Source organism: Mastacembelus armatus, chromosome 4 (assembly GCF_900324485.2).
Source record: "Mastacembelus armatus chromosome 4, fMasArm1.2, whole genome shotgun sequence".
Classification (NCBI taxonomy): Eukaryota; Metazoa; Chordata; class Actinopteri; order Synbranchiformes; family Mastacembelidae; genus Mastacembelus; species Mastacembelus armatus.
The window spans coordinates 38420-103717 of record NC_046636.1 but is presented as its reverse complement, the minus strand read 5'-3'; the positions used below and the strand labels follow the sequence as shown (position 1 = coordinate 103717).

Sequence of the window (65298 nt, the reverse complement as noted above, 5' to 3'; positions counted from 1 at the left end):
CACCAACATGTGCCCACACTGCAGAAATGTCCCCACTATGATGGTTTAATCTTGGACTAGTCCTCACTACACGGGACCTACAGCTCATACACACACCGCTGTAAAATCCGTCAAACATCATGTGGTGTCAGACCACTCCTGTGTCTTTCACCCTTCATATCTACAGGTGGTTTTGTAATAATAAAACATAATAATCATGTTCATTTTACCTGCACATTTCTGTGTAAATATCTAAAAATATACATTAATGAAATTAATATTTTTTCTGCTATAAAACCATGTAAACGTGACATTTCAAAATGTGAAAATGTAAAAATGATAAATGTCATGTATGAATATTTATCAGTTAGTCTTTAGGTTACAGTTTTTATGAGTTCAGTTTGACCTTCAGCATATTACAAAGACAGACTAGCCCTTAATCATGCAGAACAAGTATGGCAGAAAAACTGTCATGTACAACAACAACAATAATAATAATATTGTACAACAATAATGATTTCAAGGATAGAACCAGGTTTTGTTGTGTGTCAGCATGTTTTTTGTTTTGTGTATGAGTGTTTTGGCTTCTGGACGTTTGCAGGGTTTCAGGTGCAGCACCCAGAGTTCGACATTGAAACATTCACATCTTTGTCCTTCCCAGGGTCAGACTGGATGTTGTGGGTCCACAGGTTCATCCATCCCACTCGTGTGAACACAGTAAGTACACAATGGTTTGATTAACGATTGAACTGATAAAATTATCAGCCTCAACACACAAATCGCTGATTATTTATCATGACTCCTCTCTCCACCTGCAGCTGTTGGCATAAATGTCAGAAATCAGGCCATCTTCAGTCTGAGGGCTGCTGGGTAATGAGAAGGAGGAAGGTTCAGCTGGCAGCTGCTGTCATAAAGACTGGAAATAATATCAGGTATGAATAAATCATCCAAACCAAGCAGAGAAGCTGAGCGGCTCAGACACCGTACAGTGTCAAGTCCTACCTGTCTCTGACATCTCAGGCTCAGCTGAACTTTCTGCACTTGCAGCGAAAGTGTTTTCAAACCTGCATAGTCTTGGACCAGTTGGTTAGTTTGGTTGAGTGTGTTTTTGTATGGAGAAAAATACAAATGAAGCATCACTACAAGTCACATGACAACATTCTCTTTGTTTGTTGGTTAAATGAGTCTGAGGCAGGAACAAAAGTGTAAACTCATGAGGGATGACCATGTTCTGTCGTGAATGTTTCTAGAAATCTCCTCTGCGATGTTCATGACTATAAAAATTACCTGGGGAATAATCAAACTAAACTCCATCAGAATACTGAACAGATGTGGAGTAACCTCATGAAAATACAATAAATTGACTTCACAAAGAAACATGCAGCCTGAGCATCAATATGCTGAATTTCAGGCCTAACCTGAATGCAAACAAACCAGAGGCCTAATTAACCCAAACAGGTGGAAAAGCACATTGTGGCGTGATCCCTGGCCTCTGGGAACTGGCCTATGTGCGTGTACTTCTGACCTTTTAAACTTGACACTGAAGTTTCCTGTAAGAACAAACGTGGAAAAGACCCGAACATGTCACCAATGAATGAATTGGCTGATAATTGAGTCTTTAAAGTGAAAGTGAAGTGACTTATATAGCCAAATATGGTGACCCATATTTGGAATTTGTGCTCTGCATTTAACCCATTCCAAAGTGCACACACACACACCATGCAAACACACCCGGAGCAGTGGGCAGCAAATGCTGCGGCACCCGGGGAGCAGTTGGGGGTCCGGTGCTTTGCTCAAGGGTCTCACCTCAGTCAGGGCATTGAGGGTGGACAGGGCACTGGATATTCACTCTGTGCCACCGACAATTCCTGCCGGACCTGAGACTCAAACCTGCAATTTTTAGGTTTCAAGTCCAACTCCCTATACATTAGGCCACAGACTGTGGCGTCTGTGTGAGATAGTGACCTGATCTGTGTCTGTCAGTGAGGGGGGGTCACCTTCACCTTCACTCATTTAACCGTGGGATGATAAATACGAGCAGCGGTTGAGCCTCGGTCTGATGTGACAGATCGTAATAAATCAGTTTTTACAGGAAACCCATCACCCTGCAGCCTTGTGCATGTTGCACCACCATCCGTAAAAATGTTGTCTACACTGTTTAACATCCTCATTTTTACAGAATTTCTCCCCATTTAAATATATATTTTATTTTTTCATGCTTCACATTTCCACCTGTCAGGAGGAGCTCTGTGTGATCTGTGTTTGACTCTGAGGCTGAAAGTCACCAAACAACTTGAGTTCTTTAAATGTCACTGAACTCTTCAAAATTCTGCCCACAGCCTCGACCGCTGGGGCGGGGGCTGACTCAGTGCAGTGCTGCCTGTAGTCAGGTGATGATGAAGCTGATGCTCAGTGACAGAAAGGTCTGGAAAGGGCACAGCGACATGGATGCAATGATTGATCAGTTATCAGTTGATTATTGCCTGGGCAGATTTAACAGTGAGGAAGAACAGAGACCTGGTCGTGGATTAGTTCCCTGACCTTGACCTTCCCTCCAGCTGCGGTGCTGACAAGCAGAACAGGCGTGGTTGATGTAGACATGGTGTAGAAGGTTTTTTTATTCTTTTTTATCATGTGTTAAGGTTTGAATGTTATTTTTTATCTTTGTTACAAGTCAACTTCATGCAAAGGTCAATACTAAACTAAGATAATTTATTTAACCTTACAATAAGACACAGCCAAAAAGACCAGGTGGATGTTGAATAGAAAGAAAAGGAGGTGAAAGAGTGGAGGAGCCCTCACTGTGGCTCTGTGTTGTAAGTAAATTATCTTTTTAATTTTTGCAGTTTTTCAGGGATTTACTCTTTGCCACATGACAAACCTGCTGCTGTGTTTCTATGCTCGTCTTTATGATGCTGTGTTGGAAAGCTTCTGTTTGATTCTGGACGTCCCTGCACCTTTGAGGAATGGGCAACATGTTCTATATACAGTGGGTACGGAAAGTATTCAGACCCCTTTATATTTTTCACTCTTTGTGTCATTGCAGCCATTTGCCAAAATCAAAAAAGTTCATTTTATTTCTCATTAATGTACACTCAGCACCCCATCTTGACAGAAAAAAACAGAAATGTAGAAATTTTTGCAAATTTATTAAAAAAGAAAAACTGAAATATCACATGGTCATAAGTATTCAGACCCTGTGCTCAGTATTGAGTAGAAGCACCCTGTTGAGCTAGTACAGCCATGAGTCTTCTTGGGAATGATGCAACAAGTTTTTCACACCTGGATTTGGGGATCCTCTGCCATTCTTCCTTGCAGATCCTCTCCAGTTCTGTCAGGTTGGATGGTGAACGTTGGTGGACAGCCATTTTCAGGTCTCTCCAGAGATGCTCAATTGGGTTTAGGTCAGGGCTCTGGCTGGACCAGTCAAGAACGGTCACAGAGTTGCTCTGAAGCCACTCCTTTGTTATTTTAGCTGTGTGCTTAGGGTCATTGTCCTGTTGAAAGGTGAACCTTCGGCCCAGTCTGAGGTCCTGAGCACTCTGGAAGAGGTTTTCTACCAGGATATCTCTGTACTTGGCCGCATTCATCTTTCCTTCAATTGCAACCAGTCGGCCCGTCCCTGCAGCTGAAAAACACCCCCACAACATGATGCTCCCACCACCATGTTTCACTGTAGGGATTGTATTGGGCAGGTCATGAGCAGTGGCTGGTTTTCTCCACACATACTGCTTAGAATTAACGCCAAAAAGTTCAATCTTGGTCTCATCAGACCAGAGAATCTTATTTCTCATAGTCTGGGAGTCCTTCATGTGTTTTTTGGCAAATTCTATGAGGGCTTTCACGTGTCTTGTACTGAGGAGAGGCTTCCGTCGGGCCACTCTGCCATAAAGCCCCGACTGGTGGAAGGCTGCAGTGATAGTTGACTTTGTGGAACTTTCTTCCATCTCCCTACAGCATCTCTGGAGCTAAGCCACAGTGATCTTTGGGTTCTTCTTTACCTCTCTCACCAAGGCTCTTCTCCCACGATTGCTCAGTTTAGCTGGACGGCCAGGTCTAGGAAGAGTTCTGGTCGTCCCAAACTTTTTCCATTTGAGGACTATGGAGGCCACTGTGCTCTTAGGAACCTTGAGTGCTGCAGAAATTCTTTTGTAACCTTGGCCAGATCTGTGCCTTGCCACAATTCTGTCTCTGAGCTCCTTGGGCAGTTCTTTTGACCTCATGACTCTCATTTGCTCTGACATGCACTGTGAGCTGTAAGGTCTTATATAGACAGGTGTGTGCCTTTCCTAATCAAGTCCAATCAGTTTAATTAAACACAGCTGGACTCCAATGAAGGAGCAGAACCATCTCAAGGAGGATCAGAAGAAATGGACAGCATGTGAGTTAAATATGAGTGTCACTGCAAAGGGTCTGAATACTTATGACCATGTGATATTTCAGTTTTTCTTTTTTAATAAATTTGCAAAAATTTCTACATTTCTGTTTTTTTCTGTCAAGATGGGGTGCTGAGTGTACATTAATGAGAATAAAATGAACTTTTTTGATTTTGGCAAATGGCTGCAATGACACAAAGAGTGAAAAATATAAAGGGGTCTGAATACTTTCCGTACCCACTGTAAATGCCTTCAGTGTTTGAGTGTTCAGACGTGGTTTCAGGGTTCAGGTTAGAATAAATTTGGGTAATTCCTCCCTTTTCCTTTCATCTCATCACATCACAAAATGTAGAGAGGAATCAAGGTAGCGTGTTTAAAGAGACAAGACATCCCTTCCCGTGATCCATCATCTGAACCGTTCAATCACCGGCTGATTTCTGATAAAGAGGTGTGGGTCCATAACAGACGTCAGGCTGTGGCATGGTGAAGAAGTGGCTAGCGCCGTTTCCTCCCAGAATCAGGTTGTGGGTCTGAACCCAGGTGGACCCGGGGCCTTTCTGTGTGGAGTCTGCATGTTGTCCCTGTGTCTGTGTGGGTTTTCTCCTCCCACAGTCCAAACTCATGCAGGTCAGGATTAGGGTCTGAACCCAGGTGGACCCGGGGCCTTTCTGTGTGGAGTCTGCATGTTGTCCCTGTGTCTGTGTGGGTTTTCTCCTCCCACAGTCCAAACTCATGCAGGTTTGATTAGTTGATGACTCTAAATTGTGAGTGTGTGTCTGTCTCTGTGTGTCAGCCCTGTGCTTGGCTGCTGGTCTGTCCAGGGGGGACCTGCCTCTCTTCCACTCCATGCTGGGATTGGCTCCAGCAGACAGACAGGAACATCCCAGGTGTGTGCAGGTGTTTGTACCTGGACCAGTCTCCTTCTCTGAATGAATGACCAATCAAAAGGCATCAGGTCACCACTCACACCTGAGATTGTGTTTTGGTATTTGTATCTTTGAGAGGACATTGAATGCTAAAGAAGAACTGAGGCAAAATAATATCAATTTTTGATGCGTTCACTTAGTAAACTGCTGGTGGTTTGTGTTTTCAAACTCTACAGATGGATCAGAGACTGTGCTCCACAGGAGGAAGACCACAGACACTGACTGAAAGCTGCTGTCACATGACCTGCAGATGGGAGATATAGGTCTCATGTGCACGGTTAGTCCTGAAATCAGATCATTTATCATTTCAGTATTTTGTTAAAACATAAGCTTTGAGTTATATTGAGTTCAAATAGAAGCGTCCTCAATTGATTCAGACTGAGGAAGGCTCTGGTGCCAGTATGAAGGGCAAAATTATCTTCCTCTGTCCAGTCGTGTTAAACCCAGCAGAGAGATGGGGTTGGCTCCAGCAGATGCCTGTGACCCTAAATAGGAAAAATAATATCCCAGCACTCTTTGGGTGAAAGGCAGGGGTCCACCCTGGACAGGTCCCCAGTCCATCACAGGGCCACATAGAGACAAACAACCTCACACACTCACACTCACTCCTATGGGCAATTTAGAGTCACCAATCAACCTGACATACATGTTTTTGGACTGTGGGAGGAAACCAGAGTACCTGGAGAAAACCCACACAAGCACAGGGAGAACATGCAGACTCCACACAGAAAGGCCCCTGATGGGTTTCAAACCAGGAACCTTCCAGACATCATTTTATCCATCCATCCATCCATCCATTTTCTACCGCTTATCCGGGGCCGGGTCGCGGGGGCAGTAGCCGAATCAGGGATACCCAGACTTCCTTCTCCCTGGACACTTCCTCCAGCTCTTCCGGGGGGACACCGAGGCGTTCCCAGGCCAGCCGGGAGACATAGTCCCTCCAGCGTGTCCTGGGTCTTCCCCGGGGCCTCCTCCCGGTGGGACATGCCCGGAACACCTCCCCAGGAAGGCGCCCAGGAGGCATCCGAAACAGATGCCCGAGCCACCTCAACTGACTCCTCTCGATGTGGAGGAGCAGCGGCTCTACTCCGAGCTCCTCCCGGGTGACCGAGCTCCTCACCCTATCTCTAAGGGAGCGCCCGGCCACCCTGCGGAGGAAGCTCATTTCAGCCGCTTGTATCCGCGATCTCGTTCTTTCGGTCATGACCCAGAGCTCATGACCATAGGTGAGAGTGGGAACGTAGATTGACCGGTAAATCGAGAGCTTCGCCTTCTGGCTCAGCTCCTTCTTCACCACAACGGACCGGTACACCGACCGCATTACTGCTGCCGATGCCCCGATCCGTCTGTCAATCTCACGTTCCGTCCTTCCCTCACTCGTGAACAAGACCCCGAGATACTTAAACTCCTCCACTTGAGGCAGGATCTCTCCCCTGGCCTGGAGATGGCAAACCACCTTTTTCCGGTTGAGTACCATGGCCTCGGACTTGGAGGTGCTGATTCTCATCCCAGCCGCTTCACACTCGGTTGCAAACCGCCCCAGTGAACCCTGGAGATCCTGGCTCGATGGAGCCAACAGGACAACATCATCTGCAAAAAGCAGAGATGAAATCCTGTGGTCCCCGAACTGGACTCCCTCCGGCCCCTGGCTGCGCCTAGAAATTCTGTCCATAAAAGTAATGAACAGAACCGGTGACAAAGGGCAGCCCTGCCGGAGTCCAACGTGCACTGGGAACAGGTCTGACTTACTGCCGGCAATGCGAACCAAGCTCCTGCTCCGTTTGTACAGAGACCGGATAGCCCCCAGCAAAGAGCCCCGGACCCCATACTCCTGGAGCACCTCCCACAGGATGTCACGAGGGACCCGGTCGAATGCCTTCTCCAAGTCCACAAAACACATGTGGACTGGTTGGGCAACCTCCCATGAACCCTCGAGCACCCTCGAGAGTGTGTAGAGCTGGTCCAGTGTTCCACGCCCAGGACGGAAACCGCATTGTTCCTCCTGAATCCGAGGTTCGACCACCGGCCGGATCCTCCTCTCCAGCACCCTGGCATAGACCTTCCCCGGGAGGCTGAGGAGTGTGATCCCTCTGTAGTTGGAACACACCCTCCGGTCCCCCTTCTTAAAAAGAGGAACCACCACCCCGGTCTGCCAGTCCAGGGGTACTGTCCCCGAACGCCACGCGATGTTGCACAGGCGTGTCAATCATCATTTTATTTTTATGATTAATACTGATGTTCTCTCTTGTTCCACTTTTTGTCAGAGGTTTGTTTTACATGTGAAAATTCACTGAATGTGTGTGTTACATAACAGTGGTGCAGCTCTCAGCTGTGACGTTCTCACGATGACGAATCAAAACCTTATGGAGTGAAATTGTGCTGGATTTTCCCCAGAAACCCTCTGCAACACCAACATCATATTCCTACAGTGTTCTCATATTACTCCCTTGTAAGCCCCAGTATTACTATACCTGTAGTATTTCTGTGGGATGAATCATAATTGTACTGCTGCTGCATTCCTGGGATAGTCTTTTAGCCCTATTCCTCTGAGTTAACGTGTACTCTTGGTGCTTGGTGTCCTTCATAAATGACACATAAAACTAATATTTTCATGATCTAATTATGAATTTATCTATAAACCTTTATGTTCAGCATTGTAGTATAGTTCAAGTTCTTTAACAGTCAAATCCAAAGTAAGTTTATTGTTGCTCTGACAGCACAGATTGTTATGTTCTGGTGTTAATTAAAGCCTTCATTACATCATTGACACTAATTAACACAATAATGAAAATGCCCTGCTTTTATTCTGAAGGCCAGAGGAATATTCCAGAATGTATTACAAAATAAAACGTTGATTCACTGAAAATGTTTTTCTACCTCAAGAGGGCAAAAAAACAAATAAACAAATAAGCCATAAAATAAATACACACATTCAATAACTATTCAAAACTACTGAAAATGAATCAGCCTTATGTCCTCCACCTCCTCCTCCTTGTTTCCTCCTCTCCAATGCCCCCTTCCTCCTTTGCACTATAATCCTCCTCCTCCCTTCTACCTCTTCCTTTTCGGATGACACCCCCTCGCCTCCTGTGGACCTCCTCTCCAGATTGACCTTCATCGTCTTTCTCCTTTCCACCTCCTCCTGACTTTAACATTTCCCTCACTGTCATCTACCTTCACCTTTTCTACTTTCTGGCACCTCCTGTTCTCTACCGTTAGCCTGCACGTCCTTACACCTCCCACACTGCTTTTAATATCACGTCTTTCACTTTTTCTCCTTCTCCCCTTCATTAAAACAACCTTCTCCTCCTAATTTTTGTCCTGACACTTTCTTTTATTCTTCTCCTCCACCTCCTTTAACTTCTTCTACCTCCTCCTCTCCTCCACATAGTGCCATGATTTGATTTTGACTGTTTTCCTCTTTAAAATGTTTTTTCCTCTTTCACCTCCTCTTCTGTTAGGATCTCCTCAGCACCTCCTCTTTTCTTGTCGCCACCTACCATCCTGTCTCCTGTGTCCTCCTCCCCCCTCAGTCTGTCCTCAGCAGCAGCAGGAGGAGCCGCAGCAGCGTCTCCTCTCAGCAACAGCAGCAGCAGCAGCAGCAGTATTTCAGTGTTTCGGCGGAACAGCAGGAGTAACCAGAGGAGCGCAGAGCGATGCTGAGAGCGCGGCAGGATGTCTTTCACCTCCTCCTCTTGGTCCTGGAGTATCGGAGCCCTGCTCGTCCTGCAGCTCCTCCTCATACCGCCGTGCCTCCTTCACCCTCAGCCGTGCCACCTCCTGGCGCAGATTGGGCACAAGGTGCGCGTCGGTGCGCTCCTGCCGGCACAGCGGGCAGTTCGCGTTCAAGTCCAGGCGGCGCTGAACCGCGCGGCTACCGCGATGAACCGGGACGAGGACCCGGATCAGGACCCGGACCGGGAGCGCGAAAACTTCCTGCCTTACAACCTAAGCCTGGAGCTGGTGTCCCGGCAGCCGTCCGCCGCGGACCCGGAGTCACTGTTCCGGTCCGTGTGTCAGGGTGTGGTAGTGCAGGGAGTGTCCGCCGTTCTCGCCTTCCCGCAGAGTCGCGACGAGCTGCTACAGGTGGACTTCATGGCCTCGTTCCTGGAGATCCCGTTCCTCAGCGTCGTTGAGCATGGAGAGCCACTCCGCACACAGGTATGAGTGTCAGTTTACCTCTGAAATTACACCTGGACCCGGGGCGCCACATGACCTGGCACAGACATATGGCTCCAGTCCAGCCAGATCTGTCCCGTTCTTGGTCTGCGATCTGTGGAGTTCGATCCGGTTTGACCTTGACCCGTTTGTCTAAAATGGCAGCTGAGCACGTGTAACACCCGAACCTGGTTCAAACAGATGCAGTGCAGGCCCAGTGCTGTGTGCGTTTGTTTTTAGGCTTGAAGTCTGTAAAGTTTGAAGCTGCTTCAGTCTCCCCAGGTTCTGTCTCCTGAGAGGCTTCACTCTGACTCTGCTCTTTGAGCTTCAGTCCAAAGGCTTCTCTGCAAACCAACAGGGAGGCGGAGGAGGTACCGTCAGATTTTCAACTCAACAATCAGGTCACTGTGAGAGGAAAATCTTGTATCTCCTGTTCTGGTGTTTTCCGGCACCTTGTTGAGCTGAGGTTGTTTCATAACGACAGAAACATCAAATTGTTAAATGTTGAGCACTCGATCACCAGCTGAGCTCAAATGTTGTGGTGATGCAGGTTTTTGTGCTGACAACAGTAGCACATGTGATATGTGTATTTTTCAGGTGGTTGGTGGTTCATGGTTGAGCGGCACTTAACGATCAGGTGCTTTTATTTCTTCTTTGTGACAGAGTTCCTGTTGAATCAGGTCAGTCTGAAAATCCAATGAGTTTAGTCACTGAGAGAAAGGCTCTGGAAAAATCTGTGTTTTTTGGTTGGAGTTTTGAATTGAAGCTGTGGGCTGTGGTGTGTCCATCCAAACGTTTGGTTCCTGTTCCATGTTGTGTCTCTACAGACATAACAGCAGTGTAAATATTGTCACAGAAACCATCCTTGTTTTGTAGCCTGTTGTCTGGATTCTTTTGATCAACATTGTGTGTTTCACTTTCACGGTGAGAAACCAATTTCTCTGAGCTGCTGCTTTTCTTATCCCTTGTTTGATTTTCCTCGCACTGAACTCAGATTTCAGTGTCATTTATCAGAAAAGTGAATCAGGTTTGACTGTTGTTGCTGTTGGTGCTTCATGTTACACATCATTTTTAGCACCTTGTTACAGGTGTGTAGTTTAGTTTCTGCTCAGTGGTCACGAGGACACAATCATCCAGCCCAGTGCCAACAGGGCACTCTATTACTGTCTTGTTTTAAAGAATCACTGCTCCTTTCCCTTTTGTCTGTGACAGATTCAACATGCAGAAGTTGATTTTCACATATTTATCTAGATAAAGGAGAGGAGAGAGGACCACTCATACCCCAGTCCTACACCACCCCCTACTCTCCTCCTGCTGTAGTGAATGCAGTAAACAAAACCCCCATTTTCTTTCACTTAGATTCCACAAAAGGGGTTTTCAGAGTAAAAGCCTGACTGTGTATTGATGAGATTATCTCTGCAGGGATTTTCATTTCATGCTGAAAAGAATCCACTTAAAGCTGCATCAGGATTTGGGGGGTTGTCTTGTTTTTTAATCGTGTCCTTCATGGAACAACAGCCCAGAATATTATTTATTTACATTTAATCTCAGATTCAGACAGGTGTTGATTTAAACCGGAAGTGGGACTTGGTTCTGGACCTTGCATGATCTAAGGATTCAAGGTAAAATTAGGTCAGTTTGGTTTCAGTGCACTATGAGAAATCAAGAAATATCTGATACACTCTAGTAAAAAATCAAAGTCTGAAGGATTATGAGGCCAGCTCTTGATAGTATTATCTCAAAATCAAAGGGGACACAAGGACCACAATAAAAACAGGCTCATTGTGAGAGAGAGCTACATGATCGGGTCCACCGGGGTTCAGACCCACAACCTGCAGCGTGACACCACTGCACTACTGAGCCGCCTTACACTAGAGACTGTGGTTACTATTTTGACAACAGAACATTGTTAAAGACAAATAATTTTAGGAACAGCATGAGAATGAGATGAGTTAGACGGGATCTGTGTAGTCTGAATCACGTTCACCTGTTAAATGCAGATCTCAGAAGAAGGTCCCGTTCTCAGGTCAGTGTTTTTTAAGACACTTTAACAGGAATTTGAATAAGGTGAGGATTTAGCCCGATGACCTCAGAGCTTGTAAAATGTGCAATTTGTGTTCAGGTTAAAGTTGCATGATGAGCAGTTGGAGATCAGAGGAGGATTATCTCTCCGTCACATGATGAAGCAGCGGAGTCGCAGGCGATTCTCCGTCTGCTGCCGACAGCAACCCCGGCTGCTGAGCACAAAACAGGCAGGAGGGTGAGGGGAGTGTGTGGCCCAGTTTCAGCTGCAGAAGCTTCAGCCTGCTGCAGATTAAACTCCGGGGAGTGGGAGGTTTAATGTGGAGCTGTGCGCTGATCGGAGAGCAGCAGGTGGAGGCTTACAGGTGGAGCAGTTTCAAACTCTAACATTTATTCATGCTGGGCAGTTGACTGTGGTGGACAGGTTGCGTAAATTGTAGTCATTAATTGTCCCTTTCCTTCCATATTCTACAACAAAGAGCGTTCCCTAGTAAGACTATTCCAAAACCCTATGTTCAACCCTCATTCGATAGTCCTGGCATGTGTTTTTCCTCACACTCGGTGTCCTACATCTCTGAGGAACATTTCTTCCAGTTGCTCCTCAACAACAAGCCTGATAACATGCTGCCTCTTTGGGCAAACAGTGTCCGGCTATCACTCCATTCAGCAGACCCATGGACTTTGAACAATATTCCATCATCTCACTGCAAGAACTGGAGAAGCTAATCTCCGGCGAAAACGCAGGAAACAGATTTTGCGAATAAAATTGGACAATTTAGAGAATTTCTCAAAGAAAATGAGGACACCTCAGAAACGTCTCTGCTGCAACACGAGGAAGGAAACTACAGTCAGTGTTTCCAAATGTTAATATATAGCTCTCTGGATCCTTCTGACTTGGCCTGTAACCAATGCTTGTTAAGACTAAATAGATTGGGGTCCACATATTATTATTAGTATTAGGCGCAAATTGGATTTTACCAATATGTAAAAGCTGAAACAGGCTGAATGAACTGCTCTTTCTGTAGCATTGCTGCTTGTAGGACAGGTTGTCTCAGTGGTTTGGGCTAAATTACTTAAATGTATTTTATGTTTGTTATTACTGTCTCCTGACTGCCTTAATCCACAACTGCACAGAAAGATCAGACTGATGATTGACAACCAGCAAAATACAAAATCTTATTTAAAATAGAGCAACAACTAATCAATATTATTGCAAAAAATTGATTTTTAAAAATCGGTCAGAGTTGGTGTGGATGAAATGTTTTTGTTTTCACATATAAACTGTCTGGCAACGTCAAATGTCTGAAATCATGTTGCTTCATTAGGCTTAATGTGCCACTCACTTTTGATTTAAGTATGAAGTTCTATTAAACAAGTGCCTTTTTTTAATGTGATAAAATTTAAGATTTCATCACACATAAAAATAGTTTGTTTTATTACCGTACATGTGTAGCAAACTCGTTTAATAGTTAAATTATTAAAATAGTTTGTTGCAGCTCTAATTCAAACTGTAAATGTCCAGACCTGACTGACGTCTGCCTGTCGCTGTGATGATATGCTACATTCACACGTCAATCACAGATCAAATTTATTGATCAGAAATGACTCTGCTGTTGGCTTCAGAAGTCTGACCTCTGAAAGATGCTCCAGACATAATCAATTCGTACATGATGTGTAGGAAATTACAGCCTGAATGTTTTTAATCAAGGACGGTAGAAAATCTTACTCACCTTTGGGCAATGATTAAAAAAAACTTCACATTCAATCCTAGTGTAAGTGTGTTGATCCACTTTTGCAGGTAATGACATCCCAGTGACACCCTAATCAATAGTAGTTATTGAAGCCCAGATCAGCAGACATCCCTGATGTTTAATGTGTCTCCGGTGATGTTTCAGACAGTGGTAATTTTGTTTCTCATTATAGTTTTTGAATCAGTGAGACACTGAGCTGCTGTTTTCAGAGTTAAACTCAGCCTGACAGTGAAATACCAGAATCTTTTAATCCCTCTGAAGACGAGCAGCAGCAGATTAGTTTCCCATCATGTCTCACTCATCTCTTTTTGTTTGACCTCAGCAGGTCTGACTGGTTTTATTTGACCTCTGAGGTTTCAGCCCAAACACCTGGCTGAGACATCCAACCTAAAAATACTCAAGCTCAGAGTCCATGAACAACCGCTGATGAGCCTACAGGTGGGGCCAGTGAAAAGCCTGAAATAAATTTTGCTAAATATTTTGTATGACAATATTTATCCCCTAAGACATTTTACCTGGCACATTTTAACTGAGCTGAGTGTGAAACTAAAGCTAATCAGCTGTTGACTCTAAATCTAAGAATCTAAACATGCACAGGAGCTGAGCCGCGAAGCAGCCACAGGGAAATGACATAGATGAGCAGTGATGTGGTCCAGGGATGGTAAATACAGTGTCACCGAGTTAAACCTGTTTATTCTTATACTTAACTTTCTGAGCGTCGTCCCTCAGTCTCTTTCTCACAGTGCATGATCCAACAATGAGGATAATTTTTAAATATTAAAAACTAAAGCAGTAACATCTGAAAGAGCAGTGACTGTAATAAAAGCTTTACCTATGAAGGTCTGGACATTGCTGGTTCTGCTGAATTTTGAGTCCTGGACTCAACCCAATCCTGGACTCTTTTTTTTTTTGTACACTTGACAGTTTTATATAAAGTTTTCTGTTTCTAATTTTTTAGTTTTTTTTTTTTTTTAACAAAACTGCTTCATTTAAATCTCAGTATATACAGTGCATTCTGAAAGTATACAGATCCCCTGAACGTTTTTCAGTTTTGTTATGTTGCAGCCTGATTACAATTGTGTTTTTTTTTTCTCATTAATGACTAAGTGAAAACAGAATTTTAGAAACTAAAAACTGAAATATCAGTTACAAGAAATAGTAACTTGCACTGTTTTCATGTTTTTCTGCATGAATTTGGGCATTAAATATGATCTGATCTTCACCAAAGTCACAAATATCAACAAACAATATTTCTAAGCTGATAAAACACAGTCAGGATATTTCATTTCTTTATTCTACACAGCCATTAAAACGGCAAAGTAATTGCAGCAGTGAGTTAATAAGTGCTTGAACCACATTTGGCAGCAATAACCTCAAGCAGGTGCTTCTTGTAGCTGTGGCTCAGACCTGCACAAGGAATTTTGGACCTTTCTTCCTCACAGAACTGCTCCAGCTGAGCCATTTTTTATGGTGTCCGTGGTAAACGGCTCTCTGAGCTCATTCCACAGCATCTCTGAGTGAACTCCACAAGGTGGATTTTCTGTTTCTGAAGTTGTTCTGTAAGTAGATTGACTTCGATGTTTAGGGTCATTGACCTGCTGCATCATTACATGACCTGCAGGCTTCAGCGAGTGGACAGCCGTCTAAACGATACCTTGAGAAACTCCGCAATGGCAAAGGTCGAGGTCCAGAGGCAGCAAAACAAAGTCATGATCCACCATACTTCCCTGGTTCTCTCTTTGTGCCATTTGCTGTGCATGGTGTCTTGCCATGGACGCCTGTTCACCATCGATATTCACCAGCTCCAGTGAATCCTTCAGATTTTGAGCTGTTATCCTGGGGCTGTTTTCCACCTCACTGAGCATTTTGCATTGTGGCTTTGGCTGCACCCCCTTCTATGGAGAGAAGCCACAGAACCAAACTTTCTCTATTTACAAACAACATGTCTGCCCGTGGGCTGAGAGATTACTCTGTGAGCCTTTCCAGCTACACACAAATCAGCAGCTCTTGATCTCAGCTCTTTGTGAGGCATCACTCACATCAGCTGATGCTGCTTGTGAATATCACACTCTTGAGTGTTTTATAAGTCGAGGTCATTGTACACCACATCTCCATTCTGGTTTCATTGTTCGGACTCTGACGCCTGACTCCAAGTGACCTTTATTGACATCAGAAGCCTTGTGTTGTCATCATTTTTCCCACCATCACTGTGTGTGTTTAATTAGTGTGTTGAATAGAGACATGAGACATCATGACTGTTATGTTTGGAAATATTGTGTTTATTGATATTTGTGACTTTGGTGAAGATCAAATCCCATTTCATGACCAATTTATACAGAAAACCAGGAAATTGCAAACTATTTCTTCATCTCTACAGTTGTATTATTGTGCACAAAAAAAGTGAGAAACATTTTGCTGATCTGCTGCCACTGAATGAGCTGCTAGTTCAAATCTAACACATTTGGTTTCCTGTTGGTGACAAATGACATAAATCATTAGAGGAGACTTTTTCTTTTAAAGAAACTTAGAGGTTATGGGTCTGTTTCTGATGCTTCCTGCAGCATTGCACCCTGGTAATTGTTGTGAATGTTGTAGAGATGCACCGATTGTAATTTTCTTAGCCGATTCCTGCCTGAAATATAATGAAAGCATATACAGAAATATTTTATTCAATGCAAATTTCTGTGAGTGTGTCCGTGGCTGTGACGTCATTGCCTGCACCGCTGACAATAAAAGGATCGTCTTGGAATCGGCAAGACGTGAGACTGACCGGCCAGTCACCGATCCAGACTGGTCACGTGAAAAATCGTCCGATTCCAATCACTGGCCGGTCAATCGGTGCATCTGCAGAATATTGTGGTCAGCGACCTTCGACCTTTTGTCCATTATACCATATGAAGCAGAAATGTGTCCATATGTGACAATGAAGTGTCAGACTGAGTCCAGTATCTCGTTAACCTCCCTGATGGGAGACTTAACAGATAATTAGCTGCAGACGCTTCAGTCTCTGATAAACACATTTCTGATAACATATTAGACCTTTATAAAACACACACTCTCGACCACCACGTAGTGATGATGAGTTCAGGTCCTGTGAGACACACAGTTCAGGTTTTCTACATTGTAATAAATTCAGTTCACGTTCACCAACACTGTTATGCTTCAGTCAGACACGCTCTGAGCCTCCAGCTGCCTCCAGGCTTCAGACATCAGTGAGAAACATTTCCAACAGATTACAGAAAGAAAAAATGGTATATTCAGTAGAAAAGCTAAAGTAGGTTACAGATTAGACGCATTTATTTATTCCTGTAACATATTATCCTGTTACACACCAAATGAATAATAACAAAGTTAACTAAAACTAGTGTTTTCTTATGCTTCAAGGTCACTTTTCTGATTTCTTGAAGGTTTTGTTCTTCCTGCCTGTATTAATCAAACCATTTTATTTCCTCTGGTCCAATTAGACATGTTTGTTTGTACAAGTTTGTGTCTTTTCTCACACTTACATAATCTTGGGCCAAAAGTATAAAACCCTTGTCTACGCTACGTCTTTAGGCCAAAGAAGAAGGGAGCACAGGTATCTGTGTGTCCATCAAAACATTGTAAAGTATTTTATTGAAGCCTCAGATGAATTTTGAATATATTTTTACACAGAATGAGGACTATTTCAGTTACACATGCTCTGAAGATATGTGTTATTGAGCAGAAGGAATGATTACAGCGAGAAAAACCTGCTTTGCTGTTAATATGGACTCCTGTCATCAAACTGCCCTTTAAAAATCAATGATCTGCAGTCACACTGTCACAACAACAGCTGCCTGCAAACACCTGCTCTTTGTTTCTTTATCGTTACATCAGTGCTGCCTTATTGTCCAGCAAAGCACTGAGGAATCGAGTCTCACTTAATGGTGAAAGGAGACTGGTTGTGTTGTGTATTTTCAGTGTGAAGCATTACAGTGACGGTTTCCTCTCGTTGACACTGTTGTTGAGTTTCCAGTGTGTTTCACTGTGATAAATAATCCAGTGTGACTGTGAAACCCTCACAACCATAAACATTTATTTAGTGTTTAGAAAGTCTTTGATCAGAGGAGGATTATCCTGCTGTCAGTCTGACTTCTTTCTTTCAGTTTCTCTCATCCTCTCTGCTGTCTGTCCTGTTTCTCTCTGCACACTAATGCTGTCTGCTGCTGCCGTATGTTGTGTTCTCTAAAGTATTTGTCTTTGTGAGGGACACATGAGGTTAAATAACAGTATTCAACGAGTGTTTTTGCAGACACTTCTGATTCATTATCGGCACTAAGAAATTTGCCGTCCTTTTTGTTCTGGATCAGTATATGAGGAGCTCACTGGAACTTAGAGGTCATGTGCTAGAAAATTCAACATGGGCAGTAAACCTGTTAAAATATGCAAAACACAAAGTCAAGAAAAGATCTTCTCCAGTTTAGCAGCTACTGCACCACAGACGAATGGGGACATGTTACCCTGCAATACATGAAATATGGACATTTGTCCCTAAATGCCAGTTAATGCTGCAACAAAATAAATGTTCTACAAAATGGTTTCGGACAATGTACAAGACAAGACACCCTGAGGTCCTAAACTGCCCCCATGCACAGACTGAACTGACATGTGAAGAACAACAACGTCGTTTGCGCACAGTTTCCTCCAAAGCTGCTGGGTTCCCATATGTTCCTTCCAGTTTGGCTCCATCAGGAGCTTCTCCATAAATGTCCAACCAATGTGAAGTGTCCTGTCTCTCCACTGCCCCCCCCCCCCTCCATGTTGATGTTTCCCACACTGAATGATGACAACAGGCGACATGTGCAGAGGAGGGAGACGTTAAAACGACCACATGGATTCTGATCAGACCGTTCTGACGGAGCTCGCACACTCACACATCGGAGCAGGTTGAGGTGGAGCAGGTTGAGCATGAATCAGAGGGTTGGTGGTTTGATCTTTGGCTTCACTGGTCCATAGATCGAAGTGTCCTTGAGAAAGATGCTGAAACCCAAGTTGCTCCCAGTGGCCGTTCCACTGGTGTATGAATGCGTGAGCGATTGTGTGAGTGGAGGGGTGAATGGGCAAATAGTGTAATAATGCTTTGAGTGCACTTGAGTATAGAAAAGTGCTATAGAAGTATAAGACCACCTGACCCTTAGATCAATAATAATCACCAGATCTGTGGAAGACAGCTGTCAGCTGATCTGGGCCTGGTGCTGATCAGGATCAGATGGTGGACTGTAGGACAGACCTGGTAAACCCAAACATACTCTATAGTTATGGAGAACAGGGAACTTCTGGGTGAGACCACTATCCAAGATGGTTTCAGCTCCCAACCCTGCTCCCTGGGGAGGCTGGGACATGAAGAGTGATTGTGATTATGGTCTTAATTAAATCCTCCAATATAGATAACTGATCAGACAGTTGTCTTGGCAACAACCTGATTTGACAGAGGCCATGCAGTAGGGGGCCTTTCAGGCTTTGATGGTGCAAGAAACCTTAAGGAAATTATGTCAAACTGTCACATGACTCAGGAGGAAGAGGTAGGGCTGGTTTTAGTTGGTGTTGAAAATATTGCCCAAGATTTCTGGGTTAGGTTATCCAAAACCACCTCTTCAGCACAGTACCATGTCAGACTGACTCAGTGTCCTGTAGAAGTCAGGGTCAGTTCCTGATCCACAGGTACAGACAGAGTATCTTGTGGTGACTACTGTGGGAGTACCAGGGACAGAATCTTTCTGGTCCTGTGCAAGCAGACCTGGTGGACTCCACTAGAGTTATCACAGATTCAGTTTATGATTTGTATAGGACCCCACTCAGTAGCAGGCCTTTTTGCTCACACTCCTCTCCTGTTGTCACTGAGTATAATTAACTGTAGCAGTGGATCTTAGTCAGCAGGTTGGCTGGCACGCCTTAAAATGCTTATATAATACAAATTCAGGAAAGATAAGCCTAAAAATGTTGACTAAAGGCTCTATTTGGGTTTATGTTCATTTGCCTTTTTACGAGGAGTTGCACACTAAAGCATAATAACTCGTGGTTTTAATGATCTGTGATCTTTCTGCAGGACAAACTTTACATGTTTCCAGACAGTAAGAACAGAGATGATTATGTTCTTTTGTAAAAACAGAACATGTAGTAAGAATCTATCCCGTCCAGCTGCTTGGCATACCGTATTGAGGATCCAGATGCCTTTTTGGACGAACAGAGGTGCTTTAATTCAATTCAATTCAATTTTATTTGTATAGCGCCAAATCACAATACAAATCATCTCAAGGCACTTTACAAAAACTAAAACTAAAAACCCAACAATTCCCTTATGAGCAAGCACTTGGCGACAGTGGAGAGGAAAAAACTCCCTTTAACGGAAGAAAAAAACCTCCAGCAGAACCGGGCTCAGTTTGGGCGGCCATCTGCCTCGACCGGTTGGGGTGAGTGGATAGAGCAGAGAGAAAAGAACAGCAACAATAAACAACAAATAGACACTGCAAGTTGGTGGGGCCAGTAACTGCACATCAGCGATAAACAGCTCCAGGACCAGGGACACCTGCAGAAGGTACAGAGAGAGAGAGAGAGAGAGAGAGAGGGAGGGAGGGAGGGAGGGAGGGAGGGAGAGAGCACAAACTAGGGGAGAGAGAGAGCACAAGGTTAGTAACATTCAATGGTGGAATATACATGAGGTGGGAGAGAAGAGGGGGGGTTAGGGTAGGGGAGCTCAGTGCACCGATGGTCCTCGGGCAGTCTAGGCCTATAGCAGCATAACTAACTAAGGGATGGTTCAGGGTTGCCTGAAGCCAGCCCTAACTATATGCTTTGTCAAAGAGGAAGGTTTTAAGTCTAGCCTTAAAAGTACAGAGAGTGTCTGCCTCCTGAACCCAGGCTGAGAGCTGGTTCCACAGGAGAGGAGCTTGATAGCTAAAGGCTCTGCCTCCCATTCTGCTTTTGAGAACTCTGGGAACCACAAGTAGGCCTGCACTCTGAGAGCGAAGTGGTCTATTGGGATAATATGGTACTATGAGGTCTTTAAGGTATGAAGGAGCTTGATTATGAAGGGATTTGTATGTGAGAAGAAGGATTTTAAATTCTATTCTATATTTTACAGGGAGCCAATGAAGAGAAGCCAATATAGGAGAAATATGATCTCTCTTGCTAGTTCCTGTCAGGACTCTGGCTGCGGCATTCTGGATTAATTGGAGGCTTTTTATTAAGATATTAGGACATCCAGATAGTAATGAGTTACAGTAATCTAGCCTTGAGGAAACAAATGCATGGACTAGTTTTTCTGCATCATTTTGAGACAGGATGTTCCTAATTTTGGAAATGTTGCGCAGGTGAAAGAATGCAGTTCTAGAAATTTGTTTTATGTGTGAGTTAAAGGACATGTCCTGGTCAAAAATAACTCCAAGGTTTTTTACAGTAGTGCTGGAGGCCAGGGCTATGCCATCTAGAGTAGCTATAATTTTAGAAAAGTTATTTCTGAGATTTTTAGGCCCAAATATAATGACTTCTGTTTTCTCCAAGTTTAAAAGTAAAAAGTTACTGGTCATCCAAGCCTTTATGTCAGTTAGACAGGCTTGAAGTCTGGTTAACTGGTTTGTGTTAACAGGTTTAATAGATAGATATAACTGAGTGTCATCCGCATAGCAGTGGTAATTAATAGAGTGCTTCCTAATGATATATCCTAAAGGAAGCATATACAGGGTGAACAGAATCGGTCCTAGCACAGAACCTTGTGGAACTCCATAACTAACTTTTGTTCGTGTGGAAGGTTCATCATGGACATGAACAAACTGGAATCTGTCCGATAAATAGGATTGGAACCACTTTAACGCTGTTCCTCTGATACCAATCACATGCTCCAGTCTCTGTAATAAGATGTTGTGGTCAATGGTGTCGAATGCTGCACTAAGGTCTAGGAGGACAAGTATCGAAACAAGTCCATTATCTGAGGCTAAGAGAAGATCGTTGGTAACTTTCAACAGTGCTGTTTCTGTACTATGATGTGCTCTAAATCCTGATTGGAAATCTTCAAATAGTTCATTCCTGTGTAAGTGGTCTGATAGCTGCTTAGCAACAGCTTTTTCTAGGATTTTAGAAATAAATGGCAGGTTGGATATTGGTCTATAATTAGCCAAGACTCCTGGATCAAGACTAGGCTTTTTGAATAAAGGTTTGATTACTGCAGTCTTAAAGGCCTGTGGTACGTAGCCTGATACTAGAGATAAATTTACCAAGTCCAATAAAGATGAGTTCATTAATGGCAGGGTGCCTTTAAGCAGTCTAGTCGGGATGGGGTCCAAGAGACACGTTGATGATTTCGATGAAGCAACTACTGCACCACAGAGATGTTGAACCAACTCCTCTTGTTGAATAGATCTTGTTTATTTTAATGATGCCAGCTATGAGACACTTAAGGGGTGGGGGACAGAAGAGATGGGGACAGAGAAAGAGAGTGGATAGAGAGAAAAAGATAACAGCAAACAACAACTGCAGTGATGCATATACAGTACAAACAATATCAATGCTTATACTATCTCAGCAATACAATGTGTAATAACAGAGTTCAGCTATGTGTGTTTCTAAGAACCAACAAAGCTTCAAACACAGAAAAGGACAAAATGAAATTACAAAAAAATCTTTTATTCTTTTATTTAAATCTTTTTTTCATCAGAGTTTCAATGTGCTTGCTGGTTTCAGGCCAACCAGCAGCAGTGGAGCTGCAGGTGGTGTGAACTGGGTGAACAAACTGAATTTATTTTTTAACAGATTTGTCACTGACTCTCTCTCGAAGTTGCCTCTCAACCCTGACTAGGAGTTGAGGATGCCATCATCTATCTGGTCAGTCGTGTCTACACCAGTGAGAACTGTCAAGATCATGTTTTTTTAACTCCTCCAGCACCATCTGACTGGCTCTACCAGGTGAGAAACCAACAGCAGTGCAGGTAGACATCCCCCTTGTGTCCTGGACTGCCTGACTGGCAGACAACATGCACCTGCTGCGCTGTATGTCAGAGTGATCAGCAACACTGGGATCTGCAGGGAACTGTCCTCTCTCCCTTCCATTTCATCATCCACCCCACAGACTTCAGCTGCTGCCTAAATTCCTGCCACCTTCAGAGGTTTTCTGACTGCAGCAGTCAGATGTATCGGTGAGCATGAAGAGAGAACAGGGGGGTGGTGGATGACTTTGTCATGAGGTGGCTTCTCTGACCCCTGTCTCTACCTTGTGGGTCAGTGTGGATGTTGTGGAGGAGTACACATACTTAGGGGTGTACTTGGACATTCAACTGGACCACTGTATTAATGTGGAAACCTTTCACATGAAGGGCAACAACTGACTCTTTCTCCTGAGTTGCCTAAGGTCCGAACCATGCTGAGGATCTTTTATGAGTCTGTGGTAGCCAGTGCCATCTATGGTGTTGTGTGCTGGGGCAACAGACTGTAGGACGCCAACAGACTTAAAATGCTCATCCAGCATCATTTTTACTTTTTTGTTTATTTATATTTCCCCTATGTTCTTTTATTTTATATATGTGGAATGGAGCATGGTACCAAAACAATTTCCGATGAGGGGGTTAATAAAGTATTTGTAGTAGTCTGAATTTCGTTTTATTCCCAGAACGGTGATTTCCACCACCCGCACTGTACACACCTTACCCAGGTCTTAAGAACACGTTTGCAATTTTGCACTTTATAACACTGCTGCATATCTTATTGCCACTACTTGAATGTTTTCATTATATATCTGATGTTTGATTTTTGTCTCTTTTAAGTTTGTTTTTATAACTAACAAAGCATTTTGTCCAGGCTCGTCGCCATCTGCTGGCAATTAAATTCTCTAAGAAAGATAATTTTAACACAGAGGAAGAAAGTTAACGGGGCGAGGAAGACGAGGAGTAAGGCGAGGAGGGAAAATGGAAGCTGAAGGAGGAGGATGATCAGAGGTTTAGCAGAGAACAGAGATTTCATTATCGACCTCCTCAGCTGTTGCTGGACTTTAATAGAAGAAGAAAAGTGTGTATGATTAAAGGCAGAGGACTGGGGGGAGGTTAGGGTCTGATAACACCAACCAATCAGAGAGCAGAACAGAATAATGACCCAATTCTGTGCCTGACAGCCCTGAACTGTCTGTCTTTACCTGTCTCTTTCTTTTAATCACCCCCCTCTGCTGTTTGTTTTGTTGAGTCTCACAGAGACATGTGCATATAAATTTTATACCTGTGCTATCATCAAGCTAACCTGTTTCTCTTAAAGGGCCGATTCACAACTTTCAATGTGTCTCTTGTGTATGAACATGGAAACAGGGTTCTCTTGTTGCTTTTATTTCCATGTTCACTCTGCACATTAAGACATCTATGCATAACATTTCTAATGAAATTAATTAGAGGACAAACTCCACCATCTTCGTTCTGTGTAAATTTAGTCTCAGGTTTCTCCAAAGTGAAGCTTCTACACTCTCAGTACATATAAGATGGAGATTTTTTTTTTTAATGTTTCAGGTGGTTTGGTACAAGAGATTAAAAGGTTTTGTTAATATATGAGCTGTTTGTGTAGAAGAGTCTGTGAGGCTAACGCCTTGAAAACTCAGAATCACTGACCGCAGCTGTTATTTTCACATGGACTGTATTACTTCTACAGTGCAGTCATTTTATTACCCTAGCATAGAACAATCCAGAGAACAGTAAACCATGATGGCAAGGATCACGTTCAGACCAGACAGTGGTAAAGCACATCAATAAAAACAGTTGGGGTTTTTTTTCTAACCAAATTACATTCGTGGAAAATGTGGTTCATTCTACCTTAATTTCCTAGTTCTCTAACAGGTGATATGTAGAGATGCCAGTTTTTTGTTTATTATAGGGTTGTGAGGAGTGCGTTATAGTGTGTTTGAATGCCAGATGTCATGTCGATCAATTTTATTTAAACTTGGTATGATGTGGATGTAAAGAATGGGTATTGCTGCTTAAGACCATTTCTGTGTTTGGTCCTGGAAGTTGTTTTGGTGTCTCTTGGATTCTTTGGTCTGTGAAGCAAAAACTTTTCTTTGGCCACTCACATCTTCATTCAGATCTCACAGAGATAAGCATTAACTGAGCAGCACAAAGAGCAGAGTTCCAGTGGAATGGGTGCCATACTCTTGTAATAATGGTGTTAAATAGTTTTTCAGCTGAAAACTAAAAACTCCCAGGAGAATCTCATTGTGATGATGGCAGGGTAATTCTTGCTTAGTTTTATTTTCAGCTTTAGCTATCCTCATTTATCAAAAATAAGTGGTTCTGCAATTTTGTGCTGTACATTGTCATAGCACTGTGTTTGCACCCCATATTCCTCTAGAAGTTTTTATTTTTAACAGTCCATCATCATAACAAATAAAACAACCTGGTGGTATCTATACTACAGTTTTCTCTGCTTCTGTAGTTTTTAATGTTTCTGGCTCTGAGTGTGATGATGAGTTGTGGTCTTTTCCTGAGAGTTTAACTCTGCAGGATCCTCCCAGCCTACAGATGTTTCTTCTTTGATCTGCGTCCTCCCCATCAAGTGAGGTGATGCTGCAACTGGTATTGCATCTGCCACAGCACCACTGTAATTCCTCCTTCCCCATCAGCTGGTCAGCTCGCAGCACAAGAATACCAATATCTGCTGCATCCTTCACTGAGTTTGGGCAAAGGAAGAAAAAATGTTTAAAAACTGAGTGAATCCACATGAGGATCATCAATAATTCAGAATGGAGGTTAGTTTGACTGCATCAAAGAGAAAACCTCACTCTGCTATTTGTAGTATATTGGTCAGATGTTGAAGGGGTTCAAATTAAAATTTTTTGACTCCTCAGGGACATTAAATATCAGGGCAAGGTCTTTTATATTTTTACACTATTTTTAATTTGTTTCAGCCTTTTTGTAAATGTCATGCAGAATAGGTGCTTTTCAAAGATAATGGCCAGAGATCATAGCAGTGTGTTTGGTCATACAGTGGGTACGGAAAGTATTCAGACCCCTTTAAATTTTTCGCTCTTTGTGTCATTGCAGCCATTTGCCAAAATCAAAAAAGTTCATTTTATTTCTCATTAATGTACACTCAGCACCCCATCTTGACAGAAAAAAACAGAAATGTAGAAATTTTTGCAAAGTTATTAAAAAAGAAAAACTGAAATATCACATGGTCATAAGTATTCAGACCCTGTGCTCAGTATTGAGTAGAAGCACCCTTTTGAGCTAGTACAGCCATGAGTCTTCTTGGGAATGACGCAACAAGTTTTTCACACCTGGATTTGGGGATCCTCTGCCATTCTTCCTTGCAGATCCTCTCCAGTTCTGTCAGGTTGGATGGTGAACGTTGGTGGACAGCCATTTTCAGGTCTCTCCAGAGATGCTCAATTGGGTTTAGGTCAGGGCTCTGGCTGGACCAGTCAAGAACGGTCACAGAGTTGCTCCGAAGCCACTCCTTTGTTATTTTAGCTGTGTGCTTAGGGTCATTGTCCTGTTGAAAGGTGAACTTTCGGCCCAGTCTGAGGTCCTGAGCACTCTGGAAGAGGTTTTCTACCAGGATATCTCTGTACTTGGCCACATTCATCTTTCCTTCAATTGCAACCAGTCGTCCTGTCCCTGCAGCTGAAAAACACCCCCACAACATGATGCTCCCACCACCATGTTTCACTGTAGGGATTGTATTGGGCAAGTGATGAGCAGTGCCTGGTTTTCTCCACACATACCGCTTACAATTAACTCCAAAAAGTTCAATCTTGGTCTCATCAGACCAGAGAATCTTATTTCTCATAGTCTGGGAGTCCTTCATGTGTTTTTTGGCAAACTCTATGCGGGCTTTCATGTGTCTTGCGCTGAGGAGAGGCTTCCGTCGGGCCACTCTGCCATAAAGCCCCGACTGGTGGAGGGCTGCAGTGATAGTTGACTTTGTGGAACTTTCTTCCATCCTCCTACTGCATCTCTGGAGCTCAGCCACAGTGGTCTTTGGGTTCTTCTTTACCTCTCTCACCAAGGCTCTTCTCCCACGATTGCTCAGTTTGGCTGGACGGCCAGGTCTAGGAAGAGTTCTGGTCGTCCCAAACTTTTTCCATTTGAGGATTATGGAGGCCACTGTGCTCTAGGAACCTTGAGTGCTGCAGAAATTCTTTTGTAACCTTGGCCAGATCTGTGCCTTGCCACAATTCTGTCTCTGAGCTCCTTGAGCAGTTCCTTCGACCTCATGATTCTCATTTGCTCTGACATGCACTGTGAGCTGTAAGGTCTTATATAGACAGGTGTGTGCCTTTCCTATTCAAGTCCAATCAGTTTAATTAAACACAGCTGGACTCCAATGAAGGAGCAGAACCATCTCAAGGAGGATCAGAAGAAATGGACAGCATGTGAGTTAAATATGAGTGTCACTGCAAAGGGTCTGAATACTTATGACCGTGTGATATTTCAGTTTTACTTTTTTAATAAATTTGCAAAAATTTCTACATTTCTGTTTTTTTCTGTCAAGATGGGGTGCTGAGTGTACATTAATGAGAATAAAATGAACTTTTTTGATTTTGGCAAATGGCTGCAATGACACAAAGAGTGAAAAATTTAAAGGGGTCTGAATACTTTCCGTACCCACTGTAAATGCCACTATTTTGAGACTGATGTTTGCGGAAGCTGATGAAAAAGCTTAAGCAAAAAATAACTGAACTGGACACGATGAAGGCAATGTTTCCAAGGTAGATGATAAAGACATGAAATGCCCACTGATTTGTACACAAGAAATAAACTTACATTGCATTAAGTGTTAAAGTGAGTCTTGAAGTCAGGGTCCAGATTTTTAATGGGTTAGGATTAGTAACACGTTCTAGTCCATATCTTACTTTCTGACTTCTCTCCTTGGATAAACACTGGCATGGGTCTTAAGAGTTTTAATAGTGGTTCCAAGCAGCCGTTCACTCAGCAAACAGCCAACAGCAAAGTGTTGTTGAAAGTGCTGGTGTTGACAGCTGGTCCAGGATGCGTAGTTGACGTTCTGAGAGTGACTGTCATATCCTTCATCCTGTGGATCAGAAGATAAACAGTAGAAATGTCATTTGCCACCTTATTTGTTAAACTTGATTTATTCAGGAAATCTCTCTGTGCAGTCCAAATGCTGTAGATGGAGGACATTATTGCATAGGTCAGCCCAAAGTTTTGGGCACAGGACAACCTGGATAGGGTCGATAGTCTTTCGCAATCTGATTGGCCAACAGCGTGGTTTGCTGCAAGACATCATGTTGCAGGAAATTTAAGTCTGGTCAAACTTTACTAGATAGGTTGACTCCCTCACTGTGGACTAACCACTTTCAAATACTCAGAGGTGGATGGTTATGTTGCTCAGCTTGTTCAGACTAAAATAGCTCAGGTCTTCGATGGGCTAGGATGAAATGGTTTTGACATTATTGTTTCCTTTACAGTGAACTGTAATATCTGTGGTGGTGTGGTGACTGTTTATCTAATCCATTGTCATGTCAACATTTTTATTTGTGCAATGCTTCAGTTTATGAGCCAGTGCCTGCAGAACTAATGAAACTCCAATCAGCACATTTTAAAATGTTTTACCTATCAAACGGAGAAGGGAGTTCCTCTGTGGTTTGTTACTACTTGTTGTTGCTACTTATGGTTTCACTGAAGTGCCCTTGCTATGTTTTCATCTCTCAACACATTTCTTCTGAACATGTTCACATTGTGTGTATTTTCTGTCTCATCCAATCAGACGCACCAAATTAAGTGATTCAGTGTGTGTTGTGTTGACAGATAATGTGGTTTTCACACTCTTTAATGTCTGGTGGGATTGATCCACCAAATTTACTTAGCATGCATCAGGACTCTATTAACTTTAACCTTCAGTTAATTCAGTCTTTAACAGTTACATCAGATGACCTATGATCTCTGCTATTTGATACACTAATGATGTGGCTGGTGACATCATTAGGGGGTGGGGCTCCAATGAGATTTTTGTTGCAGGGAAGTGAAGATCCTGCCACTAATCGACTCATCTTTATTAGACCTGGTGAATTTATCTCTAGTAACAGGCTACCTACCACAGGCTGCAGTAATCAAACCCTTACTCAAAAAGCCTAGTCTTGATCCAGGAGTCTTGGCTAATTATAGACCAATATCCAACCTACCATTTATGTCTAAAATTCTTGAAAAGCTGTTGGTAAGCAGCTCTCAGACCACTTACACAGGAACTGAGGATTTTCAGTCAGGATTTAGAGCACATCATAGTACAGAAACAGCACTATTAACCTTTTATGACCTACCGTAGAACAAGTCCATCAGAGCATATCTTCACATTTTTATATTCATACTCTTAATGTGAGGACGTATATGGCACAAAGTGCTGTAACTGACAGATCAGATTTATAGCAAAGCTGCGGTCTGCGATATAGCGGTTTTGTTGTGTACGCATTTTTTGAGATTTGTCCAAACTTATTTGAGGCTGGAAACAGCACTCTTATTAACATATTGAATGTATGATATGAAAGTGTAAATTGCCTGCTTTCATATGCAATAAAAATTATAAGCTTTTAAAAATAGATATGCAAATGAGATTGCTTCCTTTAGGCAATGTTATTAGGAAGCACTCTGTTAATTACCACTGCTATGCAGATGACACTCAGTTGTATCTATCTATGAAACCTGATAACACAAACCAGTTAACCAGACTTCAGGCATGCCTAAAGGACATTAAGGCCTGGATGACCAGTAACCTTCTACTTTTAAATTCAGAAAACAGAAGTTATTGTATTAGGGCCTAAAAACCTCAGAAAAAGCTTTTCTAAAATTATAGCTGCTTTAGATGGCATAGCCCTGGCCTCCTGGACTACTGTGAAAAACAGTGTAGTTAATTTTGACCAGGACATGTCCTTTAACTCACACATAAAACTGCCTTCTTTCACTTGTCCAACATTACCAGAATTAGGAACATCCTGTCTCCAAATGACGCAGAAAAACTAGTCCATGCATTTGTTACCTCAAGGCTAGATTACTGTAACTCATACTCATACAAATACTCATTCTCATACTATCTGTGGCTAGAATGGAAGGCAGAACCTTTAGCTATCAAGCTCCTCTCCTGTGGAACCAGCTCCCAGTCTGGGTTCAGGACGCACACACTATTGTGTACTTTTAAAGATAGACTTAAAACCTTCCTACTTCTCTCCTCTCCTCTCCTCTTTCCTCCTGTCTCCCCACCTCGCCTCTCCTCTCCTCGCCTCTCCTCGCCTCTCCTCGCCTCTCCTCTCTCCTCTCCTCTCCTCTCCTCTCCTCTCCTCTCCTCTCCTCTCCTCTCCTCTCCTCTCCTCTCCTCTCCTCTCCCCTCTTCTCCTACTATGTGGTCACGTATTATTACTCTTAGAGAGCCATGAACCAATATAAATATCTGTGTAAGTATCTACAACAGCTGCAATGTCCATCATTCATAATATAAATTACATAAATATATTAACATGAAAGGAAACACACATTAGTATCACATACCCAACTTATATTTTGCATTAAACATTCAACTTCTTATTTACATAGAAATACAGTCTCATGGTGAAGAACTTTAAATTTGACATCTCTGAGGTTCCTAAAACTGCCCCATGCCAAGTTCACACACTGGTGACAACCAAGCTGAGAGTGTAACAGGCAGCATTACTCTGGTTTTGGGCGGATGAGGAGGTGCAGGTGGAGCAGCGTAGTGTCGAGCTGGTCTCCTTCTGATCAACAGAAATATGGATGTGCGTACTGAAGGAGGTGGAGGTAGACTGGTTAGACCTGTTAGAGGTCCTGGTCGAGTTGGCTGTGGGCCCATGTGATCGGGAGGAACAGTGATTATCTAAATGTGGGATGTAAACAGTGGACAGTGTAATGTGTCTGTGCCTGATGTGATGGATGTGGGCTCTGTGAGAGCCAGCAGGCAGCAAGGCTCATTGATCTGTCTGTTCTCTTTAATCAGATGCAGAGTCTGGACTCTGCTGAGCTTTTAGTGAGATGAAGCTTCAGAATGTTTTTAGAAACTGAGCCACAAAGACTAAGTGAATACAACCGGAGACAGGACCTGAAGCTGCTGCTCAGGCAGATATGTTTTATTGTACTTTTAGCCTCCCAACATACACTTTCAAGACAAAAAAAGGCAAATATGCCAGATTCTAGTTGGAATCTGTCAATATTACATTTGATTATAGATACTGGAAACAAAGAACAAAACAAGTCCTGTGATAGTCTGAACTGTCCAGTGTGTACCCCCCAGCTGAGCTGTTTAGTGATCTATTCTTGATGAACTGATCAGATTCACCCACTTACACTTACAGATTATGACACTGGTGGCTCTTGGACATTTATTCTGAGTTGCACCCGAGACTAAAGGGCACACAAAATTAATCATTTTGTCTGCGTTTTGTGTGCCTTCATGGCTTTTCCACATCTCTTTTTATTTGACGCCTGGGCCTGGGGCCACTCGGCTTATTTGATCATTAATGTTTGTCATGCTACTGCCATGATCCCCAGCCTAGAGACTGTGGAAGAACCTAGCAGCAGTTATGTGGAACTTTTGTACGTTACTGCAGCAAGTAATTTGCCACTCAGTGGCGGTACAGCAATGGGGTAAGATTTTTGTGTATGATGAAGAGGTGTACAACAGGTTACGGGAAAGGGGTTCAGTCTGAAATGATACAATGCTATAACAGAGTAATTAGACTGGGCATGGTTGTCAGTTTACCTGTTTCAGAGTTAAAATTCCAGTTTCAGACTCATAGACCAAGCTCTTTAATATGGATCAGCTCACTTTGACAGCAGCACAATGAAAATCATTTAATACTGCGGTGTACTTATACAGAACTATTTTCCTTAAAACTAATTGAATGCAGGAGTCGTTTAACATTTTTGGCTCAGCAGCACCTAGCTCAGAGCCAGCCAGCCTTTTCTAAATCTACTGTCCAATAACTGCCTTCATGCTGATTTTACTTTGAAGTGACACACTCAGCACACCACTGTCCACTGAACAGATTTACTGAGCTAACTAAAGTTAAATCATAAATGTATGCAATCAGGTTTTAAACAGTAATAAATTAAGTGAAAATCAGTTTACTGTAGTTGAGCAATATGAGGTCATTTGTTGGATGAATCAGCGTGAAGGTGATAAATTGTGGATGAGTCAGCATCATGATCACACAGGGAGAGAGAGATCTTATTGCCTCCGGGTTTTATTAAGACTGAATAAAAAAGAAACTAACCTGAATTGTGGCTGTGGACAATATGATTAAAATAAATCAAAATAAGTAATAAACTTTTCTAACCCAGCCTGGGCTGTGCTGTCAGCTCACATTAGGACAGAAAAATAATGCTGCCAGCTGCCCGGAGGATCCAGTACAAACTTTGCTCACATTAAGTTTTCCAACACGATGGAAGACAAAACCCTGCAGCCAAAGGCCTGCAGACAAACCTGGTTATTTAACATTAAGATGACTGAGGACTCCTTGGGACAGAGAAGCTGAGGGTGGATATGATCAATGGAAGAGCCTGAACCTGTTACAACAGTCTATCTGGCTTCTGGTTGATCAGTTACACCTGAATGTGTCAGGCTGGTTTTTCTCAGCTGTTAATGAAGTTTGTTTGACATTGATTGTAATTTAATCTTTCACAAACCTGAATCTTTCCATCTCTCTGTTGTTTCATCTAATCTTTATATTTTATTCAGACTTCACTGAATCACCTTCTTTCATTCGGGTTCTTTCATCTTGTTTCTGTTTCTCTGTTTTATTGATTCACTTTGTTCCTGAGAGTTGACAAGAGACTCTCACTCTGTTTTTAGTAACTGACAACACTTTGAAAAGTTGACTTTTTAATACACAATTATTTAAATAACTCATAATCAATTAATATTGATCAAGATAAGATATGATACGATAAGTCTGTGACGATGGCAGTGTGTAGTCTATACAAGCTAAAGACCCATTCATGTTTCCTCCTCATGGAGTGCCTTGTTGGATGACGGATCATGTGGAAGCGTTAATACTCTAATTAATTTTTATTTAATTGAATTATAGTGGCCATATTTCCCTTTTTACATATGATGTGTTTCTTCATGTTTCCGTAAGAAGCTGCTGCTCAGTTGGTAAAAACTTGCTGTACGAGTATTTTCCATTTTTGTCTCAGGAATTCAGTGCTCGACCCCAGGTCTATTTAAGAATGCCCTGATCACTCATTTATCTCACCTTTGACAGAGCGGCACCTTCTCATCCTGGCTTGGCAATCAGACTAAACCTGGATGAGCTAATTCAATCAGGCCAAGCTGCTCTTTTTCAGTTATACTGTGATCCCTCAGTCCACATTTGTGCAGTGCCGGTTTGTGACCCTTTGACATGGAGGATTATTGGTTCTTATTAGAAGTAGATGGATTGTGTTTTAAAACCAAACAAAGCATTTTAACAACAGTTTTGCTTCAGTTAATACAGCCCTTCATTATCTGGGACGCCCTGGGGCAGACAGACTGGGGGTATGACTGGTTGTATTCACTTATAAAGAGAACTGTAGAAGAAGAGCAGCCACTTCAGTAATAAGGAGTCAGCAGTTTTTACTTTACCTTAGGAGATTCTTTCTGCTTTCATGTGCAGAAACAAAGACCCTGTTACATAGAAAAGGTTTTTCTGTAAACTTGATTCTTTATGTAACAGATAGAGTTTAGTAGATTAGATTAGTTTAGTTTAGATTATTACATGTTTAACAGAAAGACTAAATACAGGTCCAGGTCTTTAAAGTGGCAGTTGATGAGGTCTTCTCCCCTGTGTTGTTTACCTGTGATGTGATTAATAATGCTCTTCTGCTGCACTGAAAAATGTGCTCATTTCGACACTGCAGCCAATAGGTATTCAGCTGCTCATGGTTTCAATAATCAATATATAGTGGTTTGTCAACAATCACGAGAGTGAGCAGTTATCCCAGATGATTGAATCCAGCTTTTTTTAATCAGCCTCTCAGGTGTGTTTGAAGAGCTGGCAGAACCAGATATGCTGTTTCACAATCAGAACATCCAGCATTACTCATTTGATCTTGAATCTGTTAAGCCACATAAGAAGAACAGGCCCCGGGAAGCTCAGGCACCTGTCTGATGTCAGAAATATTCCCAGCATGCACTGCAGCTCACTGCTTAATGCCACCAAGAGAAAAAGGCTTTGTCCCTTTGTGAGGGACAAAGTAAACATGAAACGAAGTGGTTGCAATGCAGTAAACTGTAAAGTAAAATCAGCTGATGGGAGAAAGAAGCAAAGTGTGGTGAGATGTGGGAGGGAGGACGCCTGCTAGGACGTGACAAGACAAAGTAAAATGGACATAACTTTGTGTCAAGAGACACATAATCAAGTGACAGGAAATAAAGTGAGAAAAAAGATATGTGATGCACATTAAGTTGATGTGGCGTTTAGTGAGTGGGTAAAGTCAAAGTTGTGTACAAATTATTGTACTTGTATTAGTAGTGACAGTGAAAGCGCAAGTGATTCTTGTATTTGTCCTGCTGATGATACAATAACAGTATAGAGGTTCACATGATTTTTACACATAAGTTAACCCATGCAAGCAAAGGACTGCAAAACTGTTGCACACTGATGTCTCATAGCTTTTGTTTTTCTGTGTTTTTATGGTTTTAGGCTTATTTTTCATGCTCCATGTTTTGCAACACAAACTGCCCTCAAGGACAAATAAATTGAATTGATTGATTGATAGAAAGTAATGTTAAGTGCAGTGTTTTGATGCAGATAGGTGAAGTAAAATTAAAAAAGTATAATAGACCAGAGCAGGCGTCCTCTCAGTCAGTATGGTTCAGTTTGACATCTTTTCTCTCCTCAAACAAACATTTATCTTTTTGCAGGTTTGATGCTTTAAATCCTTAAAGATCCACCTGTCATAGTGTCGTCATGTCCTGCATCACCATAACGGAGAAAAGAGCAAGCGAGCATCTCTGATATGTAATTTCTCTCTCTCTCCTGATTTCCGATTTTACATTGGTTGAATTCTGATCAGGACAAACACTATGTCGACATGCAGCAAATCAACCCTACAACGAACGTAACTGAACCCTAACTTAGAGATAAACAATTAAACTGTGTCAGAGACGAGCCGACTTTCAGGGTCCCGGCGTCACCCAGACTCACCTGAGGACAGAGTCACGCCACATATCTTCTCCATCTGTGTTTCTCCATCTTCTGTCTCTCTTGACTATAGAGGAAATCAAAATGCTCCAGATTTAAAAAAAACAAATGAAAACACCTGAACTGACGTAGTCAGTTAGTTTGATTCTTCTCATCCAATCTTCAGACTGAACCAGATTTCTACTGCATTCGGACAGGGGGGAGGTAGGACAATAGTATGAAGTGTAATCTGTGTTTGGCCTGAAGTATCCGAGCCTGTTAGCACCATGTCAGAGGGATTTAGGCGGTCCACAGGGAGAGATTCTGCTGTGAAGTAAATCAACTCATTTGCAGGCAGAATGAAACTGTGTTTGCTGTTAGAGTCCAGCAGCTCGAGCAGAAACAGAGACTGACCTTCAGAGGTCAAACTGCTCCTGACTCCAGGTCTGTGGAAAATCACTATTGCATTTCATTTGTCACAGAGAAGGACAGACACTGAAACTGAATTTAAACACAGAGACAAAATCTTATTGTATTCAGGCTGTTTCACAACTAACCATTTTTACACAACGACTCCTAATAAATCTTCACTGTCCTATAAAAACCATATATCTTCAGCTTCACCATGAGCTCAAAAAAACAATCCTGTCTTTACTTTGGGGTAAAAAAGATCTCTTTAACATATGACGCAGTAAAATATCCTCAACCCAAATCAAAACTCATTCATTTTAGTTGAAATATTCAACTCACTAGAATGTATGGTTAGCCCAGTGAAGAAACAGAAGACAACTACACATTAAAAATTTCAAACTGATAAACATAAAAAGGTCATTAATAAAATTAAAGGGCTGCCACTTCACAGACATCACAGGAATAGAGGTAAAGACTAATGATAGAAATGAAACATATGCAATTAAAGATGAGTGAAAAAGCTGAGAATAGATCCTAATATACACGGTGCAATGACAGTACCCATCTTATGAAGTACTGCACATCAGTGGTTTACATCTATGGGTAACAGAATGGGTGGCAGAGTCATTTTCAGATGACCTTATCAAATAAAATGCTTTATAAGTAAATAAAGCAAGTTATGCAAAAAATAAATTAATACTGTAGACAGAATAAAATACAAATTCAGGTATCCTCTTCACACAAACCACCACAATCACTAATTTTTAATTAATTTAGCATATTAAGTTGACATATTCTAATAGTGTGCAACATGCTTCCCAAAACCAATCGTTAGTTTTTTATTTGTTATTTGGATCCTGATTGGCTTCCAAAAATAGTCAATAGTCTCCACACAAAATAAAAAAACAGCATCAATTTAAAATCGCACTGAATCAGTGGAACAAGAAAATATGAACATCAGAAAATAGGTGACATTTTATGAAAATGTATTTTAGAATATTCTGCAGGCTTATTGATTGATTACTGGAGAACATAGCATTGTAAAATAAGTTTTAGTCTGAGCAGTAAACTGGGAAACGAAGATTAATAAACAAAAGAGTTAAAGTTCTCACAAGAAGTCCATGTGTCCATGTCAAATCAAAGACTAAAAACTGATATTTTAAGATCAATAACAAAATGTAGATGTTTTTCTGATGCACTTCTCTAACATACGTTCTCTGTTTGTTGTTCTTTATGTTCCAGACTTATGTTTTTCTTCTGAACAGGGTTAAATAGTTTCATGATTTATTCTGTTTAACCCCTATCTACTAGTTTTCATCCTGTGCAGAACCGGTTCCACCTGCAAATGGTGACAGGGGTTTCTGAGTCTGGTCTGTCCAGCCTGTTGTTGACGGTTCTGCAAAGGTCTGGTTGGAGAGAGGGTACCGCAGTTCTGTGTCGAGGCTGGGAGGAAGCTCGAGGTCTCCTGCGGTTCCTGGATGGTCAAAACGGAGCATCATGGGACAGTGGGGGTGGGGCCACCTGGCACCTGAGGGCCTTCTTGAACCTCACGCAATCGGCCCACGATGACACACAGATCCATGACTTCCTGTCTCAACACTTCAGACAGAACCAGCCCCCGCCAGCATCAGTGCTGCTCTTTGGGGCTGACCCGCAGTGTGTGGCGGCGGTTCTGCAGAGCGCCCAGGATCTGAGTCTCACCTTACCCATGGTACACTGGGTGCTGGGCCAACCACTCAGCCCCGACGCGCTGCACGCCATCGGGCTGCCGCTCGGCCTGCTGGCCTATGGACAGGTAGATAGGAAACCACTGGACTTCTTCATTAGAGACGCCTTGCAGCTCATTACCAGAGCTGTTGCTGCAGCAACCATGGTGAGACCGGATCTGGCTCTGATGCAGAACATGGTGAACTGCTTCGACAAACCCAACAAACATGAGGTGCCATCGTCAGGACAGTACCTGTCCAGGTAACTCTCACTTGTGTCACTAAGATGTAAAATGTAGTTTAAAACATGATTGTTATTTTATCCACTTTTATTTAACAAAAGCATGTTTTAGGGAATGTGAGGGGACCTGTCTGTTTTCAGTCCTGTAATAATAATCACTGTTGTGGGCCGCTGCTGGTGTAGCGGTAGTGCGTCTGCCCATATATGCAGGGAACGCCGGTTCGACTCCCGAGCCGGCCATCGTGTGCAACCTGTATGTCTTCTTTCACTCCCTCCCCTAATTTCCTGTCTCTCTCCACTGTCCTATCAAATAACGGCAAAAACTCCCCCCTAACCCTAACCCCAAATATATTAATCTTTGCACAGCAACAAAACATGTGGGAATGATTAGTGTTTATGTGCCTGAACAATCTTCATACTTGTGCTATAGATAGATAGAAATAGATTGTAATTTATTTTAATCATTATGAAAACGCCAACAATAGATTATAAATAGGGTTCACTCACAGTAGATGTGATCAAACAATGAATTGAATTGAAATGAAGTGAATTGTTTACATATGTGTTTATGTTTTGTACACATGAGGACCAGATGAGTTTCCGTGTGTTATCTTTCCAGAGGTGTAACATGGATGTAAATTCCTTATAGTGAGTTGGATTCTTCCATCCTCACCTCTTAGACAGGAGGAGTTAAGAATCCACACAAATTAAGACACAAATGCATTAATAAAAATTTATATTTCTAAACACCATGTGTATATCACGTGTTGGAGACTGAACTACAGAACATAAGGGTCTTCACATCAGCAGAGAATCTCCCTGCTTATCACACTATAACAAGAAACCTTGCTGCCAGAAAAACTATGACTTTAAAAGCTGCAAACCAAAACTGAATTTAGAGTTGAAATTGCAGAAGAAAAAAAGAACAAAAGGAAAGAAACCAAAGCATCAGAGACTTAACATGAAGTCAAATCACAGCTGAGTATAAAACAAACAAGTTAATAATCAGAATATAAAGACAAACAGCCTGTGGTGTTTTCACTTTTTCTGATATTTCCACTTGGCACAAATTGAAATTACCCTTATTTGGGTGAAAACACAATTATAGTTAATTGTAGTTAATGAACACAGAAACTCAGGACTCTGTTGTGTTAACAATTGATTGTTGATGTACTGCCCACAAGTTTGAATTATTCACTGATTGCTGTGAGAAATGTAATTTGTTTGTTTTATGGCTCCAAAGTCACGTTCCACCTTTATGGCCTTTACCGTTCTGTGTCGGAGGGTTAAGGAAAGGTTTGTTCAAATCTTTGAAATATTTTAGTGTCTAAATCAAACACATGCTGCCACTTAAAATGTTTGTGGCCAAATACCAAATGTCCGTAAGGTAGGACAAGGTCTTCTGCTCTGTGAAAATGCAGACCTGAAAAAAGTTCAAGATTAGTTTCACTGATTGACCAATGAAATTACACATCCATCCAGAGACCTGGCCCCAAATCACTTAGTTTACTTCTTGTTTTTAACCTCTTCTTTAGGTTTCTGTCCAACACATCTTTCTCTGGTCTGACCGGCTCAATCCAAGTCCACCAGAACCAGTCTCAGGTCCTCACCTCACAGCAGTTCCACATTTGGAGTCTGCAGCGGGATGCACTGGGTCAGCCCACCTGGGTGACGGTGGGCAGCTGGGATGGGGGTCAGCTGCAGGTGGAGGATCAGGGAGTCTGGCAGGGAGCCAAAACCTGGCACAAGACTGAGGGGAAAGGTGGGAAGACCAGGGGCCGCTGGAGAGCAGGTATGCCTGTAGCCGGCAGTCGGGTTCGGGTGGTGACACTGGTGGAGCACCCCTTTGTGTTTACGCGGGATGTAGATGATGAGGGCAGCTGTCCAGCTGGTGAATTCTGCCTCGATGCTGGCACCAACAGCTCAGAGACTCTTGAGAGGTTCTTCAGGGAAGTGGCAGGTGGGAATGGCAGTTTTCTGCCTGCAGAGTACAGCAAGTGTTGCTATGGATACTGCATCGACCTGTTGGAGAAGCTGGCCGAGGACTTGGGCTTCGAGTTTGACCTGTATATTGTAGGAGATGGGAAGTATGGTGCATGGAAAGGGGGTCGCTGGACCGGATTGGTTGGGGATCTTCTGAACGGGCTGGCAGACATGGCTGTCACCTCCTTTAGTATCAACTCAGCACGAAGTCGGGTCATTGACTTCACCTCACCCTTTTTCTCCACCAGCCTGGGCATCCTTGTGCGTAGCAAGGACACAGCAGCCCCCATTGGAGCCTTTATGTGGCCGCTGCACTGGTCCATGTGGGTGGGCATCTTCCTGGCACTGCACATCACGGCGCTCTTCCTCACATTGTATGAATGGAAGAGCCCGTTTGGCATGACACCTCACGGACGCAACAGGATGAGGGTGTTTTCATACTCATCGGCTCTGAACCTGTGCTATGCGATCCTGTTTGGTCGTACCGTCTCATCCAAGACGCCAAAGTGCTGGACAGGTCGATTCCTGATGAACCTGTGGGCCATCTTCTGTCTGCTGGTGCTATCCAGCTACACTGCCAACCTTGCTGCCGTCATGGTAGGAGAGAAGACCTTTGAAGAGGTATCAGGGATACATGATGCCAAGGTGAGATAAAATGTTTTGATTGGCCGATATCTATTCTCAAGAGAGAACTGAAGTAATTATTTTTACATGTCTGTGTGAATCATCACCAAGTAAATGCATTGATGTCGTAGCTTCAGTCTGATAATGATGGGCTTTGTTTTGATATTTTTGGGGGATTTTCCATGTTATGAGTGAGTAGACAAGACATATGGAGAGACATAAAGAATATGAAACAAATAGATTCTGCTGTTACATTTCAAAACCACCTTAGTGATTATTATCCTTTAATTCATTATCTTGTGTTATTGAAAATGCAGCAGAAATCCTGTGCAACTGTATGTTAAGAAACACAGATGTTAATATTCACTGCTCTGCTTTGATTCTGCAGACTCTTATCTATTCACTTTCTGCTTCCTGTCATGAAATAATTGCAGATTAAATTTGTGTCACACTTTTAATTCAGCAGCTGACTGAACCATGAAACACGCCTGTGACTGTTTATAGAGCTGGGGCTGCTGGGAGCTGAGGGCGCTTGGGGGAGAGTAATTTGACGTGCGATTAGCTTTTTATTTTTAATGTGCACAGACAGAGTGCAGCTCTAAGCTGCTCCTGCAGCTGCCTGGAAAACACCGTCTGAATGTTACCTAAGAACATCTGGTAATGGTTCATAAAATGTTCCACAATAAAAGTTCAATACCTGGAAATTACCTGGACTTTCCAGTAATGTCTTTTTTTCGACTGAAGGTTATGTCTGCAGGTTTATACAATCTACATATGTAGATGAAAAGTTTAAAGAAACCTTACATGGTTCAACAGGCACCCTGGTCTGATCAGGAACTCCATAAGATATAGGGGTCAAGTGGCCGATGTACACACAGGGACAAAATTGTTGGTACTCTTTCATTAATGGAAAAACACACAATGGTCACTGAAATAACCTCAAACTGACAAAAGTAATAAATAAAAGTTTACTGAAAATTAACTAATGAGAATTATACATTTGGAGAAACTCAAGAAGACAAACTCTTTGTCAGGATGAGATGTATATAGCAGCTCGTCCCAGTGAATGGTTAATTTGGAGTTTATCCTCATAATTATTTGAAGAATATAGAAGTACTTACAGTGTTGTAATGTTCTTTCTCTGGCATAACTGTTGATGTTAAATGCAGGATAGAGGATCTTGGTAAAACAGTTTGAAACAGAGTAAAGTAAAATAAAACAATCCATAAACACATTGCAGTGTCTGCCAGACCCTTTATTTTGTGAGGATGTCTGTCCATAACCAAGTAAAGTCTCAATTAATGTTTATTTTTAAAACATTTAAAATGACATATCCATATAGCAGGCACAATTCAGTATGTGATGGGTTTGGAAGTTGAGCAGATCATTATTGGACATGGGGAGGACCATGTTATCATTAGCTCTCTATAAAAAATGGACACACACACACACACACACACACACATACACACACATACTTCCTGTGAACATATGTTGTACATATGCATAGCTGTACTTCCTGCATGTCAAGATTATTTTGGCCAGTGACAAATCACATCTGACTGATGTGACCTCAAGAATTTGTTGTGTAGTTGACTTTGTTGTTTTTAAAGTCTTCCTCTCTTCTTTTGCTTTGTTGGTGTATAAGCTGCACCACCCGTCCCGGGGTTTTCGCTTTGGAACAGTCAGAGAAAGCAGTGCTGAGGATTACATGAAGAAAAGTTTTCCAGAGATGCACGAGTACATGAGACGCTTTAATGAACCAACTACACCTGAAGGAGTCGCCACCCTCAAGTAAGAGAATGGACCACACAAAACAGATGCAACACAACAGTAGGTAGTTTTTTAAGTGTTTCTGACTAATTCAACCTCATGCTACACAACCAACAGATTGTTCTTCAGTGAATTGTATGAGAGATTGAAATATCGGCACCTGATTTACTGTCACAATTCATCCTCATAACTCAGTGGAACGTGAACGCCTATGTGAAACACAAATTGGTATAATTGTGACTTTCGTTTCCTCTTTCACTGAAAGGAAGCAAATACCTCTCCTACTGCCACAAATCCAGTATGGGTGGAGCCAAGAAATCCTCAGGATGTTTGTTACTTTACATGTTGATGCAACTTTGTGTTTTCAGTGTGAGCACACAGACACAAGGTCAGACTCTAAAGCACTTTGGTGTTTGTTTTTATCTTAACAGCTGACCTGAGGTCTGAACTTTATGCTTAATTTCACTCAATCACAGTATTGTGTGTCTGACCAATCAGGATGTAGGCTGTCTTTTTATGATTGGTTTCCATGGTAACGGGCTCATCTGAGGAGCAGCAAATCTCTGACCAGTATATGTCTCCAGAAAATACAAAAAGCATCACTGACCAACAGTAGCAGAGAGCTGATTGGCTGCAGGAGACATACCTGTGTGTGATTGGCTCCTAAAAAGTCACACACTTGACACCAGTGGTGTTTCTCAATTCCCTTAATTTATCACTCCTTGCTCCTTGGTGGGGGGACATCCCAAAACTCTAATTTCTTTTCTGAGGAGCAAGGAATCAGCTGGAGGAACCTTACAGATTGACATGCCTCTTTATTGGAAAAAAAGTGAAGTGATTAGACACTGCACATTAAGGACCAGAGGAAAGGATGTCTTATGTTTCTTAAAACATGTTTCCTGTCTCCTCTGCCCTTACCACAGAGACTGCGACAAAGTGTATCTTGTAGTTGTTCCCACTTACTGTAATAACTTTGCTGCTGTATGTTTCTGTTTGCTGTAGTTCCTGTAGTAACTGTGCTGCTCTGTGTTGAAGGACAGATCCTCCTCAGCTTGATGCCTTCATCATGGACAAAGCTCTGCTGGACTATGAAGTTTCTATTGATGCAGATTGTAAACTGGCAACTGTTGGGAAACCGTTCGCCATTGAAGGTAACACAATGTTTATACTGCTGTATTTCTGTATTTGAAAGAACCTGTCTGACCTTTAGACACTGAACTTTTTTGGACAGTCACTTTTTATGATTAGTCATTTTATATGATCTCATTCTTTGGGTCAAACTTGTGAATGTGTTTGAAGGTTCAGACCTGGTTTCTGGGTAGAATAAGGTTCAAGTTGTGATCGACACTGATTTGACACTGAGGTGATGGTTATTGCTGAGGTTTGGGAAATGCATTATATCACAGAGCACTTCACAAGTATAGAAACACTTTTGCTGGGTGTTTTCTGGGTTTATCTTTATGGAATGATATTTCAGACTGGCTTAAACCAGTAAAACAGTCTACAGCAGAAAGAAATCGACATCTGTCACAGATGAACGTTGTAGATAATCAGACCGTTTGTGACCTCCACCCAGGAGCTGCCACTGAAGAATGCACATCTACCTTCTGTTTTCTTTGGCCACTATTACGATTATTCAGTTACCATTTTGTCTTTGTAAAATTTGCATTTTTGACATCCCTTCATACTACCACAGGCACACACACAGTGTCTATTTTCTAACTTTATTACGGTTTGATTCTGACAAAAACAGCTGAATGTGTAGAAAAACCGGGCCAGCGTCACATTTAACAGGCTGAGGGATCCCAGAACTGAAACAAAACAATGAGAACTGAAAAAAACAAAACTGAAAAAATAATTATTTACTTTCAATGTCCTCATTTCTGTTCAGTTCCTACTGTCTCAAATCTCATTCCATATATCTTCAGTTTAGTTACTGTTAGTTTTAAACATGTTTTACTGAAATGTATTTCATGAAGTTACATCACTCACCTATCAGATCAGGAACAGTCTCCTGCAGTTTAACAGGTCAGACTGGGTTGTTTATTCTTGCTGAAACTACTGAGAAAATACTGTTAAATGATGTTTATACCAATTGTCGACTACACACAATAAATGTGTATCATCTATACATACAAATAGATTGAATAGATTGTTCTTTTGTATGAATAAGAAGAAAATAGAAATGCAGACCTGTGCATTGTGTTGCAGTGTTGTGATTGATAGAGACCCAGACTGTGATGGCAATGATGTATTTATGTTTTTGCTCAAGGGTGTAATTAGTTATATTAGAGTTTGTTAGGTGGGGTTGGCTGTAGGTCAGACAGGACAGATGTCAGAACCACAGGATGTCACAGGATGTCTACTAACCAAAGGGTCAGTGGTTCAGTCCCTGCCTTCTCTAGTCCTTGGGCAAGACCTTGAGCCCTAAGTTGTTCCTGGTGCCTCTTCCATCGGTGTGTGTGCAACTATGCTATGGCCAGGACAGTGCCCTGCCTTGCAGCTCCACCATCAGTCTGTGTGAGTGTGATTGTGTGTGTGAATGGGAAATAGTTTGAAGTGCATTAAGATTCATTCAGTAACTGTTACTTAACTATAAGTTCTGTTTAATTAAAAGTGTGATAATTTACTTGATTTTACCTACAGGATGCTGTAAGATACATTTTAACATATAGAAAATAAATTTCTAATTGAATCAGATATATTGTTTGAATTAAAATAGATCTGCATATCATCTCTGTATAAACAGACACCAATATAATACCTCAGCAAACAGTAGCAGACATGCACATTAAAGCACAAATGGCTGATTCCTGAATACAGTACTTCAGAACAGAAATACTGTATAGTGATAATAGTAATTTAATAAAGAAGGAAATAAAAAAAGAAGGAACCTTTTCCTGGATTTTTGCCTAAATTTTTGGTATATGTGGTCAGATCTTCATCCAAGTTACAAGACAAACACTAATAACACAAATCTCTGTATTGCTCATATGAACACATCAGTCAGTGTAGGTGGCTAATGACATCAACAAAAAGTAGCTGGAGTCGGGAGTTGGCAAATCTGTAGTCCGGTCATCGAAACCAGAGTGGAGCTCTGGATTAGGGCTACTTTGACTTACAGAAGCACAAATTTTTGAGTTTACTATTCACAAGAAGTATCTGCTAGGGTGTCCTATGCCAAGATATCTCAGTAACTTGGATTGAAGGATTGTTGATTTGTGTGCCGCTGTAAAAGGTTACAGAGTAATCTCAAAGTGTTTAGATCTTTATCAGTCCGCAGTCTAGCTGTCTTGAACAGAGATGGTTTAATTCTGTGGATCCCTAGAAGTGGGCGCCCATGTAGTTGTGGAATGAGCTCAGAGACTGCACACCGAACATCCTGAGAATGTGTCTGCGCTGGAGCAGTTCATGTTATTTGTTTAATGTTTCAGTTTAAGCATTTGAAGTGTTTACTTTCTGTGTTTAATTACATCACCATCCCTCTAAAAGAGTGACTGTTAATGCCTTCAATCTGACTTAATTGTGTTGACAACTGTTGTTTATTGTTATTTACTGTTATTTATTGATGTTTATTACTGACAGGTTATGGTATCGGTCTTCCTCAGAATTCTCCTCTGACCTCCAACATCTCAGAGTTCATCAGCAGATATAAGTCAGATGGATACATGGACTTGCTGCATGACAAGTGGTACAAAGTGGTTCCCTGTGGAAACAGAGTCTTTGCTGTCACAGAGGTCAGTCATGGATTTACATATGTATATATATGTATATAGCTGCAGGCCAGTCCCACCCAGCTTTCAGCCAACCCTCTCCTCATCTTGCCTGATGAAGATAGTCCAGATTCCATAGTAAACATGCCCACTCAAGCAACGTTCATTCATTCAATTATTTGAAAGGTGGTGAGACACTGCATTGAAAAGGCTTCCATACATGGCGCACATCAGCAAATCTGATCACCTGGCTGTGATGCAAATGCCTGTGTACAGACCTAGAGTGACACAAAGGAGATCTCTTCATAGGAAAGTCAAAGTATGTCCACAGGAGGTGACACCGTCAGTGCAAGACTATTGAAAGAACAGTGGCAGAAACACATGACAACATCATTGACTTGCAGCGGTACGCAGTCTGTCATTGTCAGTAAATGCATTGATGATGTGACTGTTGTGAAAACCATCAAGCAGTGTGCCAATCAGGAACCATGGCTGACTGGAGGTACACACTCTGTTAAGAGCATGAAGGCTAAGCGGTTGTATGGACAAAAGCTCAACAGCCACTTCACTGACAATAAACTTGGTGCTTGTGGCAGGGGTTTCAAATAATATCTGACTACAAGCCCCCAACCCTTCCCTACCTGCCTCAAAACTTGTGCCTAACACAGCCTGCATGAATGACATCTGCCCTATAGCCCTCACACCCATAGTTATTAGTGATGGAAAAGGAAACTTAGTTCATCAGAACAGGCCTACTTCTTCCACTGCTCCATGATCCAGTTCTGAGGCTCACATGTCCATAGTAAGAGCTTTCAATAGTGGACAGGCATCAGCATGGACACTGTGGCTGGTCTGCACTACACCCCACTACAGTGAGCTGGACCCCTGTTGGTTCTGACACCTCTCTGTCACAGCAGGTAGAAGATTTGCAGCAGTGTTTTTTTATTTTTTTGCAGCAGCTCTTCTGTGGGATCAGACTAGGACTCACCACATATCAATGAGTCCTGGGTGCCCATGACTCTGCCCAGAGTTCACTGACTGTTCTTCTTTGGTAAATGGTCCTACACATCAATCAGATCCTTACATTTCATTTTTCCTGCTTCCAATTAATCAATTTTAAGAACTTAGGGTGTTCTAACACTAGCTACAGTTAACTCATCAGGTGCCTAAGCACAAGCTACCTTCCTTACTCCCCAACGCCCTGGTGTTCCCATGATACCACTGGGAAAAAAAGCAATCTGGCAAAGTACATAGTGTTGTTTTGTGGCCAGGGAACACCAACACTGTGTGCTGTACCTTTTCTTTGTGGGGATTGTGGAGATACCAGGCACAGCATGGGGCGTTCACTGCCACTGTAATTAGAGCATCACTATTCACTTCACCTGCCTTTGGTTTTAATGTTGTGGCTTATCAGTGTGTCTATTTGTGTTTTTATAAATGTGGGAAATTAGAGTTGGAGCACCAATGTGCTCTTTTTTGACTTGTTATAGCAAGGCTGCTTCTCTAGTTCTCTTTCAGTTTTCCCTCTTAATTATTTAGAAATACAATGAATTAAAAATGAAATATGATTTCAGAAAATTTGGGAGATGTGAAGTAAAAAGTGAAAATAGAGCAAGATATCCTGTTTTCCGTCAGGGAGATTACCCCCCTAGCCTGAAAAGACTCATTTCCATTTTTCACCTAATCACACTATTCAGGCCAAGGGTGGAGTGAAACTAACTTGGAGGATAAATTTGAGATATCTAACGAACTTCCTCTTAGACTGAAGAAGCTACTCGGATGAATAGTGAAAAGTTTCAACTCAACTACTAGAAGTCCCTACCCTGACTGAGCACCTAGACTGATAGTTAATCTCCACTCAAGGTTAAGTTGTTCAATTTTTCCAACCTTTTACCAGTGGTCACACTATCACACTATCACCAGCCAGAATATTGTGATTTGTCATAAAACTGTGGCTCCTCACACTTTTTATTTCTATTGTTCAGTTTTTACCTTTCAAGCGTTCTCGGTTTCAAGGTGACTGAGCTTCATTTGCTTATGAAGACTACAGAATGCTGCCAGTACACTGTGTGTACAGTACACATGTATAGTTGTAGTACTGACAGTAATATGGTATGTTTATATTAGCTGTTCAGCTACTACCCCCTGCAGGCCACTTTCACTCCCTGAAACAATGTGAGAATGAAAGTAACCATAGATTTTACAACACAATAGTAATTGTGGTGTTTTTGTTTTTCTGTTCTTGTTTTGGGTCTGTTTATTGTTAATCTGTGTCTGTGGTTTTTTAGGCTTTTTGACTCAGCATTGTTTTACTGTCAAAAAAAACACAAGACTGAAGCTGATGCAGGTGCTCAAACAAGTTGCTTCTGCACCTGAAAAACAGGAGCCAGCCCATTAAATAAACGACCCTGAAGATTTGATGCATTAGTTTGTGTTTATTTTCCCACAGTTTGTATCTTTTACTACTGTTTTCTTCTTTCATGCAGGCAAGGTTTTTCTAGAACCTAAATGTTTCCGTCTCCACTCTGTCAGACTCTTCAGATGGGGATCAGTCACTTTTCTGGACTCTTTGTGTTGTTGTGTGTTGGAGTGGGCGGAGCTTTGCTGACCCTGGCTGGTGAACACGGTTTCTATCGACTTATTTTACCACACATCCGCCGCCGACAGAACCTCAAGTACTGGCTGCACACCTCACAGGTGAGTCTTTGAGAGTCTTTCTGTCTCAGTACAGTGTTATCGGATTAACACAAGTAGCATTTTTATGGTTTATACTCCTGTCAGAGGAGAACATGAGACAAATTCAGTGTTTGATAATGAATACAGTTTATTGAAACTTTTGAGGTTCTGAAAAAGGTGTAATTCTGGGCTGGTACCAACATATGGATTGTTTTGTGTGTTTAACAGAAGATCCATCGAGCCCTGAACATGACATATGAAGATGTGAAGAGGCAGCGAGCTGAGAGAGAGAAGAGGTTTGTAACCCCATCATAGCGCAGGGGATAATGGGACTCATTTTAACCGAAGGTAGAAAAGTTGATGATGTGAAACTACTAAAACAAACAACTCAAGTTTCACTAACCCCCTTCTCCTGGAGCTATTGGTCATATCACATATGCTGTGAATGCACCTTTCTGTTTCTCTGTTTAATTCAGCTGCAACTTGCAGAGGCCTCAGCCCCCTCAGGGCCCCCCTGCCCCCGGAGCCTCAGCCAAGTGGAACAACGAAACCAGCACTAATGCTGCAGCCGTCACGGATGCCCGAGACTTCAAACGAGTCCACTTCAACTTGGAGACCCTAAACACTCGCCGCTTGCTTGCTCGCATTGCCGCATCCAATGCCAAGGGAGGTGAGACTAAAATTGATGGGGACGGTACAACGAAGCTGAGGCCAGGGCAAAGCAGCAAACTGTGTGAAAATGGAGGACCAGTGGCGTCATTTGCGAACCTCATGCTGTCTGTCCCGTCCTCCTCCTCTTCTTCACTGTCCGCCAAACCCAATGTCTCCACCCTTCCCCCTGCAGCTGCAGCTCCTCCCCCTGCAGCTGCAGTCCCATCCCCCACCCATGTGTCCCCGCCCCACCCTGGCGAGCTTGAAGACTTGCAGGAACAGATTGAACAGATGAGGGAGAAGTTAAGAACGGCTTTGGCACGGAGAGCTGAGATCCAGTCCACTCTGACCAAACCTGTTGCCATGGTGACAAATAACCCTTCTTCTGTCACCACGACGACAACAGGAACAATGACGACAACAGGAGCCTCACCCCCCCCCCTTCAAACCGTGGCCCCGGTAACATCTTTCCCAGCAAACACGAAATGTGTAATGACCATGACAGACCCACCTCATAAAGTCCTGTCCAAAGTTCAGCCCCACCACAGCAGACTGACCAGTCAGAGGAGGTGATGTTCTCTGTTTGGGTCACATGACCCTAGCAAACGTTCAAATGTTTAAAATGCCATTTTAATCAGCTGAGGCCAGAAAATAAATTAGATTATGTTTTCAAATGAGCTGACAACTAAGGATGTGGTTGACAGAAAACAGAACCAGCAGCCTCATATTGTTTGTAATTGATGCCTCAAGTCAAATTCTCAGATTTTCAGGTGAAAATTAAGGGAAAGTAAAAATATCTTAACTTCCCCTTAATTAGGGGAAGGTAAAGATATTTATGTTTCACAATTATTGGGAACTAGTAAACACATTATTGACCCTTAGTGGACAGTAAACGCAAAAATGTTAGTTATAAACGTGGCGAAAAGTAGGAACAACAAAAGACCCTAATCGAGGCCTGAGGCACATCTGATTTAAGATGTTGGTTTTGGTCTTTAATTACATTTTTTTTAAGCAGAACATAATTATGAAAAGGAGCCTAAAACATCCAGATGCATTTTTCAAATGTTTATTTGGTGACGTTTTTATTTTAACAGTTTATGGTCACTTAAATCAGCTTGTCGAACCTGTGTATATATATATATATACATGCTGATTTTTAGACAGTTTCCTCCTCAGACTTTAAAATGGCTGCTTTAACAGAGATTACAATGTGGATGTGCTTTCAGGACCTTGTTTGAACTGTGGCAGCAACATGGCTGCTCTGCTTAACAGCAAACATCAAAACTACAGGGAGTAAACAATGCACCACCAAACATGAAGAGGTAAAGACTTAGACCAGTTTCCTCTGGTCATCCAACACAATGTTGGTGTCGATGCAATAAAAGCAAGTTTGTTCTTTGTATAGAGAGGTAAAGAATAACACACTGTAAATAAAAAAATCTAACCATATCTAATCATAATTTTTAATTTAAAGTGCAACCTTGAATTTGCACTTGCAGAAGCAATCTTGTTTAATGGATATAAAGGAGTGGATTTTATGCAGTTTATGGTTTGGGTTACTTTTAACCTGAACCCAATTTCACTTTAATTATGAATAAAAATGGAATTATGTCTTAAATGAGTATGATTTTTTTTTTTAACCTAAACATTCCATTAATTTACTTACTAATGATTATATAATTGAGGTATTTGATATATAATACATTAGTGTATTATTGTATGTAAAGGTATACTTTGTGCACAGTTTAAGTAAAAAGACCAATTTTTTTTACCTTATATGATTTTAAAGAGCAACTTGCAGGTTAAAATTTATTCAATAAAGATTTTTTATATATATAGCTTTTTCATATTTATGACCTTATAGTCTATAATATGGATATGACAGTATACATTTTCAACATTTTCAGTGTCCAAAATAAAAATGTGATCTATTTGTTTGCTGTTTTTAACTTTAAGTGATCCATTTACATCCAATTTGTCTTTTAAAAAATGGGATTATTCCCTTAAAAAACAACTCTGTTACTTCAGTGCATATATGAAGATATATTTATTTTTTAAAAATCTACTTTCAACATTCAATGTCAACATTCAGAGCCAGTTTCAGTGTCCAGGATTCAGGTCGTCAAGGCTCCTGCCTTCGGCCACTAAGCCTCCCTGATCTCAACCCAAGTGGTGTTCTGTTGTTGGACAGACTCGCTTAGACCTAAGCGAATTGTGAGGGTCTCTTGGGAATGTCTGGCTGAACCCTCTATCAGAGGAGTCTTCAAATGATTCTGAGGGAGGTTGGGGACATTGAGTCCGAGAGGACAATGTTCTCCATCTCCATTGTTGACGCGGTCACTCAAAGCTGTGGTCGTAAGGTCTCTGGTGCCTGTCATGGCAGCAATCCCCGAACCCGGTGATTGACTCCGGAAGTAAGGGATGCCATCAAGCTAAAGGAGTCCTAGCGAGCCTGGCTGGCTTGTGGGACTCCTGAAGCAATTGAGAGGTACTGGCAGGCCAAGTGTGCTTCGCAAAGTTCTGGCAAACAGTCCGGAGGAGGAAGCAGTGCTCTGCCAACACTGTTTACATTGGAAGTGGGAAGCTGTTGACCTCTATTGGGGACATTGTCTGACAGTGGAAGGAATACTTGGAGATTCTCCTCAAGCCCACCAATGCACCTTCCATAGAGGAAGCAGAGGCTGAAGACTTGGAGGCTGATCCATCCATCACCCAGGTTGAAGTCACTGAAGTGGTTCAGAAGCTCCCTGATGGCAAGGCACCAGGGGTGGACGAGATTCGCCCTGAGTATCTTAAGTATTTGGATGTTGTTGGGCTGTCTTGGCTAACATGCCTCTGCAACATCTTGTAGCAATCAGGGACAGTACCTCTGGACTGGCAGACCAAGTTGGTGATCCCTCTTTTCAAGAAGGGACCTGGAGAGTGTGTTTCAACCACAGGAGGATCACACTCCTCAGCCTCCCCGGGAAAGTCAATGCCAGGATACTGGAGAGTAGAATTCGGCAGATAGTAGAACCTCAGATCCAGGAGGAACAATGCAGTTTTTGTCACTGGACCAGCTCTATACCCTCTCCAGGTTGCTCGAGGGTTCATGGGAGTTGGCCCAACCAGTTCACATGTGCTTTATGGACTTGGAGAAGGCATTCAACCATGTTCCTTGTGGCATCCTGTGGGAGGTGCTCTGGGAGTATGGGGTCCAGGGCCCTCTGCTAAGGGCTGTCCGGTCTCTGTACGAACGGAGCTGGAGCTTGGTTCGCATTGCCGGCAGTAAGTAAGACCTGTTCCCAGTGAATGTTGGACTCCGGCATGGCTGCCCTTTATCACTGGTTTTGTTCATTATTTTTATGGACAGAATTTCCAGACACAGCCAGGGGCCGGGGAGATTCCAGTTTGGGGATACAAGCGGCTGAAATGAGTTTCCTTTGCAGGGTGGCCAGGCGCTCCATTAGAGATAGGGGGAGGAGCTCGGTGACTCGGGAGGAATTCGGAGAAAAGCTGCTGCTCTTCCACATCGAGAGGAGCCAGCTAAGATGGCTCGGGCATCTGTTTCGAATGCCCCATGGACGCCTAGAACACCTGTTCTAGGCATGCCCCACCGGGAGGAGGCCCTGCAGAAGACCCAGGACACACTGGAGGGACTTTATCTCTTGGCTGGCCTGGGAATACATTGGTGTTCCTCCAGAAGAGCTGGAGAAAGTGTCTGGGGAGAAGGAAGTCTGAGCGTCTCTGCTTAGACCACTGCCCCCACGACCTGGCCCCAGATAAAATAGCAGAAAATGGATTGATGGATAGTTTCAACATCATTTTCTCATACATTGATTCACTGGGGTTTCAAATCTGCAAGTTGCACTTTAAGAAATGTTTTTCATGATTGGTAATGTTTAACAGGTGTTTAATCCTTAAAGCTGCTGTAATTTATGCAAATTATGCATTAAATCCAATGAATTTATTACAGCCCATTGATCAATCCATTACTAACGCCTGAACAGAGTGCTGAATCCCTGAATTTATTTGCTGGAGATTTTAAAGCCTGGAGATAATGATTAAAAATATTTTGCTAGACGACAGTTATTTAGTCCCTTAATTGATGCAGTTAAGGTATTTTAATTATATTTTAGGGGAATAGCTAATGGATAAGCCAAGGAAAATAAATCACCTGAAAATTATATTTAGAATTGTATATTCTTTTAATATCTATGGAATTTCAGCAGAGGGATGATTTTAAAACTTAAAACTCTTATTTAGCATGAACATCTTGCATTTTCAACTAAAATAAAAATGAAATTGAGTTCTGACAGTGGCTGGCAACCGGCATAGTTGGAGCATGGAATTCCATTTGTTTACTATTAATGATGATAAAATTAAGTTACTTAATTGGCAATTTTAGGTCAGTGATTAAGGGATGAATTTACAGAAGTATAATAAAATAGTTAATGGATTGTCTGCAGATTTGACCATACATGTGTTCTAAGGTCAGACGTGGCTTTCAAGCTCATCAGCACAGGTTTTATTTAAACATGTTGACAGAATAAACATTGGAGATGAGTTTGTTTTTAACTGATAATAATGAATGATCTATTGTCATTGGTTTCATTTCATTAGAACAGGGAGTTTATAATGTTGAGACTTTACCGCCATGCGTACCATAAACTGGTGATGAAGGATTGGCTGCTTCATCTAATAGCTCACTTCAATTTGATTTCAGCCAATTTATATCAAGCATGCAGCTAGCTCAGTTGCTAAACTTCAGGACTGCACTTTGTGTTGCGATTTCATATTAAAAGCCTTTCAGATTTTCCTGGGAGAAAAGGCTTTTATTGTGAAATAGCAGCAGAAAATGCTGGTTTGAAGTAGTAACAGTTTTAATAGCAGAAAACTGCTGGTCAACAAACTGATCAATAAACTGTGGAGTCTGCTGATCAATATGGTACAAGAAACAAACCAAATAAAATGAGATAAAAAAAAAAATGTTACACACTGCAACATTTTTTGTCACAACAAAGTCACACAATGTGCAAACACAGAAACAATGCAAAGTTTTAGTGTTTTTACATCAGTTTCAAAAAAGTGTTTTCAGTTTCAGTTTTCAGTGTTTTCCACAAACCAATGAGCTACAATTGCACTAAACTTGAAATGAAAATAGTTTAACTGGAGTTAAGTGGAGTTTAAAACAGGATTCTACTAAGGTTAACAGATTTGAACTGTTTTTTTAAATGGAGGTGCGCTTAAGTTAAATTGGTACTCAAATAGAATGAAAATGGTTATTTTCAGCCCTTTAAAAAACACTGAAACAAACACCAAAATGTTTCCACCTGTTTGAACTTTGACATCTACTATGATTTTAACAGTGAAACAGTTCAACCCTCCAGTAGGGATGAATAAAAGTATCAAAGGTTTTGATTTAGCTCAAGTTTTAGTTGAAGCATCCAATACTGATTCTTCGACACACAAGACAGATATTTATATTTGCGCCATTTCTCAGTAAACATGTAACAGCCGAGATAAATGTGAGAAAGCAATGGAGAGCTGTGTGTAAGTGGTTCAGTTTGGGAAGCATGATGCAAGTAAAATTAGTTTTTCCAAAGTGGTCAAAAAGGTAATTTTATTTGACTTTATTTCATTATACCTGGCTATATTAGCCGCCTTGAGACTCGACAGTCTATAAACTAACATAAACAGTTCTCGTGGACTAATTGCAGTTTATGACACCATCAGGATTCAGGATTAGTAGCTGACTGACGGTGGCCACACTGCAAATAGGCACCACTCACTGGTCTGAGCTATGTTTGCTCTGCTCAAGAATTTTACTTTAGCTTTACTACTGTGTGTCTATTTTATTTTTACTACTGTGTATGTTTTATTACTTTTCATCAATTTGTTTTTCTTGATGGTAATTGCTCATTTTATTTATTATTTATCATTGTAGTTATAAAAGTGTGTTGGGACATATTAGTTTGTGAAATGCATTCTAAACAAATAAATTAAATTAAATTTTTACCTCTAGCTCCCAGATGTGACACTGTGGACATTGAGTGAACAGTTTGTGGATTCTGTGCTATTATGCCTGATCTTCTCAGGAACAGGAAGCAGAGCAAAAGTCAGTTTGTCTGAGTTCCGTCTGGTCATTAAATAAATGTGTGGACCTAAGACCATGTGTAGCTGCATTGGAGAACAATTAGTTTTTAAGTTCTGTAGAACTATAGATGTCAGTTGGATTTTTGTGGTTTTGTATCTGCTGGGGAAAATAGTTTTATAAGCATGACGTGTTTGCAGTTTAGTCTCCAATGTGAAATTTACCGTTGTCTAATTATACAGTGTTGCTCAATTGGTGAATGTAAATTTTGAGAAGCATTTTATGCAACACTAATCTTTATCTATATACGTCGAATCAAATCAAATGGAATTGTGGACTCAAAATTTTGTCAAATTAGGAGCACGTCCAGTAGAGTCCATTAAAAACCACGAGTCCATTTTTGGGTCAATTAATGACTAAGATGAGACGCAGTGAGAGCCTCAGTCCTGGCTATAGCAGACACCAGAAGAGTCCAACAAAGTCCAGCAGGGTCCAGTACAGTCACGGTTAACAGCAGCTCACCTCCAGATATTTGTGCTGACAGCAGTTAGATAAAAGTCCGGAGGTGGAAGATGATGATGATGATAATACACATAAGATAATGAGTCCACCAGAGCTCAGTAAACACAGGATTAAATGAGATCTGTGCTGACAGTTGTAGGCATCAATCAGAGAATAAAGAAGAGGAGGACGATGACAAGGAGGATGGCGAGCAACACACCGATAGCACACCACTGACGACGATCTGTAAGGACATGGAGAAGTAGTATTAACTAACAACCACAACGATCTGTGGAAAAAGACTTGCAGTACTATGACTCTGTAATATAGGGGAGATTGATGATGACTGATACCTGATCACTTCAAGTCATTGATCACATTAGACATAGACAAGACTAAAATCTGGTTTAACAGAAATGTGAAACCAGTTCAGCTGAAAAATATGTTGGAGTAAAAGCTATCATTCAAAGCTTCAAATGAAAGATTTTCTCCTGATGTTGCTCATGTGTTTTGTTTTATTTCTGTCAGTGGACATCCTCAGGTTGACATCATCTGTTGCCAGATAGATTACCGCTGGTCATGTGAGACACTTTGGCCAGTTTCTTCATGACGTTGTCCAGTCTGGACTGAGTGTTGTCCATCTCATGGCTGAAATCATCCAACATCCTAAAGGAACAAGAGGAAACAACACAAGTGAACAAACTGGGCAGTGGGTTGTTGAACTCTACCTCCTGTAGTTGTAGTTACAATTGAACTCACACACAATAGCAAAGAAAGTTGTATAAACAGTCCAACATAAATTACATAAACTGGTTCTGAAAAATAAACACAAAATTTAGGGTGTATTGTTTTTAGTGGATATTTTCAGTCTTGGGTTTCTTACACGGCCTGTTCGTCCAGCTCCATGCCAATCCTCTCTGACATGTTCTTCAGGACTCCAATTGATCCTGACACAAGTTCCAACTGTTCATCCTGCTGCTCTGCTATCAGCTACAAGCACGCATATATAGTTATATATGGACATACATTTTTGAAATTAACACACCAATGACATTAGCCCCAGCCACATTATTATTATCCTACAACTACTTTTTTTTATAATGCAATATCAAAAAATTGTCATATCATTATACTAATATGAGATTATTTCTCTTTTATTAGCTGTTTTATGGCTCTGATTTAACTGTACCTGCTGCTGAACCTGCTGCTCCTCTATAAACTGAGAGTTGGCATTCTGCAGCTGACGGTCTAGTCGGCTGTATTTATCAGGACCAGGCTGCCACATCGGACCCTGAGCACCACGCTCAGCTGGCAAAGCCTGGGCATCACAATACACATACAGTTAAGATATAAACATTGTTAGACATTATACATCATCCAAGAGATATCCAGGGAGTTACGATACCTACACCCTAATCTCCAGGTTGTTTCTAAGCCTCTGCAGGGTTTTGAGAAAGTGGTAACTGAAGGTATTTTTAAGAATTTCCTTCAATTTGGTTCTCTGAAGGTGTCCAGAGGCCTCTGATTCCTGTCAGGCATCTTTTTGGGTCAAAGAATCTTTAAATGTCCTTCATAGTTTTTAGGAAAAGGGTCTTTTAAGAGATTTGGTCAGTTACATGACAAGTACAGTGTGGTGCACTTACAAGTTGATTCTTTTTGTCCACAGAGACGGCAGCTAGACTCGACATCTGTTCTTTCATTTCCTTCAAGAAAAACAGTCAGTAGTTAATCATTTCAATTAATTCTTTGATACATCTTAGCCAATCAGACCAACTCACAATGGGCAGTAGCGAGTCAGTAATAATGTTAAGTCTCTGTAAACACCAAGTCATTAACACTAAAGTTATAAATGACATTTACCTTCACAGTTTGTCTGGTGCTAGTGATGAAGGCTTTCCTCTTCAACAGCTCGGCTGTGTCCAGGTTGAACTTCTTTGGGTTTGACTCAACAATGCGTTTACTGTCCGTTAAGAAACACGTCCACACTTCTAATACCTGAACTCATAGAAATAAACACATCTGTGACGATCATGTGACTGCAGCTGCAGGTCAAGTGATCTTTGTGTTCAAAGGATATTGATGGTCTCATCAAGGTCCTCCAGGTCCCACTCGATGGACCGAAGACTGTTCCTCAGTTCGTTAGTTGTCCAGTCCATTTCTTCTTTGGACGCTACACCCCCCTCCTGCAGTAGCTCCCTCCATCTGTGATGGAGGCTCTGTGCTGCGTTCACTGCCTTCTGGACCTCACTGTTAATGCACAACATCATACTATCTGTTGTAGCTCTGTGGGTCTGTGTTAACGTAGAGATTTTTAAAAAATGTAGCACATCAGAGCAAGCACAACTACTTTACTTTACTTGAAACTTTTCAACTAAATCTGTCCGGCCCAGTTTGTAATCAGCACAACTTGCTGGAAAGCAACAGCTTAACTGCAATACCAATATTCAAGTTTAATATGAATAACTGAAGTTAACACTGAATCCAGTTAATACAGAATCCACCATCAAAAATAAAACTGATCTACAACAATCTGATGAATGATAAATTCATTAATGATTAATAAACAATTTCCCCACCAATCGAGACAAACATCACATCTAAAATTTATCAACATTAACAGGAATTCCCAAAACAACTTTGCTGTTTCTTTAAAACGAAAGAAATCTTTATTTCACTGCAAAATCGAATCAAACCTAAATCTGATTATAAACTCGGAGTGTGAATCTTCTTGAGCATAGACGAGCTCTGTACTAACATGCTAATGCTAACTCGCCCATAAGACGGCGAGTGTTAGCTGTTTATGCGATTGCTGTCAAAGGGTTAGGGAATATATTGCACATATATTGATTATCGATTGGCTATCAGTTCTCGACAGACTAAGCTTTGCGTTAGTCGCTGTTAACATTAGCTCGATCAGTACGGTGTCCTGACCCTTTGACGACGAAGAACGGGTCTTCCATGGACATGTTTCTGGTTCCTGTTTAGTCGCAGCAGAGCTCCATCGTGTAGAAAGTCAGGCCCGTTTTACTGGTTTAGGATTCAGAACTAGATCATTCGTCATTAGACCTGCTGTAACTCCGCTTTGTTTACATGCAGCAACGGCTTCCGCAGCGGAAATCTCGCCGCAACGTCACACACGTGGGTTGTGACGCCATAAAGCAAGCTGCATGGACACCAAAGATCATTCACAGAACAGAAAACAACAACAACAACAACAAATAATAATAATTTGTGAAACACTGGCCTAGACTACTGGGCAACTCATCATCACTGAGCATCAATACTATTCCCTCCTCTCCTCTCCTCTCTTCACCTCACCTCCTCTCCTCTCCTCCTCTCCACTCCACTCTCCTCTCCTCTCCTCCTCTCCTCTCCTCTCCTCTCCTCTCCTCCCCTCCTACTTTCCTCTCCTTTCCTCTCCTCTCCTCTCTTCACCTCTCCTCCTCTCCTCTCTTCTCCTCTCCTCCCCTCCTACTTTCCTCTCCTTTCCTCTCCTCTCTTCACCTCACTTCCTCTCCTCTCGTTCCTCCCCTCTCTCCTCCTCCTCTCCTCGTTCCTCCCCTCTCCTCTCCTCTCCTCTCCTCCCCTCTCCTCACCTCTTCTCCTCTCCTCCTCCCCCCTCCTCTCCTCTCATCTCCTCTCCTCTCTTCTCCTCCACTCTCCTCTCCTCTCCTCCCCTCTCCTCACCTCTTCTCCTCTCCTCCTCCCCCCTCCTCTCCTCCACTCTCCTCTCTTCTCATCTCCTCTGCTCTCTTCTCCTCCACTCCACTCTCCTCTCCTCTCCTCCCCTCCTACTTTCCTCTCCTTTCCTCTCCTCTCCTCTCTTCACCTCTCCTACTCTCCTCTCTTCTCCTCTCCTCCTCTCTCTCCTCCCTCCTACTTTCCTCTCCTTTCCTCTCCTCTCTTCACCTCACTTCCCTCTCCTCCTCCTCCCCTCTCTCCTCCTCCTCTCCTCGTTCCTCCCCTCTCCTCTCCTCTCCTCTCCCTCTCCTCACCTCTTCTCTCTCCTCCTCCCCCTCCTCTCCTCCACTCTCCTCTCTTCTCATCTCCTCTGCTCTCTTCTCCTCCACTCCACCTCTCCTCTCCTCTCCTCCCCTCCTACTTTCCTTTCCTCTCCTCTCCTCTCCTCCCCTCCTACTTTCCTCTCCTTTCCTCTCCTCTCTTCACCTCACTTCCTCTCCTCTCCGCTCGCCCGCTCCTCCTCCCCTCCTCGTTCCCCCTCTCCTCTCCTCTCCTCCCCTCTCCCACCTCTTCTCCTCTCCTCCTCCCCCCTCCTCTCCTCTCATCTCCTCTCCTCTCCTCTCCTCTCCTCTCCTCTCCTCTCCTCTCCTCTCCTCTCCTCTCCTCTCCTCTCCTCTCCTCACTTTTGGAGACTGAGCAGTTTAAATGCAGATAGTGTTTCTCTCTACATCCAGTAGGCGGTGATGTTCAGGAAATAGTACACCTGTAATTATATAGAAGAAGTCTGTGGTCTCGCGATACTTCCCTCGGTGTACGTTACTTGCCTTTGTGTGGAGCGAGGACTAACGTTAGCTTACAGCTAATTCCCGAATAAAAGTTGTTGTGGAAGCATCAGCTCAACATCTACCAACGGCTTCATATAAGAGAGAGTTCAAATTACGAATTATCTGTTGACCACCGGTACAGGTGAGGAATCTGACGTCTGTTAGGAACGTTATTTTACGCCGTTACCCGAATAGCGCATCTAAGGCCATGGTGCTAGCGTGCTAACGTGTACTGGCGTTAGCTTCGTGTTAGTAATTTACGTATTTTTCTTTATTCAAGTATTGAAGTAACAAACAAAAGAAACAAGACCAGCTCATCTTTTCATCTGAGTAGGAAGGTTCCACACGGAATAATCCGGATCTGTCGCTTTATGTCAGACCCGCAAACACCGAGCAGAAATCTGTTTTAATCTGAGAAATGTACTCATGGGTAATGTTTTATATTTTTAAGATACATATTAAAATAGAAATAAACATTAATTTATACCCCATTAGTTTTACGATGGCTCCACAAAGCCGCCAGATTTTATAAACCAGATTTGAGGTTTATTTCTAATCCCAACATAACAAGTAAACTGTTCTGTTTTTCATTTTTCATTGGGCCTGTAGTGGATTTTGAGGATGTAGTTACTTTGTGTGTGATGATACATTCAGGTCACAAAACGACACGGTACTGTAACACTATTTTTAAGAAATCTTCAAGGAAGAAATATGTGACATATAGATAACCCAAGTAAATACAGGATACAGTTTTTAAAATCATGATTTCGTTTTTTATGAGAAGAAAGCTGTCCCCTCTTGCTAAGTCATGAACAAATTGTGATTAAGCACATTTAGCTGCAAAGCTGAGTTAAATTTCACTTGGTACACCCAGGCCTGATTACTGTCTGAATGTGTGTCAAATCAAGAAATCACTGACATGGAACCTGTCTGGTAAAGTGAAGCACTCTAAAACATCTCAAAAAGCAACACATCATGCCGCAAACTAAAAAAAATTTAGGAACTGATGAGAAACCAAGTCACTGACATGCATTAGTCTGGAAAGGATCACAAAGCCATTTTTTAGGGCTTTGGGACTCCAGTGAACCATCATGAGTGCCATTAGCCACAAATGGAATGTTTGATGATATGAATCATTTAACTGTGACAAATATGCAAAACAATAAAAAATCAGGAAGGGGCAAATACTTTTTTTTTTAATGTAACTGAACATGCAGCTCTTTTCAAGTGTGGTATTTTGCCATGTATTTTTTGTGTTTTACCGTGGGTTTATTCTGCAGTCCTGCAGCACATCAAACACTGTTGCTGTTTGGATGTAGATTTTCCTTTTCCCAGCAGGCTTTTCTCTGCTTTTTGTAAAGTAAATGGTTCCAATGCACGAGTGAACACCCGCCCAATATAGACACAAACAGAAGACTTCCAAACACTTCGCCTGAGATGTGTTATTGACAAGGGGCTATGCAGTGCATAACATGCATATACATGTGGCTGAAATGCTTGTGGTGCAGAGAAGATATTACAGTAACTGATGCAGTGCTGTTAAGTGCTGATATTACCAGACAGCTTTTCATCTGAACCATAAATATTGTCACGTTTTGCCACAAGATCTCATATCACAAGATATTATGACATCTCTAGGAGTTGCTCTTCATCATTTGCTAATGTGTGATTATATATTTGATCAGAGCAGACATCCCTGCTGCTTTAATGTGGGTTCATTTAGAGTATGATATTGTCAGCTGGAGGTTGAATACTGCCTAACCACTGCTTGTCACTGGTCAAACATGATCAATAACATGAAGCTGGTGTCTTTCAGACACACTGAATCACCAGGGTCATCTCCATGGCACTAAGAAGAGGACACATCAGGTACCTGAAAGTAAGTCCATCAGTAACTCTCTAATTAGATGCTGGTTGAAGAGTGTCAGGCATTACTGTGTTTTATACCTGTCATGTGAGCTGTTCTGTCAGTGTCATTGATTGTTAGATGTTGACGTTAGAGAAATCCTGCTTTCTGTCCAGACGAGCCAAAGGAGATAGGATTCTTTGGAAATAGACTCAAAAACGTTTCTGTTTTATTCAGTTAACTTTGTTAATTGAATAAAACAAAATCTCTTAATCTCTATTACTGTGCTGGAGTTTATTCCACTGTGATAAGTGTTGTTCTGGGTGAGCTGAGTTCAGTCTTTTAATTTATTGGAATGTTTACTTCTTCACTTCGGTTTTTTATGCCTTCCTGTTTTACGTGAAACACTTTGCATTGCCCTGTCATTGAAAGGAGCTATGTAAATAGATCCTTTTTATATTGTGTGTAACACCTGTGTGGCATTTCAGGTGTGTGAGGTTCAGACGTCTCAGAGTGATGTCAGAGACAGCCAGCACACTATCAAAGGAACTGTCGGAAAGGTGACCTTTCCTCTCTGATTGGTTGAATATTGTTTTAAATTTGTCAGTTATTTATTTTTTTCTGTAGTACTGTCAGGTATGTTTAATCTACTTATCAGTGTGTTAGTGATGTAATACAAATGACATTGTGTCCCCCAGGAGCTGTATGATAACGGGTTCGGCGATCAGACAATGGAGGAAGATGATGCCCGGACAAACCTGATCGTGAACTACCTGCCACAGAGCATGAGTCAGGATGAACTGCGCAGTCTGTTCAGTAGCGTGGGTGACGTGGAGTCCGCCAAACTCATCAGGGACAAAGTGGCAGGTAACCTCCCTTTACTGTACTGCTACTGCAGTATCACTTCTGTACTGAAAATGCTGAGTACTAGTACTACACCAAACCTGCAGTGCAGTAGAACACTCCAGGCTCTGACTGCTTCAGATGGTCAAAAGAGTATTAAACCGAAGTACTACTGTGAGGAAAAAATAGTAGTGTTGTGGTACTATTTTGTCCACTAAGTGATAATACTATAATACCACATTACTACTGAGTATATTTGTCGTAGTACTAATACTGCAAGTGAAAATAATGTAGTAGTTGGATTAGTAGTAGTACTGTAGTAGAGCTAGTATAGCCATCAACTTTTCCTCTGTATTTTCTCTAGCTGTTTTTTTGTTTTTTGTTTTTTTTTCTTTCTTTTTTAATGTGTGTGTGTGTGGGGAGGGGGTGTTTTAATTTTTTTTGTTTTTTTCACAGAAGATGTTTTTTATTATGTTATTTTGTTTTTAACCAACTTTGTTTTAGTTTTAAAAGGCAATTCTGTGATTTTTTTTTTCAGCATATGAATGTGTTTTTCTGCACTGTTGTAATATTTTCTATTTTGACAACAGTGAGTGTTTTACAGGTATTGGGTGGTAACTGATTGAATCAGGGCTGGGCAATATGGATCAGTATTCGTCACAGTAAATGTAATGTCATATTTATGACACTATAAAAAAGAAATTTCTGTTTTTAAGCCATTAGTGTTTTATCAACTGACAGAATTATCAGTTGTAGTCATTTGAATCGGTCAAGCTAATTGATGTATAACTTGGTTAGGGCTTTGTGATAAAACCTGAGATATTTAAAGGAAACCCTGGAATGAAAACAAAAATCTGTAGTCTGAATTTTTGTTGTCATATTGCCCAACCATCAGTCTTTTTTTATAATGTTGAAACAGAATTTGAGAAGAATGTACAAATGTTTTCACTTCTGTTTTCACCTGTTGTTTATTTTATTTTTCAGGTTTTGAAAATGTTTGTATAGTTTTTGTTACTGTTTGAAGCTCCTGAAAGTTTAGTTCTGAACAAGTCCAGGAAATTGACATTTCAGATTAAGTTTCAGCACCAAATATTTTGTCAGAGTGAGCATTTTTATCAGAAGACTATTTTACCTTCTTCTGATAAGAGCTGAGAGAGTAAAACATAAAATCAGCAGGTTATAAGAGATGATTTAGACAGTTCACAGGTTTTTACAGGAGGTTTCACTATGTTGCCCCATTCAGACCCCAGACCACAGTCTGCTTCTCTGACTGTAGTTGGCAGTCGTTTTATACATTGCCCTAATAAAGTTATTTTCCATCTCTGGTAACATTGTCTGCACACCGACAGCCTGTGATCATTTCGTAACCTGTGGGAGAGCAGTGTTTCTCTAACCCATGTCTGTTTAGACCAGGGGTCTCCAGCCTTGGTCCTCAAGTGCTACTGTCCTTCTGGTTTTCCAATTATCCCTGCCCTTACAGTTTCTGATTGGCTGAATACACCTGATCCAGGTAATCAGCAGAGGGTAGGACAGGGTTATGTGGAAAACAAGCATGACAGTAGTGCTCAAAGACCAAGGATGGAGACCCCTGGTTTAGACAGACCCCTAATGTGGGTTTGAACTGAATTGCTGTACTGGTCTGAATGGGGTCTAAAGAAACTGAGGATTTTCTGGGTTTGTTCAGAAGATTTTGTTGTTGACCCTGTTCAAACACTGTATGGAAAGTCTCCGGCTGTAGCTTTATCATCTATGTTCAGATTGTGACTTTTGTATGTTTGTATCTACCCAGAATGTGTGGCGGCTGTACCACAGACACTTTTGTTATTTTATTTTGTTGTTTTCCTTTGTGTTTCTCTAGGCCACAGTTTAGGTTACGGCTTTGTTAACTTTGTTAACCCTAGTGATGCAGAGAGGGCTATCAGTACCCTCAATGGCCTGAGGCTACAGTCTAAAACTATCAAGGTAAAGTGCCACAGGTGCTTTTTGATTTTCCTCTCTCAACTGATAGATGTGTTATGTTCCCTGGACAGTAGAGGGCGCTGTCTCCTGCAAACTGTCTGACGGATGAAGGTATTTTTAAAACTCTGCTGTCATGTTTTTCATTTTATTCCCTTACATGGTGTTTTAATATTTACACATGTCGACACTGAAATTGTGAATTTTTTCAGTTTAGTGTGATGTGGCAATCTCTGATATTCATAAATTCATGATTTCATTTCTGCAAAAGTTTGGATGCATTTATTTTGTCTTTTTTTGTTTTTTTTTTCTTGGGACAATTCTGGATAACTTTTTATAAAATATTGAATTTAAAGGGATTTAAACTATTTCTGGATTTTGTTAAAAGAATCAGTGTAACTGTATGTTTTGTTTTATTCGGTGTTGTTCATTGTAAAATGTTTACGGTTTAGAAGACAATGGACTAAAACAGTTCTTGTCACCTCCTGCAGGTTTCATTTGCGCGTCCAAGTTCAGACATGATCAAAGATGCAAATCTGTACATCAGCGGTTTGCCAAGGACACTGAGCCAGACTGAGCTAGAGGACATGTTCGCTCGCTATGGACGCATCATCAACTCCAGAGTACTGGTGGACCAGGCATCAGGTAGACACATTCAGTAACCACAAGTAGTTGTCCTGTGATGAGCCATGTCAGCAGTCATGTTACTAATCACCGCTATTCAGTTTTGACTTATCTTTAATGTGATTGGCTGTTTAGGCTTGTCTCGCGGTGTGGCCTTTATCCGGTTTGATAAGCGAGCTGAGGCTGAGGATGCTGTAAAACACCTGAACGGGCACACTCCCCCAGGTAGCTCTGAGCCAATCACAGTAAAGTTTGCTGCCAACCCCAATCAGGCCAGGAATTCCCAGATGATGTCCCAGATGTATCATGGTCAGTCACGGCGCTTTGGAGGACCCGTCCACCACCAGGCACAAAGGTTCAGGTATGCTCACCTGTTGGTGTCTCCCATGATAGAAGAACAAGAATGTTGTAACTGGTCCTGTTCACTTGAACACTGCGACGGCACCTTTGTCACCAAAGTTATCAGGTTACTGTTCTGGGCTGCTCACAAACTTTAACATTATACTTGATGTGAGTTTTTCCATTTCTAGCCTCTTTATTTTGGTCCCAGATTGGCCTTTATGTCATTTTTCCTCAGGTAATACAAATATCTTTCTTTCATTTCGACATGTTGCCTTTATAAATTTAGCCAAATGTCTTTTGTACTGTAGTATTATATGCAGCTAGGGATGGCAATGGACAACACGTTCCAAATTGTCTGATCGATCAGAATCATTTGCCTCCAAGATTATCAGTTCATTTCATCAATGACAGCATTATTTTTATTGCAGAAACTCATGTGTCATTACATCAAACTGTTTGTGCTGCTGGAAACATGCAATGAGCAGGAAGGAAGAAGAGGTCCAAAG

At 41.9% G+C, this 65298-nt stretch overlaps 3 protein-coding genes across 5 annotated transcripts in view; 2 read left to right on the top strand and 1 right to left on the bottom strand.

Moving 5' to 3' along the window:
* Positions 1-8685: 8685 nt before the first annotated feature.
* On the top strand, positions 8686-49506 carry grin3bb (glutamate receptor, ionotropic, N-methyl-D-aspartate 3Bb). Of its 2 annotated transcripts, none has more exons than XM_026304540.2 (9): positions 8686-9442; positions 36063-36703; positions 38218-39310; positions 40938-41083; positions 42098-42213; positions 44648-44799; positions 47308-47472; positions 47680-47747; positions 47928-49506. In XM_026304540.2, the coding sequence occupies exons 1-9, from the start codon at positions 8957-8959 to the stop codon at positions 48673-48675; spliced, it is 3615 nt and encodes a 1204-aa protein (XP_026160325.1). In that variant the 5' UTR covers positions 8686-8956; the 3' UTR covers positions 48676-49506. The 2 variants fall into 2 exon arrangements, with proteins under 2 accessions (XP_026160325.1, XP_026160326.1); XM_026304541.2 differs by having other exon boundaries at positions 9303-9442; positions 36047-36703.
* A 3621-nt stretch (positions 49507-53127) lies between these two features.
* On the bottom strand, positions 53128-57838 carry stx6 (syntaxin 6). Its single transcript, XM_026304544.2, has 8 exons — positions 57608-57838; positions 56754-56923; positions 56537-56631; positions 56320-56379; positions 55866-55994; positions 55560-55666; positions 55248-55342; positions 53128-54920 (listed from the first exon to the last, which is right to left on the bottom strand). Exons 1-8 carry the CDS (start codon positions 57640-57642, stop codon positions 54844-54846), a joined length of 768 nt encoding a protein of 255 aa, XP_026160329.1. The 5' UTR covers positions 57643-57838; the 3' UTR covers positions 53128-54843.
* A 1318-nt stretch (positions 57839-59156) lies between these two features.
* Positions 59157-65298, top strand: part of LOC113128935 (ELAV-like protein 1) — an 8526-nt gene continuing 2384 nt past the window's right edge. The window contains exons 1-7 of one of the 2 annotated variants that reach the window (XM_026304542.2): positions 59157-59323; positions 60998-61060; positions 61516-61587; positions 61726-61894; positions 63729-63832; positions 64318-64471; positions 64586-64811. In XM_026304542.2, the coding sequence (XP_026160327.1) occupies positions 61025-61060; positions 61516-61587; positions 61726-61894; positions 63729-63832; positions 64318-64471; positions 64586-64811 (761 nt within the window). In that variant the 5' untranslated portion in view covers positions 59157-59323; positions 60998-61024. Of the gene's footprint in view, positions 59324-60997; positions 61061-61515; positions 61588-61725; positions 61895-63728; positions 63833-64317; positions 64472-64585; positions 64812-65298 lie in introns of those variants that run through there. The other variant, XM_026304543.2, reaches the window with a different exon arrangement.

Excerpts from the sequence above, each read along its gene's own strand:
- grin3bb (XM_026304540.2), top strand. The coding sequence starts at position 8,957 with ATGTCTTTCACCTCCTCCTCTTGGTCCTGGAGTATCGGAGCCCTGCTC. Across the intron at positions 42,214-44,647 it reads GAAACCGTTCGCCATTGAAG|GTTATGGTATCGGTCTTCCT; the intron begins GTAACACAATGT and ends TATTACTGACAG. Across the intron at positions 47,748-47,927 it reads CGAGCTGAGAGAGAGAAGAG|CTGCAACTTGCAGAGGCCTC; the intron begins GTTTGTAACCCC and ends TGTTTAATTCAG.
- stx6 (XM_026304544.2), bottom strand. The coding sequence starts at position 57,642 with ATGTCCATGGAAGACCCGTTCTTCGTCGTCAAAGG. Across the intron at positions 56,924-57,607 it reads CCGTTCTTCGTCGTCAAAGG|TGAGGTCCAGAAGGCAGTGA; the intron begins GTCAGGACACCG and ends GTGCATTAACAG. Across the intron at positions 56,632-56,753 it reads GGACCTTGATGAGACCATCA|GCATTGTTGAGTCAAACCCA; the intron begins ATATCCTTTGAA and ends CGGACAGTAAAC.